The sequence below is a fragment of the Centropristis striata genome, chromosome 14, assembly GCF_030273125.1.
Source record: "Centropristis striata isolate RG_2023a ecotype Rhode Island chromosome 14, C.striata_1.0, whole genome shotgun sequence".
NCBI classification, from domain to species: Eukaryota; Metazoa; Chordata; class Actinopteri; order Perciformes; family Serranidae; genus Centropristis; species Centropristis striata.
In genome coordinates this window covers 25405763-25477695 of record NC_081530.1, presented here as the reverse complement: position 1 = coordinate 25477695, position 71933 = coordinate 25405763, and the positions used below count along the sequence as shown (strand labels likewise).

The 71933-nt window shown below is 36.8% G+C and overlaps 5 protein-coding genes across 5 annotated transcripts; 3 read left to right on the top strand and 2 right to left on the bottom strand.

Moving 5' to 3' along the window:
* The first annotated feature begins 4903 nt into the window (after window positions 1-4903).
* lix1l (limb and CNS expressed 1 like) lies at window positions 4904-16837 on the top strand. The gene is made up of 6 exons (XM_059349378.1): window positions 4904-5511; window positions 8986-9149; window positions 10487-10627; window positions 12098-12193; window positions 12869-12946; window positions 13369-16837. Exons 1-6 carry the CDS (start codon window positions 5181-5183, stop codon window positions 13618-13620), a joined length of 1062 nt encoding a protein of 353 aa, XP_059205361.1. The 5' UTR covers window positions 4904-5180; the 3' UTR covers window positions 13621-16837.
* Window positions 16838-19927: 3090 nt separating this feature from the next.
* sf3b4 (splicing factor 3b, subunit 4) lies at window positions 19928-25727 on the top strand. Its single transcript, XM_059349374.1, has 6 exons — window positions 19928-19999; window positions 21624-21752; window positions 21872-22414; window positions 23891-24058; window positions 24224-24385; window positions 25378-25727. The coding sequence occupies exons 1-6, from the start codon at window positions 19966-19968 to the stop codon at window positions 25548-25550; spliced, it is 1209 nt and encodes a 402-aa protein (XP_059205357.1). The 5' UTR covers window positions 19928-19965; the 3' UTR covers window positions 25551-25727.
* Window positions 25728-27869: 2142 nt separating this feature from the next.
* Window positions 27870-56348, top strand: LOC131984522 (synaptic vesicle glycoprotein 2A-like). Its single transcript, XM_059349369.1, has 13 exons — window positions 27870-28009; window positions 34041-34773; window positions 36809-36989; window positions 38068-38219; window positions 39564-39697; window positions 40321-40410; window positions 42393-42500; window positions 44259-44347; window positions 44432-44596; window positions 45449-45582; window positions 50176-50382; window positions 50507-50666; window positions 52843-56348. The coding sequence occupies exons 2-13, from the start codon at window positions 34164-34166 to the stop codon at window positions 53024-53026; spliced, it is 2214 nt and encodes a 737-aa protein (XP_059205352.1). The 5' UTR covers window positions 27870-28009; window positions 34041-34163; the 3' UTR covers window positions 53027-56348.
* Window positions 56349-59923: 3575 nt separating this feature from the next.
* On the bottom strand, window positions 59924-62583 carry LOC131984530 (cathepsin S-like). Its single transcript, XM_059349379.1, has 8 exons — window positions 62489-62583; window positions 62265-62392; window positions 61530-61652; window positions 61300-61449; window positions 60614-60838; window positions 60366-60531; window positions 60169-60271; window positions 59924-60083 (listed from the first exon to the last, which is right to left on the bottom strand). The coding sequence occupies exons 2-8, from the start codon at window positions 62382-62384 to the stop codon at window positions 59984-59986; spliced, it is 987 nt and encodes a 328-aa protein (XP_059205362.1). The 5' UTR covers window positions 62385-62392; window positions 62489-62583; the 3' UTR covers window positions 59924-59983.
* A 1577-nt stretch (window positions 62584-64160) lies between these two features.
* On the bottom strand, window positions 64161-71206 carry LOC131984531 (procathepsin L-like). Its single transcript, XM_059349380.1, has 8 exons — window positions 71178-71206; window positions 69633-69754; window positions 69429-69551; window positions 66501-66653; window positions 66197-66415; window positions 65350-65515; window positions 64589-64694; window positions 64161-64486 (listed from the first exon to the last, which is right to left on the bottom strand). Exons 2-8 carry the CDS (start codon window positions 69744-69746, stop codon window positions 64387-64389), a joined length of 981 nt encoding a protein of 326 aa, XP_059205363.1. The 5' UTR covers window positions 69747-69754; window positions 71178-71206; the 3' UTR covers window positions 64161-64386.
* Window positions 71207-71933: the final 727 nt, after the last annotated feature.

Genomic DNA, 71933 nt, shown 5'->3' with positions numbered 1-71933 from the left:
TCACATAAACTTTATTGTACAAAGCAAAACAAATTTGGCATGGAATAATCTGCAAAAAGATTAGTGTCCACTGATGAATGTCAAGGCATTTACTTGAGAGGCCGCTGTGTTATATAGCTGTTCTTATTGTCATTTTTGTATATCATGCTGTTTTTTTTTTAAATTCTTTATTTTTATTCAGCTTTTTTACAGTATAATTTGAGCAAAACAAACACATGTAGACATGCGATCATGCCAATACCCACATACAATAAACTTGGATACATATTAAAAAAAAGGTTTTATTATATATACTTTCCATTTCTGCCATATTTCCTCTAATTAATTTACTTTATCAAGCTTCATGGACTTCATGGTAAAATAAGAAAAAATAAAACAAATAAGAGGAACATGACAAACTAGAAATGTATTTTTAAAAGCATTAAATAATAGTGATAATAGTAATAATGTAATAATTTAATAGTCTAATAATAATAATGATATAATGCAGCTACTGTGACCTAAATTGTGTATGTACCCAGTGTTTAATGGTATTTAATATGTATGTAAGGGTGACTAAATAAACCAATACTTAATTAAATAAATCAAATAATAATAATCATCAATAATAATATATTTTTGAAGGAAGAAAAATAAGTCGGAAATTCAAATAAATTGTACATATTTATTGTCTTTATTTTAAAAGCTGTTATTTAATGGAAACTATATCCGAGAAGTTTAGAGGGGAAATGTCTTTTGGGGTGCAACTGCTAGCCTATAGACTGAAATTGTTTTGTGTGTGTGTGTGTGTGTGTGTGTGTGTGTGTGTGTGTGTGTGTGTGTGTGTGTGTGTGTGTGTGTGTGTGTGTGTGTGTGTAAAATCTGGTAAAAATCTAAAATCTAGCTGGCAGGTAAATGTAATATCATCAGTAAAAAGTACATCTGACTCTCTGACTATAGTGTAGTAGAAATATAAAGTAACATAAAATGAAATATCTCAAATAAAAAGAAACCTTAAAAAGTTGTACATCAGTAAATTTACTTTCCACCACTGGATTTTGTCAGTCAGACATTTGACAGGTCAGTTTATTGTGATGAAAAAAACAACAAAAAATGTTTAGGCTGGCTGTCAGATATAATGATAGTAATTTGATCAACAGTGAGAAGAAGAAAAGATGATGAGAAGTGAAGAAAAAAGCAAAAACACACAAACTAAATTTAAAAAAAAATGACTGGAGAACAACATCAGTGTGCAGTTGTCAGTGAGCTGCATAGCTGAGGTTATAAACTGATGTAATGAAACGAGAGCACGCCCTCCAGTGAGCCAAACACTCATTACAATGTGATAAATCACTGTTTACCTTTCATCTGTGTGTGTACTATATAAAGTAAACATGGCCACATCTAAAATGTTATATTAATGTAGGATTTTCAGTCCTTCATTCTACTTGAATTTGTTAAAAGAAGTGTTTTTACAGATTCAGCTTTGGGGGGAAAAAGAAGAAGACACATTGAAATGCTCCTGTTCCTCCTCCACACTCCTCTGGCCTCAAACCAGACCACAGAAAGAATGAAAAATTACACAAGTTCCAGAAAGTCATAAAAAAAAAAAAAAAATCACTTTTAGGAAGCACAAGAGGAGGTCCAATTTCCTCCTCAAGTCTTTGGTGGTCCACTAACTCAAAGTCAAACCTAGTTACTTCAAACTTTCCCTGTGTGTTTCAAAGAAAGATCAGCATTGTTTTCACCGTCTTATCAAGTAAACTGAGTTCCTCCGCTTCCCAGTTTTAATCACATGCCTCGGGCTGCAGAGCTGGAGCTGTAAAGCCACACTGTAGTTGTACTCTGGTGGTGCCAGAGAACAGGGGAGGCTCAGATTTCTTGGCTTGATATTTCTTTGACTTTCCAGTGCTGCGTTCAGGTGCTACAGAAAATGCCCGAACTGTGACAACAGCACACATAACCATTGGTGGAATGTAGCTCAGAACATTTACTCAAGTACTGAACATAAGTCCAATTTTGAGCTACTTGTACTTTACTTGAGTGTTTCCATTTTATGTAACTTTATATTCCTACTCCACTACATTTAGCTGACAGCTTTAGTTACTTTTCAGGTGAAGATTTTTTTATTTTTTTATTTTTGCATATATAAGAAACGCATAATTACAACTCTGGGGTATTTACATTTTACATCCAGTAATAATGTATTACTGGATCATTTTACTTTAGTAAGTAGTATTTTACTTATCAGTTCAATTCATCAGTTTACATTATCATCAATTTAATTATACATAACTGATGTCTTCATGTTGAAACCTAATCCATTTTTCCCATTTTCTGTTCAACTGATCTTCCTTCAGTCTTAGAGAATACGTCATTTTTTCCATTATAAATAATTCCTGTACTAAATCTAACCACTGACTGTGTCTGGGTCGGTCCACCTTGAGCCAATTTCTTGTGATAGCTTTTCTGCTAGCTGTGAGCAACACTTTGGCTCAGGTGAAGATTTAACATGAACAACATGATACATTTAAAGTGATTAGACATTTTTTTTTACAAATTAAATAACATAATAGTATATTAGGTGGTGAAAATGAACCCTACCTTGACAACATTTAAATGCTGCCTATATAAATACATAAATTATAATAACCCAATAATACATTTGGAATATATAAAATCTGAGTGGGGACATTCCGCATAACAAGTGCTTTTACTTTACTATACTTTTACTACTTTAATTACATTTTGATGCTGGAGCTTTTGTACTTTTGCTTAAGAAAGGGATCTGAATACTTGTTCCACCACTGAATATAACTGAACATACTATAGTCACTTTGTTACAAATCTCAAACCTTTCCTTTTTACTCTTAGTATAAACTGCAGCTGGCCTTACAAAGTGGATGCTGTATGCATACAATAGGTAAATAATTTTCTTTAGTGGCACATCTGGTAGAGCGCATAACATAGAGGCTCAGTCCTCGTGAGCGGGCTGGCACAGGTTCGAAACCAGCCTCGAGCCCTTTCCCGTACTCTGAATATCTCTCTACTATGAATTAAGCTGTAAAATGCCTAAAAATATCTTCAAAAAAACAATTGGTAAATATTACTTGCTTATATATGCAGTATGTTGCACGGGGGATTGAGGCTTGCATTCTACAAAATGAGATATCTACTAGCAATAAATTGCAACAGACACAAATGTCTCTGGTGCAGTCTATAATTGAGTCAAATATTGAAGGCCTTGTTTTACAAATCAGATTTGTGTATTAGCCGTACAAATAAGCACCTCTCAGAAATCTCAAGCTGCAATATCCTGCTATGTAGTGTCATTTGTTTGGGCTGTTGGGAACTGTAATTGTTATAAATATTGTCACCAACTCAACTGCTGCCAATGCCTCCCTCCACACTTTATTATATACATCTAACTTGTCACAGAGTACTTTTTAAAATCTTGTTTTTATTATGCTCTCTTTCTCTCATCTTGTTCTTTATTTCTGCTTGTCACTTTAAGTTAACCTAATTTTGTTATATGTCTGCAATGACATTAAAGTATCTAATGTCTAATTAATAGGTTTTAACTGGCACTACATCATCAACTGAATCGACTAAAAAAAAAGAAAAACACCATTTTAATTCAATCCAACACAATTGCATTTCTATTTATGCAGTGAATGAACACTTTTTTAACCTGATGCCAATAAAATGGAGCGTTATTATATTATTATTGGATTGCATGAGACACTAAAGGCTCTACTGTTTTTTTTCTCCATCTTTAAACTTAAATAAATATTTAGAAAAAATGAGTAGTCCCTCCCTTGTGCCCAAAGACTAGATACATCAAGAAAACACCATATTATAGCCAAACGGTGACCTGGTTTTGAATATTTCATCAGATTTGTTTTAAGGCAAGGCCAGACTTCCACCAAAGGAATTTAAAATTTCCAGCTGTCTGAACATACAGTCATGAAAAAAATGATGACCACCCTTGTTTTCTTCAATTTCTTGTTCATTTTAATGCCTGGCACAACTAAAGGTACATGTATTTGGAGCCAGTCTAGCCATTTTCCATGATTTTCTTGATAATGATTTTGGTTATTATCAAGAAAACCATGAGAAAAGGCTCTTAAATTAAACTCTTATCAGCTATTTTGGTTGTTATCATTATATTTGTCCAAACAAATGTACCTTTAGTTGTACCAGGCATTAAAATTAACAAGAAATTGAAGGAAAAATGGTCTAATATCGTCACCCTGTTAAAATAATAGCATAACTAATTTTTTCAAGTTTTGCAGGAAACACAAAAAAATTCACAAAAAGTGTAACATATGACATTTATTGATCATTTCACTCAAAAGGATGTAACAAAGGATGGCTATTGGCATAGTAATAACACTGTGTGTAAATCATGTAACTTAAGGGAAATAAATGACTTAGGCAATTTTTTGAACATGCCTTTGTGACTTAAGCAAGATATGGAAACACTTTATTTTGAAGGTGTCTACATAAGAGTGACATGAGCGTGTCATAAACATGACATGGGATGTGTCATGAACATTAATGACACTTTGAAGTAACATTAATGCTCATGATACTTGCCATGTCATGTTTCTGGCAGGCTTGCGTGAAACATGACATGGAATTTTATTTTGACTTAGGCATAATAAATCCGCTTAAGTCACACACTTGACATAGGCCATTATCTTAAAGGGTGAAAATCACATGATCTGATCAACTGAGGATGTAGGCGATTTTACCATAGGTGGCTGGCATCATGAGGAGACGATTTAGGCAAAAAAAAAAAAAAAAAAAAAATATTGACTATATATATATTTTATATATATATAATATAATATATATATATATATATATATATATATATATATATATATATATATATATATATAATATTTTTTTTCCATGACTGTAGGTTAACTGTGCAGCTGCAGAGTCCGAGGGGTCCGTGAACGCCTCAGGTGACTGACACTCCTGCAGTCTAATCCAGAGAGTGAGGATGCACAGCAGCGGTCATATGTGTCGAATCAACATCGGCTAACTACTTTATTCAGCTGTGATTGACAAAACGCTGCTAACACTTTGTTCATCCAGTCCTCGGAGACCGTGTTTAAAACCTGAAACCGTCGGGTTGATCGGTGTAAATCCAATCCGGACCGGGACTCCGCAGACGTTACGTTGGGACAATGGAATCTAACGTGATCCCGGACAGTATCCGCCCTCAGCGGCTGCAGCCAGGCATTGGATTCGGCTCGGGGACCCTCCGCTCCTCTCTCCGGCCCGGGGTTACGGTCCCCATCGCGCCCCTGCTGCCCTCCCCGGCCTCTCTTGCCGCCTCGTCCGGGCCTCCTCCTCCGCCGCCTCCGCTGCAGCTCCACAGCCTGTACGGCGGCATCGGAGCGGGGCTGGGGCCGGGGGCTGCCGGCCACTGCAACCCCGGGAACCCGGCGGTGCTGAAGGAGGCTGTGGAGGCTGTGGTCCGCAGCTTCGCCAAACACACGCAAGGTTACGGCAGAGGTAAAGTCCAGCGCGGATAAAGCTCCCTTTAATGTCCAGACAATGTGTTAAAATGTGTCATTTTGTTCAGGTTATACTTGGCGAGTTTTGAAGGCTACTTTTAGCTGCGCCATTTGTTTGGAAAAAGGATTGGCAACAAAAAAACATGCTAAATTCCTGCACAATACATGTTTAGCCACACAGTGTCAACAAAAACACACTTTGTATGGTTTTATCATGTATTATGATGATTTCCACCTAAGGCAATAGCTCCATAAAACATTCCTTTAATATTTAACTATAAAGCTATACAACATTGGCTTCCATCACTTCATTATAGGATTAAGTAGCACAGCTCTGGGGGGATTACATGCACACACAATAAGCTATTATACCTATGAATTAGCCACATTAAATTCATCTCGTTTTACATTAAACACGGTCCTATGATGTTAACTGTAAAAAACAAAATCAAAGGAAAGGCAGGGGCTTTAGTTATTATTAGTCGTTGGTAAAATCAGGTCATGCTTATTATTTTTATAATCAAAAATATGTTATGTATTATCCAGGCTCGTCATATTAAGTAGTGCCAGATGGATCTAATTTGCCCAACTATATTAACTTTTTTTAAAGGAAAAACCATGACTTAAGGATGTTCCAAATAAATAAATAACTTGTGCTGTTATTATATCTGGTGGTCATAATTTACCCACCCCCTTTTTATGTTATGTCTTTTTTTATCACTATCTATCTATCTATCTATCTATCTATCTATCTATCTATCTATCTATCATTGTAACAGTATACATATACTTAACATATTTTTGTTTACATTCATTTTTTTCATTCACACAGACTACCACAAATGTATTACCTATCATTAAGTATCATTCAAATTTTGTTATATTTATTACGATTAATCAACTTTCTTTATGTATATGTCTTATATTCTTATTATTTTATACTTGTGTGATTTCTTTTTATTGCATTTTTTGGATGTAGCCTCAGACCCAAATTTCCAAGCACTGCTTCTTCAATCCTTGTAATAAATATCTTGAAACTTCGATAAGAGTTCTGCATAAAAAACCCCAAAAGTTGCTCTGTTGGCTGCTAGATCTAATACAAGTGTTTCTGTCTGCTGCTAATAGGATTTATTTCCAAAAGATTGTCCCTCTGTGCTCCTGACTAACAGCTTCTAACCTCCTCTATCCCATTTAGGCGACTTAACAGCGTCAACATTGGCAGCAAAGACTGTTGATATTTTTGTCTTAATGGTGCTCCTATTTTGGGATTTTAGTCTTCTGAGTAAAGTGTTATGTCAGTTATCACATTTTTACACAAAAACACAGGTCATACTTTGGTGTTTGGCTGTCATTATTTCCCCTACATCATACTGTAATTTGGGTTTTCTGCATTTTTTCCTGTGGTATAATTATAATTACGCCATTACCCGGGAATTAAAAGCCTTCCATTTGCACTTAAATGCATGAGTCTTCAGGCTATTAAGAAAAGTAAAGTCATTCTGTCAGTGATAGGTTTTAAAAAAGCCCATTTCCTTCTATGCTTAATATCTGTTTCATATACTTGGTCTATTTTTACTTTTCCCTGCAGCGATACATTTGTCAGTTATGTGCTGATTGATACCAGACCCCAGCCGCATTGTGGGTTTTCTGTCAGTGTGAGCACCACTGCCGCTTGTATTCCTCCATTATCTCCTAATGTTTCCTGTCTTTCTATCTTATCACTGCCCTGAACCCTTTAGATACACAAAAATAACTTTTGCAAAGTCTGAATTTGGTTTGTTGGCTTTGGATGGGCCCTGATTTAGGGAAACTACTCATTTTCAGTTAAATGTAAAGCAAAATTCTGTACATCCCGTGGCTTGTCATACATCTAGCTTTAGTTAACTTTTGGAACGATACTCATGATAAAGAATAGGTTTAATAATGCTTTACATAGTGCATTAACATGTATTTGTTGTGAAAGTTATATCAAAGAGAGGAGCAGAGAACAGAGAAATGCACTTTTTTTAAAATCAAGTTAACAGTCCATTTCATTTGGTCACCTTTGCTGTTGTCTGTCAGAAGCTGTCAGAAATTTATTTTTTTTTATGTTATTTTAAGCCACATTTTTGCAATGCACTTTTTAGATTTTGGTCATTTTTAATGTTACCTTTTTCATAAAAGGTTTAAGTCATTGCAAGTCAGGATATTAAATGTGCAATAGTGGCATCTTTCCCAAGAACAACATCAGAGAAACACTGATCTTTGACGTGAAACTTCTTTCTTCAGTGTTTTTATCTATTTTAATTAGAGCCTGACAGATATGGGATTTTAGAGGGGGAAATGAATCGATAACTGGTATGGTGGCTGATATAGTAATTTTTTTAATATGGGTTCATTTTAATGCCAGGTACAACTAAAGGTACATTTGTTTGGACAGATATAATGATAACAACAAAAATAGCTCATAAGAGTTTAATTTATCAGCTGATATCTAAACATTTTCCATGGTTTTGTTGATAATGATTTTGGTTATTATCAAGAAAAACAAATGTACCTTTAGTTGTACCAGGCATTAAAATGAACAAGAAATGGAAGAAAACAAGGGTGGTCTAAAAAATGTTTCCATGACTATATATTGTGTAAATAAAGTTTTCATAACGGCACATATGATAGGCCGATAATATCTGTCAGCTGATATATCCGTCAGGCTCTAGTTGTAATCACCAGGCAGATAATCTGGCTGCCAGTAAAATACCCCAGAATGATAGATACCAAGTGAATCCTAACAAGTAGAAGCTGACTGCAGTGAAGACAACAACTGTCATGATCCCACGCTATTTCACAATGTCACCAAACTAGAGCATAAGTTATTACTTTTAACTGGTTAACAACAAGAGAACAGTTTACTTTTACACACAGTGAGAGCGGTAACAAAATTATTTGGATTGCAGTTTGGGGAGTTATATCTCTGATGTCAGGATATAACTCTTACAGAGGCCTCAACACTCGCCAAGCTGCTCTCCTAAAACGCACTAATCGAGCTCCAGACTCTGTACATGAGTGAGAAGCAGGCTGCTTGTGCTCGAATCAAACAGTGAGAGCTCAGCAGGGACGAGCTGCGAGCCAACAGAAGTCAACAGCCCTGAATATTGTTGGCTGCACTCGCATCTCCCTGCAGATCCAAAACCCAAATAATCAATTCTGACTCGGCCGCAGATTTCTTTTGACTGCTTCTCTTTGTTGTTGTTTCCGTTTTGGAGGAACTCTCTCAGAGCCGAGGGAGTGTTTCTTTAAGCAGCTCCTCGGAGGTGATGCAGAGTTTCCTCTGGGCAGCCACCTAAATATTTTCAGGAAAAACCTCTGGCATCCTTGAAATGACCTTCCCCCACCCCTTTCCATCTTTGTGTTTAGAGAGGATGTCACAGTCAAGGACTAATGCCAGCGCAGAAAGTGTTGATAAACTGCTTCTTTTAATCTGTGTGCCCTTCAGTGAACGTGGTGGAAGCTTTACAGGAGTTTTGGCAGATGAAGCTGACCAGAGGGGCCGACCTGCGGAACGGAGCGCTAGTTGTTTATGAAATGGTCCCGTCTAACAGCCCTCCATACGTCTGCTACGTCAGTCTGCCCGGAGGCAGCTGCTTTGGAAGTTTCCAGGTAAAGTGGCTTAATTTTCTCAGCGTGAATGTGAGAAGAGCAGCACAGAGATAGAGATTTTGGTAACGCTTTATATTAAGGTCCTTGTAATAACCATTAATTAACAAGTAATAAGGCCCTTGTAAGTCCTTACAAGATGCTTATTAACATTTCTGTGTTTTTATAAGCCTATATAAGTGTTAATAATGGCATTATAATACAGCTAATAGCAGGCTATAAGAGATGTATAATAAGAACATTAATAAAAGCCTCATGAGTATCTTATAATTCTTCATAATAGCATTACAAACACCCATAACCCACCCATTATGTCTTTACCATGCCTTTATTAATCTTTTGTTTGCTTATTGATATTAAAATATACTTTATTGCTCATCTATTATAAGTTAACTATGCACTTGTTAACAGTTAACTATGCTTTTTACAGCTAAAGGGATCTAAAGCGAGAACAATGCCTTATTACTTGTTAATTAATGGTTATTACAAGGACCTTAATATAAAGCGTTACAAAGCGTTAAGCGAGATTTCTTACATTTTGAAAATGATGATAAATGTGTTTGTTGGAGAAACCTTTCATATTGTACAAGTGATGTAAGAGCTTTGCCTTTTGAGGTTTTGGGTAATTTTGGCCATTTTTGACTTTTAATTCTGCCTGTATATACCACTTATACATTTTTTTTACCATGCTATGTCAGTATCATTTTGTTTCAGCACAACCTCACCTATATGAACTGATATTTTTTTAATTTTGACTGACTGTATCAACATTTAAACCCAAAAAACAAACAAAGGAAAAAAACCCCATACAAGTGGATTTTGAAAATGAAGTTTTTTCACTTTCAAAAACACAATCCTGCTCAATGAAGACTTTTAAATGTTGCAAATGTGAACACTTGTTTCAAAAATAACATAGAAGATCTAAAATGAGGCCAACATCAAGTTCTATATTTTTATACCAAATATACACAGTCGTAAAAAGTTGGAATAATTTTGTTTTCAGACACAGTCAATTAATTGTGGTTTGATTTTCATTGTGATTTGTGTGTAAGGAATGAGTAATAAAGTTTTGAGAAGATATACTCTTTATCTGTCAAGAATAAATCACATTATCACAACCATTTCATGGAAAGCTAGCGTGATCTGTAACTCCAGAAGCTTAATAAATTCCAATAAGCACGTAACCAAATATGGAAACAAGACATCAAAAACAGATAACTAAGCTCTCTGCACACACTGTACTCCACATAAACACCGACTGTCTTCACCCTTTCCGCTGCATATCTGTGTTTCTGATTGTATCGGACTAACTAATACATGCTTTCTTCTCTGTTTGACAGTTCTGTCCCACCAAAGCAGAGGCACGACGCAGCGCTGCCAAGATCGCCCTGATGAACTCTGTTTTCAACGAGCATCCCTCTCGACGCATCACAGACGACTTCATCGAGAAGAGCGTCAGCGAGGCGCTGGCGTCCTTCAATGTAAGTTACAAATAAAAGATAACATTGGATTGTGAAGTAGGGCTGGGTGATTAATTGAATTTGATTTCAATGACAACTTCCAGGGATAATGAAAACAAGATTACCGAGATAAAAACCATTATTGTAGGCAAGGCAAGTTTATTTGTATAGCACAATTCAACACAAGGTAATTCAAAGTGCTTTACATACACATTAAAACAGCAAGACACAATCGAAAACAGTCAATTAAAACAAGGAAATAGAAATAAAAATACTAATAAGATAAAATAAGATACAGCAGGATAAGAAAATAGATAAAATAATAAAAAGCACAAGTCAAACATTGTGTAGTTACAAAGTAAGGGCAGCAGAGTACAGCAGATAAGTGTTAAAGTTAAGAGTACGCTGCAGTAAACAACAGTGTTTTTAGTCCTGATTTAAAGGAGCTGAGCGTTTGGGCAGACCTCAGATCTACAGGTAGTTTGTTCTACAGGTGAGGAGCAGAATAACTGAAAGCTGCCTCACCCCGCTTAGTTCTTGTTCTTGGGACACACAACAAGCCAGTTCCACATGACCTAAGGGGTCTGGATGTTTCGTAGTGGGGTAGCAGATGTAGCGCAGTCCATTTCACAGCAATGCTCTCTATTTGTCTTGCGTTATAAATCCAACGCTGCATTTGGCACAGTTTAACAAAGATGTTGGATATATGTTTAGGAGTTTGTGGCAGTGCACTGCAAACTTATTTAAACAAACTTATTTCTTATTTTTATATGCAATAAGACGTTTTCAGTTGTTTGTAGAAGTGCACATGGTTGATAATTTTTTTATTTAAATTTAAGTTATTTGTATTTATTACTTTGATATTTCTTTACATTTTAATGTATATATAAAACCTTTATATCATTATTATTTTTAATCTGATTGCTTATTTTAGGTTCTTCTTTTTAAGTTGAATTCTATTTAAAGTTCAAGAAAATCCTCTGTTAACAAATGCATGACGTTTGTCATGTGATCAGGATTTTTGCCATAATCAAGCAGCCCTATTGCGAGCAAAGTCACAGTTTATCTGCAGTATGTTGTGTTGATATACAGTCAGAATAAAAATCAAAGCATATATGTTATGTAAATATGTTAGATACATATGCACGTATTACTGAATGTATACTGGTGTGTAAATGTAATGGAGTTAACTGGCACTGGCACACTATTTGCCGTACAGTAGCCGCTTAGAAAGTGTGCACAATGCATACCAGTACTTGATGCTTTGAAAAAGAAAAAGATTGCTTTGCCATGAATTTCTTCCTAAAATTTCTTATTTTTCCCAAGGTGGCTTCTAAGTAAAATTGTTTGCACAATTGTCAGTTATCTTTATAAATTCTCCTCATTTCCTCATATTCTTTTTGTCTTTATATTTACCCAAAACTCACTCAACACAGCACACTGAGACTATCTAGTTATTGTTGTTGTTGTTGTTGTTGTTGTTGTTTACAGGGTAACAGAGAAGAGGCGGACAATCCCAACACGGGAATTGGAGCATTTCGCTTCATGCTCGAGTCCAACAAAGGAAAATCCATGCTGGAGTTTCAGGTGTGTAGCAAGCAGGAATGTCTGTGTCGTGATAAGTACCGTTTTATGATGCTCGGACGCACCAGAACAGTGTGAAAGCAGCAGCTGCTGTATTATAATGTTTTGCACATGTTGAATTTGAGTATGCATACCTACAATATAACAAAGATAGAGACCAGATAAATGTTACACTGACAAATTATAGCTACTCAATAAAATTGAGGCAACAGATTGCACGCAATATTATTTATCAAATCTAACTACGTTACAAGTTGAGTTAATAACAACTTAGCAGGAAGTGTTAAGTGTCAATTAAAAACGGACTAATTCTATTGTGTTGGATTCATTCAAAATTCTCTTGATTTAGAATTACATACACATAAAGATTATATTTAATGTGATCCAAATAAGTAGATTCTATCTCAAACATTTTTATATTAAAGTTACTTAAACAACTGCCTCAAAATCAAGGACGCATTTATATTTGATACATTTTATCAAATATATTAAGTAAAATGAAATTTACTGCAGTGTATAGTTTCTGTTTACTAATAGCATGGATCTTAAAGCCAAAACAGAAGATTGTTATCCATCTTAATCTGAAGAAAGCATGCTTGGTTTTAATACTGACTCTACTGAGTGTCGTGAAGCGCACCCTCCCTAATTCCTGCTGACTCGGCTGTGTTTGTGTTTCAGGAGCTGATGACTGTGTTCCAGCTGCTGCACTGGAACGGGAGTCTCAAAGCCATGAGAGAACGACAGTGTTCCCGACAGGTACTGTCAACCATCTCACAGATGGCTTCAATTATCCAAGTGCATCATTCAGTTTTCATCAAGATTCAAACAAACAACACTCTGTGTGAAATCTTTCCCTATAGGACATGACTGCTGCAGACAGATTAATCTGTTTTGGGAATATTTCTGTAGAGGCATTTCAAGGATTGCTGTGGTGCTAAAAACTGAGTTGGCAGCTTGCTGCGACTAAATGGATGTAACTGATAGCCGAAACGCTGAATTTCAGAATGACGACTGAAGAAAGCGCCTTTGATGTGGATTGATCGTGTCTGGCAGATAATCACATCTAATTGGAAATATGGTTCTTTATATTTAGCCACAGCGAAAGATTTACTGAAGTCTTGATCTATATTTGAGTTTGCAGGACCACTCAGCTTTCCTTTCTCTTATTTGATTTGCAGGAAGTGCTGGCTCACTATTCCCACCGGGCTCTGGATGATGACATGCGCACTCAGATGGCCGCCGACTGGGTGAACCGGGAACAGAGTGTAGCGAGCACTATCGCGCAGGAGGTGGCGTCGACGGAGCGAGAACTGGAGGACGCCAGGCTGGCGGGCAGAGAACTGCGTTTTTACAAAGAGAAGAAAGACATCCTGATGCTAGCGGTGGGCCAACTCAATGCTGCCAACACCGCCACGCTGCCCTCACACTAAACCTGCCGTCCACCGTGGAAACACACACACGTCATAGGATCCCTGGTAACAGTATTGATCTCGTCATAGATATAACGGTGCTTCTTCGTCTGAACTTTTAGGTTTTGTATCTTGTGTTTTGTTATGAGGACCAGGTAATTAGGCCTTGACTTACAGTATGCACATCCGTCCATAAAAACTACACTTAACCGCTATAGCCGTTACCTCCTTGTGCCTAGTGACTACAGGCTAACAGTGCTTTTTAAAAAAATAACCTGTAAACTTGCTTGGCATTCCAACTGACTGTTTTATCATCATTTCATACTGTTCTTACTCAAAACCGACCTACAGAAACACAGCTTGCCTTTCATCAGAGAATGTACGGGACATAAATTACTATGACCCTTCAGACCAAACACATTTGATCAAGGTAAAGATCGTTCTGAAGTTTTCTTTTATGTTTTGGGTGTGTTTATTTCAATATAGTGTTATGGAGTCCGACAAGTGAAGGTGGTAAGATGTAAGAACCTTGATTGCAAGTACCCTGTGTCCATTAAAGAGATAGTTTTGATTTTTTTATGGGCTGTTTGAGGTACGTATCCATAGTCAGTGTATTATCTACAGTAGATGGTGGTCAGCACACCCAGAGTTTTGAGAAGCAGGCAGGAATACTGGCACAGAAACTAGTATCAGTTTTAGAGTACTCTATATTAAGAGTATTTTCACCACTTTAACTACTTGCCAGATGTCCTTTCTGATGGTACTTGTGGACGTTACCTCCTTAAAGACACTATTCATTTTTACTCGCAGAACACCGGTTTGTCCTGTTTTTATCATCATTTTTAAATCTATAATATGTATTGTAGATTACGTTATGGCCATGCCTAATATCTTACTAATACATTTCTCTTGTGTCTTTCACACAATAATCCCACTAGAAGTGTAAAAAATAGGCTATGTCAAATTTTACCAAGGGAAATACCCTGAGGGGGTCCCTAGTGTATTCTGTATATAGTAAAGGGCCCTTGGCTGATTTTTTTCTTTTTGAGACTATCTGGTTTCAAACACCAAAGTCACACAATAACATCAACAAACTAACCGATTGAGGCAGCAGTAGACCAGAAACTGCAATTGTGTTCTGCAAGGTAAAATTACAGTTTTTTTCAATGGAGTCTGGTGGCTTTAAAGAGAACATAGAACGGCTTCAGTAACCTGTTTAAAAGGCTGTCTGATGGCGAGGTAAAGTGGAGAAAATATCTTAAATATATTGTACAAATGAACTTATATTGACTATTACATATTTTATGTGTCTAAAATGTGTTAAGCTGCTGTGCCGTCCACAGGAGTACATTGCTTAGACCCTGTGTCATTACACTTGCCTGAGAACCTCATACACCCCCACTTCAATTAATCCAAACTATCATTTTAATAATGAAAATATTTCTACACTATCACCACAAAAACAGCAGTGAGATAAAAGATTCTACCTAATAGCCCTTACATAACGGGTAAACAACCTTTGTCTGCCTGTTGTAATGAGAATATAATGTCAATTTGTCAGAATTGAAGTTGGCACAGGTAATAATTTGAGGATACTTTGCAAAAATGTCAGCAGGAGACTGATTGCTCTGACAGCAGCTCAGGTTTTTAGAAAAAATCAGATACTGAACCATCACTATGTTTTCTTTGTGTTTGTGAAGGCTTTGGACTATTTTAGTGTTCATTGTGTGCTCGGTGACCATGACACTAGCTGAATGTATATTTTCAGTGTGCTATCAACTAAAGGATCTGCAAAGCGATTTTTTTCTTTAACATTTAGATGATTTAATTACTCTTGTGATGCAGGTTTGTGTTTGTCATGTGCTTCATTGAGAGGAGTTGTTGCTTGGTGTAGGTCTGGATCTCATCAGAAACAAAGAATTGCATTGATTTGAGGTAAAATGTGAAGGCCAAAAAAAATGAGTTGTGGGATCTTTTGTTTTTAACAAGCTGATTCATCATGAGTGAGTCATTGTAGGCGATACAAAACAGTACCAGCACTTGTGGTTTATTTTTTTTTTTACATACTAGAAGCAGAATCTGTTTGTTAGCAATCCTTTTTGCTAAAAAAAACAATGTATGTAGCTCGCACTTATCACCTCTAAAATGTTTTCATGTTGAAGGACCTGATTTCGTTTATACTGTAAATGTGATATCTTTATATATTTCTCTATGTATCTAAAATGTATTGAATACATTATACAGATGAAGGCATTTCGGTGAGTAGCCTTTTAAAGACTCCATGTAATGGAAGTTGGAGTTTATTTGATAATGTGTGGCTCTGGATGGATTGAAATGTGGGCAGCGAGTTATGCAAGTTAAACAGCAGGAGGGCTCATTCTCGCTGCTAACGGCTGTAATTAACAGCAGAAACTGATTACTCTAAATTTGGGGAGACGGCAAATAGAAAACAAATTAAAAGAGATGGAGTATGATTTAAGCCAAATCTAATTTTATTAGTTTATTGCTGTCTCTTCCCTGGGATCATTGTGCCTTTGTGAAATTGGAAGCAAATGTCAGAAAGTTTAATTTCATTTAATGAGGTCTTTTGAGGGCATTCTACTCTGCTTTACAATGTTTTTGTGTTACATTGTGTTAAAGATGACACTCTTTATAACTGTTACAGGTCAACATTTTGGGAAATTCCCTTATTTCTTGCAGAGAGTTAGAAGAGAAGATAGAAGCCATGCTCATATACAGTCATGGAAAAAATATTAGACCATTGTTTTCTTCAATTTCTTGTTCATTTTAATGCCTGGAACAACTAAAGGTACATTTGTTTGGACAAAAATAATGATAACAACAAAAATAGCTCATAAGAGTTTAATTTAAGAGCTGATATCTAGCCATTTTCCAGTTTTTGATAATGATTTTGGTTATTATCAAGAAAACCATGGTTAATGGCTAGATATCAGGTTTTGTTGTTATCATTATATTTGTCCAAACAAATGTAGCTTTAGTTGTACCAGGCATTAAATGAACAATGATAAAACAAGGGTGGTCTATTTATTTTGTCCATGACTGTATGTACATTAAATATGAAGCTGCAGCCAGCAGGACACAGTTGCTGCTGGTAGCTTAAAGCTGGAGTTCTCAACTTTTTACTTATAAACAAACATCTTTTGCATTAAAGTCCTTGCCAGATGAGTTCACACAATGCTGATTAAGCCTATTGTTCTCAGAGAAAGCTCTCTGTATTTTGCATTGTGGTGTCTGTGGCAACTTCCAGCGGTGGTGCACCAGCCAGCCAGAGCTGAAGGGTGCAGGAAGGGGTGCAGAGACCATAGTGACAGAGCTGCACCTACTGCAGAAAATCCTACAGAGCATGCACTAAATGTTTCTGGATCTGAAGCTCCAGATAAAAAAAGAAGCTCGGTATTCAGAGGGAGGATTAAAGTCAACAAAAAAGGAATTGATTGACAGTGAGGACGAACATAGATCACTGTTGGTGGAGCGTTTCCTCACCAGAGAGCACTGAAAGAAGTCTGAAGGATGTCACATTACTGCTCAGCCCATATTTGCACGAGAACACTTAAAAAGCGACGGACGGACTCTAGCTTTAATATTTATAGTACAAATGTGAGAGTGGAATCAGTGACTTCATCCCACTCACTAGAAGGTGAATAAGCATATTTCCCAAAATGTCAAACCATCTCTGTTACATGACATTCGATTATGAAGGATTTATGAAATCTCACTACATTTGGTATACATGTATAATCATTATATATTGTTTGTTTGGTACTCAGCTTGCAAATGATGTGTGCAGCACAAGCAGGAAAATATTTCTATGTTTTTGTTTTTTTCTTTTCAGCAAAGACCCTACAGTTCTCTACTAAAGAGTTGAGCTGATACAATGAACACTTTGACCTCACGATTTCAGTGCTCGAACCCTTTTAATCTCACATTTTCCTTTATTTCCACTTATGTTTGTTTACTCCTGCTCCCAGAGTCTCTTCAGCAGACATGCTTTCTTAATTCTTCAGTGATTGTATCTTTCATGAACCGATTGGCTGAGATTTGCAAAGCTGAAAGACTCAACAAGTATTTAAATGAGCTGAATACAAGAATGAGGTTGGATATCTTGAATTGTTTGTTTTTATATAGCATTTTTCTTCTAATTTAGATGCTTATAATGTGTGTGATTTTTTTGACCACAAGCCATTTAATCTCAGAGCTGTCTTCTTACAAATGCCTTTGACTTTTCTTTGTGATCCTTATCAATGAAGGCTTTTTTAAACAATATATTTTTTTGCTATCCATTTTATAAAGAAAAAAAACTTGGGCTTTTCATTTGGCTTTGATGCATGATGTGTTGATTAAGTTTTGTTTTTATATGTTTCATATTCTATACAGTATTGTTTTATAAAAGTGTTTCTGAAGGCCCTAATTGTATGTATTTTCTATGAACATTTTGTATTCCATGTTTATACTTTTAGTAGATTTATATGATATAATAAAATGGCTCATACAAATGTTTATTAATTGGTCATGTTACTTATTTCACTACTTAGTTGGTACCAAATAAGTCTAATCAGCTCAACATTTAGGATGGTTTGAAAGGTATAAGTCTTATTTACACACATGAAAAAGTAGCCGTGCACAAACATTTTAGAATTTAATTCACACACTATAATCATTTTACACAAGGGCAGTGTCTCCAAAACACATTTGGACTGGAGCTAAAATGATTAATATGATGTTTTTATTTGTTCCAGGCAGTACAAACTATTTCAATACAATGACTGCCCATAAAATTGACAATACAGATAAAAATTGTTGCATAGAATTACGTGATGCCAGTAAATTAATGAATACATTATGGCTCGTCAAGCTGAAACTGATTTGCAGTTCATTGTCTCCACATGTGTGGATAATACCAGCCTTTGTTGTGAATAAGTTGAAACATGTTTATTTGATCTATTTTCACTTTAAAATAATATAGAGGGATTTTTTTTTGTTTAAACCTTTATTAAAAATCTTCAAACAATAAACAGGCATTATCATTGTTGAACATCCTGTTAGAGAAATGCATTGAGGAAACCTTTAAGATGAAATTATCTGACTCCAAACATAAATCCTCTCACCTATTTCTCTGCGCAGATCGTTTGATGGGGAATGATGAGGATGAGACGTCCAAGTTCTTAGTTTTTATATTTTATTACAATACGTAAAGAAATGTGCAGTTATACAGAGATCTCCGGGTTCACTCTGCACATCCCTGACATGACATAGGCTGGTCAGTTCATGGAGGTTGGACCCCCTTCTGTCCCTGAAACACAGTTTTTATATTCTAACAATGTTTTACTAATCATGAAGGTAGATTTCTTCCAGGAAGTGCCACCCTCTTGAGCCGTTGATTCGTCAGTTTTAATCAATATAGGGACACGTCATGTCACCAAGCAGAGAAGACCGTAATCTTCTCTTCCCAGCACACTGTGTCAATGGCCTGCTTCCAAAACATTCAACACAACCTCCTGCCTTGTTATGACTTACAGACATATAATTGGAGACACAGATTTTGCAATGTCCACACAAACTATAAAACATAAAATATGAAACATACAATATATTTTTGTGATTATAGAATCTTACTAAGTTTAACCAGTTGGGGCACATGTATTTAAAGTAATCACAGTTTCTAAACCAATAATAACACACAAACATAATCATTGGGTCAAAAGCATATTGCATGATTACTCCATAATTGCATAGGGAGAGAGATAGCACAGACAAGGTTAGTGAATTACGCATGCATAGACAGTGACCTTTGATACAGGTAGTGACCCTCATGCATAGAGACAGACAACATAGACAGAAAACAGAGACAGAATAACAGATTATTTCTAACAATACCTACATACATACATCCAAGCAGCATATTTTAACAAGTGGAGAAAGAAAGAAAAGCAAAAATATTACAAGTAATTTAGATTGTGGGTCGAAAATCAGAATCAGAATATGTAAGGTCTTAAATTGTGAATGGCTGTGCTCTGTTTGAAAAATATATATATATTATATATATATATATATATATATATATAAAATTAAAATCAATGTATACATTTTCAGAAAATAGACAAAAAATTTAAGACATGAATAGGCAAACAAGAGTAATAGCATCTTAAGAAATGGATTATAGTTATGTACATACATTTTTAGGTTGTATACAGGGCGGTAGTTGGTGAAACTTTAATAAATAGCTATTTTATTTTATTTTATTTTATTTTATTTTATTTTATTTTTCAAACACTTCCGCCTCCGGCTCACAGACCGGAAGAGGCGGGGCCTGCGTTGAGGACGCTTGCGCTGCGTTGTTCATTCAACATGGCAGCGGGACCAATTTCAGAAAGAAACCAAGGTAAAGTCATCATTTTAAACCTGTTTAAGTCTCTCATTTATGTCATTTATGAATCTCATTGTTGGTCACACTTCAAACTACCAGTCGGTGTTTGTTGTAGAGCCGCTGGCCGCCTGGTTAGCGGGTAGTTCGTGGTAAACAGCCGGTGGATCACATGGAGTGTGCAGTTGTTAGCTTTGCTTGCCGCTAATTTAATTCAGCCGTTGAATGAAGTTCTGTCTACTTTCATCTGGTTTACTTGTTTGCCGCATAATAAACATTGTGTAGCGTTTATTATTTTTCATTAATTTGACGTAAGATGGCTGTTGTGGGTACACCAGAAGCATAGATATGCCCTAACAGCTAACAGCTAAAGTTAGCCAAGCAAGCTATTCATGTTGACCAGCTAAACAAATGATGACAAGTTTTACTCTCTTTGTGCTCATGTTTCAGCTTCAGGTGCTTTTACGCGGCATTTCATAATATCGTCACCCTGTTAAAATAATCGCCTAACTCATTTATTTCAAGTTTTGCAGTGTAACATATGACATTTATTGATCATTTCACTCAAAAAGGATGTAACAAAGGATGGCTATTGGCATAGTAATACCACTGTGTGTAAATGATGTATCTTAAGAGAAATAAATGACATAGGCCATTTTTGAACATGCCTTTGTGACTTAAGCAAGATATGGTAACACTTTATTTTGAAGGTGTCTACATAAGAGTCACACAAGCCTGTCAGAAACATGACATGACAAGTATCATGAGCATTAATGTTACTTCAAAGTGTCATTAATGTTCATGACACATACCATGTCATGTTTATGACACGCTCATGTCACTCTTATGTAGACACCTTCAAAATAAAGCGTTACCATATCTTGCTTAAGTCACAAAGGCATGTTCAAAAATTGCCTAAGTCACATTTTGTTTTGACTTAGGCATAATAAATCCGCTTAAGTCACACACTTGACATAGGCCATTATCTTAAAGGGGTAAAAATCACATGATCTGATCAACTGAGGATGTAGGCGATTTTACCATAGGTGGCTGGCTTCATGAGGAGATGATTTAGGCAACAAACCCAATTTTGACAAAAAATGACTTGGTTGATTATTTTAACAGTGTGACGATACATGATCATATTGTTTCTACTTTTAAATGTATTTCTATGTTGACTTTTCCTGTAATTATGTATTTTTGCTGCTGTTTTTGACTTGCAGTACTGAGTTGCCTTTATCTCTATTAATATTTTTAGTACTTTGTTTTTATACACCAATATACATGCAAATAACTTGTCTGTGAAAACCAACTTGGCAATAAAACTGATGCTGATTCTGCTAAATGCATTTATTCAACAGTTGTTTATACAAGCACAATGTCTGACAACCTAAAATGTGCAACCTACCCACTAGATAAGCAAATATACATGGTCTGACAACCATCCATTTTCATACACCCTAATTTGGTAAAATGTATTAAAAATGTCATCACAGGTTACCCGACTTCATAGTAAATTCAGTCTTTTCAGTTTGAAATGATTAAAATAAAGAATAAATATGTGTAAACTATTGTCTGTTTTGGAGATCTGAGATAAATTCCAATTCCAGTTTTATTTTAAATATTTGTTTTGTTTTTTCAGACGCCACTGTGTACGTTGGCGGCTTGGATGAGAAAGTGTCAGAGCCGTTATTATGGGAGCTTTTCCTGCAGGCTGGTCCTGTGGTCAACACACACATGCCCAAAGACAGAGTGACTGGCCAACATCAAGGTTAGTATCGGCTAATATTCTCTAAAACTGAGATTATCAAGGTAGCAACATGTCGCACACAAAACATAAAAACATAATGTCTTTTCTAGATAAGTAACTTTTCTATCTCTCCTCTTCAGGTTATGGCTTTGTGGAGTTCCTTAGTGAAGAAGATGCTGACTATGCCATAAAAATCATGAATATGATAAAGCTCTATGGTAAACCCATTCGAGTTAATAAAGCCTCTGCTCACAACAAAAACCTGGATGTGGGCGCGAACATCTTCATTGGTAATCTGGACCCGGAGATCGATGAGAAACTGCTCTACGACACATTCAGTGCCTTTGGCGTGATTCTCCAGACGCCAAAGATCATGCGAGATCCAGACACTGGCAACTCCAAGGGCTACGCTTTCATCAACTTTGCAAGCTTTGACGCATCAGATGCTGCCATCGAAGCCATGAACGGCCAGTACCTCTGTAACAGGCCCATCACAGTGTCCTACGCCTTCAAGAAGGACTCCAAAGGAGAACGACACGGCTCGGCAGCAGAGCGACTCCTGGCTGCACAGAACCCTCTCTCCCAGGCAGACAGGCCACATCAGCTCTTTGCAGACGCTCCGCCACCACCGAGTGCACCGACGCCAGTTCTCACTGCAATGGGAGCTGCAATGCCTATGCCAGGTATGACTGAAATACTGTTGTTACACAGGTTAGAAGGTGAAAGTTTTGCTGGCCCCTTCCCCTTTTTTAATGCTGTTGCAGTGCAATGCAGAAGATTTTCATCCATTATTTACCAGCAGATCAGAAATAATCACAATAATATATGATAATTTTAGGTCATTCTTACAGAGACCATAATGAAGTTTAGTGTATATCTAGCCTGGAAACCAGTCAAATTTGCGGAGCTAATGTTTTGTTTGCTCTGGCAGATGGTCACTGGTGAATCTTTGCGCCCTTAACTGTTTCTGAATGTGGCAACTCTACAGTATAAATGCAATTTCTGCAGTAAATTTGTTGGAAGGAGGAGCTGATGGTATAGTTATACGTAAGCCTCTCACGAGAACTAGTTTTGTTGGATGATATATTGTCCCAGAAGTATTTGCAAAAAAATATTATTGTCATTTTAAGACCGTTTTACGCCACTGATATAATGATAGCATAATAATGCAATTACACTTTTTGGAAATATTACAATCCTTTATAAGATATTGCTTTGTTCTTTCACTGAAGACTGGAAATACTATAAATGTAGTTGTAGATGGGAGTGGCTGTCATTCACTATGAACCTGAGACACTTCATCACAAACCCTAATAAAAAAAAAAGAAACTGGGGTTAAAAGGCCTACTTATATGATGGCCTTTGAGCCAGTGCTGTCCTGTGTCTGGAAAACAGTCTTGAAAATTCTTTCTTAAATATAGTTGGAACCATGACCTGGAATGTGAAAAAACTATTAAAATAAATTAAAAAATGAATAATATTTTTTTTAAAAAGCAGATGAGAGGACAGAAGTAGCACAACCAAAAAAGGACAGCAAAACATGTTCCAACATGGGTTCTGTCTATTTGGCTTAGCCGCTGTAAAAACCATTGATGCTCCGTGTTCAAGTCTTTTAATGGTAGAGAAAACCCTGCTGGTTATTCTGGCAGCATGTTGGATAAAATGTTATGAAAACAAACACAGCGGGTAAAGTCAAACAATAAATATGGACATGAGCTCATTGAGTTAGTAATGTAACTATTGTGACAGGCCCAGTTATACATCCACACTTTTCTTTTTCACATCTTTTCTTCAGTTTTTGTGTCTAATCAATGTTTTTCCTTCTTGTATTAGTCATATTCCACACACAGCAGACGCCTCTGATTAATGGTTACAGATTGAGTGGTTGATTGTGTTGAGTGCCATGAGAGCAGATCAGCTTTCATTACCAGCAACGTGATCAATCTGCACTCGAGGAAATGAACGTGTGCTTCTTTAACTGATGCGTCTTTTTTAAGTAGATGATACTGGCAATAATTCAATTTTGGATGATGTCTGTAACTTAAAGTCAACATGACAGCTGACAAATGAACCTCCTTTATTAGCTGCTAATGAAATAAAAAAGATATAACAAAGGCTAATTAAAAACAATTGAATTTACTTTTTTTTTCTTGGTTCAGGTATGCCACCTCCTGGTTTCCCTCCTGTTCCTCCTCCTGGGTCGATGCCTCCGTCGATGCCCCCTTCGATGGCTATGCCTCCAAATGCAGGAGCACCGGGCCCGCAGGGTGGCAGCGGTGGGCCTCCACCCGGACCTCCGCCCTTCCCTCCTGGCAACATGCATCCAGGTAAAATTTGATAAAGATTAAACATTTTCTACAGTGGCTGCAAGTAGGAAGTTATGCAAAAAAACACATGGAAAGGTTTGGACATTTGTAATAGATTTAAGTCTCCTAGGGAAGACTAAGCCTTGCTCCAGGATGCCTGTAGGCTAAATTGTTTCTGCTCCACAGGTATGCCTCAGATGCCCATGCCACCTCCTGGTCCTCCTGGCATGGTGCCTCCACCTCCTGCTCCCCCAGGATCAAATCAGTCTCGGGCGCCGCTGCCCCCTGGCATGCCCCCACCCCCGCCTATGGGCATGCCACCCAGAGCACCGTATGGACCTCCCATGGGTAAGTACCGTAGCATCTCCTGGAATCTTTTTTTCAAACAAAAATCTTTTCAGCTTAAAGGCTTACAATGCAGAAACTGTCGCGTACTTATTAACTCTCCTTTTAGAAAAAGCTATGTACACTTGACATTTTGCCTTCCTAAATTTGTTGGGTTTTTTTGCACTGTTCACTGTTTTCATAGCAAAATACAGACAGACTTTGCAGATACAGACACTCAAGTGCTTAAGTGCTGATTAAGAGTATTTTACTTTTGGTTGGGTCTGTACATTGTTTTCAGGTATGTCCTGCACCGTGTACCTTTTTAATATTACTCATTTGTGGGGACAATACAGAATAATTGTCTGTGAAATAGCAACTGAAATGTCAATAACTTGTGCATAGTTGTTATGCAGCAGTATAATTTAATGATTTGTAGAATTGACACATGTCAAGGTTGCCATGATTACATTGACAAATTAGCAATGAGGTGTTGCTCTGCTATTGATTAACCAAATGTTGATGCTGGGGTCAAGAATTTATTAAAGGACACCTTCATCTCTAATACAGAAAGGAAGAAGAAACGGTTAACTTTCCTGAGAGAGACGTGTTACAATCATCTGTTAAATAAGGTGTTTAGATGGGACGCAACATTTATTGCACCACAAGATATGCCTTTAAAAATGACAATATAGTCTAACACAGATGGGAACAAAGCTTTTATTATATCCATTTTACTCACATACAGTGAACTTGTCAGATTGTGTTGCAGCACAGTTACTAAATGTAAATGCTTTTTCTTTATATTCTGAAAAAGACGATATCCCTATTTAAGACGTTTACATGGCTAATAAAAACGAGTATTCCACTCATATTCTTAACAAATTAAATATCTGACGGTCCATTATTCACCATAAGGCTGAATGCTGAAGTGCAGTGTACTGTGGTGACCTTTGGCTGTGTCAGAGTGCTCAACTCAAATGTTTCATCTTGTTCTGACCCTCTCGCTCTCTCAGGTCACCCTGTGCCTCCAGGTATGAGAGGGCCACCTCCCATGCCTCCACCTGGCTACGGTGCTGGCATTCCTCCTCGTCCTCCTCCTTTTGGCTTCCAGAGAGGACCTCCAATGCCTCCCAGACCACCCGGTGTCCCACCCCGCGTCCCCATGAGAGCACCAATGCCGCAGTGATCCACGTCAGGCTGCAGAACAAGGCTCTCGTTTGGCTGTTTTCTTTTTTTTTTAAATCATCTTAAGATCTACTAAGTTTGTTATTGTGAGAATAATTTAACCCCGTCTTTGTATTTTTTTTCTTCTGGTCATTGTACAGATGAAGACCTTTGACAAATAAAATTTTTAGTAAAAAGTTCAATTTTTTTTCTTTCTCATTCACAAATATTTATTGTAATGTTTTAGTAAATCCATGGTATCGACACTTTGACACGTCGCAGGAAGTGGAGTAAATGTGTGATTGTTTTTTTTATGGGCTGATGGGATTTTTTTAATCGGGTCCTAACAAAGCATTTCAAATAATCACCACTTCGACCAGCTAAGTTATATCATGAAAGCACTGCTGACATCTTATTGCTTCAATAATAACAATCCAGTAATATGATAGTGATGAATGGCGAGCACATGGAGGGCTGTGCAGCCCCCCAAAGAAATGCCACCCCACACCATTACTGACCCACTGCAAACCGGTGATGCTGGAGGATGTTGCAGGCAGCAGAACGTTCTCCGCGGCGTCTCCAGACTCTGTCACTTCTGTCACATGTGCTCAGTGTGAGCACAGGGCGCCAGTGGCGAATTTGCTAATCTTGGTGTTCTCTGGCAAATGCCAAACGTCCTGCACGGTGTTGGGCTGTAAGCACAACGCCCACCTGTGGACGTAGGGCCCTCATACCACCCTCATGGAGTCTGTTTCTGATCGTTTGAGCAGACATGCACATTTGTGGCCTGCTGGAGGTCATCTTGCAGGGCTCTGGTGGTGCTCCTCCTGTTCCTCCTTGCACAAAGGCGGAGGTAGCGGTCCTGCTGCTGGGTTGTTGCCCTCCTACGGCCTCCCCCACGTCTCCTGATGTACTGGCCTGTCTCCTGGTAGCGCCTCCATGCTCTGGACACTACACTGACAGACACAGTAAACCACCTTGCCACAGCTCGCATTGACGTGCCATCCTGGATGAGCTGCATTACCTGAGCCACTTGGGTTGTAGACTCCGTCTCATGCTACCGCTAGAGTGAAAGCACCGCCAGCATTCAAAAGTGACCAAAACATCAGCCAGAAAGCATAGGAACTGAGAAGTGGTCTGTGGTCACCACCTGCAGAACCACTCCTTTAATGGGGGTGTCTTTCTAATTCCCTATAATTTCCACCTGTTGTCTGTTCCATTTGCACAACAGCATATGAAATTGATTGTCAGTCAGTGCTGCTTAAGTGGACAGTTTGATTTCACAGAAGTGTGATTGACTTGGAGTTACATTGTGTTGTTTAATTGTTCCCTTTATTTTTTTTTGAGCAGTGTATACAGTATATATATTCATATTCATTGATTGCTGTTGGTTTAAATTAATTCTGTCAACTTCATTTTCACAGTTGCATTTATAGTAACATTTAAATGTGATGATACAGGCTTTTGAGTAACTTCGAATAGTTTTTTATTATGCATTCTGTTTTTTACTAATACTACCAAAACCTGCTATCAGGACAAGGACTAATCAAAGGCCCATCACATGATCTGACAAATATCTGTTGAGGATGAATGCAAGTATAAACATCTGTTTACAAACACCATCAATAGAATGTTAAAGGCTTTTGTATTATAAACAGAACTCACATTTCAAAATAATTTATCCTAAAAGTTTCCACTGGATCTCCCAAAGCTGTGGCTTTTTACGACTCTACAACTGACTGATATTTTCTCCTCATTCACCCTGCACAACTATAAACAGCTAGAATTACATTTCTTGCCTCCATAGAGAAATTTTTGTTTGAATGGCACATGCGATGACATCACACACTGTGTGGGAAAGCTCACGTTTCTTCCTTCATAGCAGCTCGAGTCTTGATGCAGCAAGAAGAACATGGCAAGTGGTTGGCATGGCAACAGGAGTCAGGTGCGCTTGCACGTGTGTGTTGTCTGTGCACAGAATTTGATATTCATGTGTGCAGACAATCATCAATTTGTTTTTTTAAAAAGGAAGGAAAAAGCAGATGGATGAAAATACATTTGGAAAAGGAAATTGTGCGCGCATGCGTGCGAGGGCCACACATACACAGTGTGTATTCAGTGTTTTCTAACATGTCATGCTAAAACATATAATTAGATTAAAATTCACGAGCCTAAAGGGGCAATATCCGGTGCAAAACTGGAGTAATACGTGTGCAGATTGTGTGCATATATGCGCCAAAAAAACCCTCCAGAAATGAAGGCGTTAATGTGCTCGTGCGCTCGTGAGGGTTTTGCATGGGGGGAGGGGACCCCTGCACATCAGTGACTGAGTGTGTGTGGATGGCGTGGGCTTCTCTCCTCTCTCAAACCGCACAGCATCATCATCATCATCACTCGGTTCACAGCAACAGCCTCGTACGCATCCTCATCCTCCTCATCACCATCTCCGGGCTGAACAGGGACCACAGCGCAGGAATAAAGGTGAGCTGGAGGAATAATTAGCTCTTAGCTGTCTTATATGTGTGTTTCTTTTTTTAAATTTTGCATTAAGACATCATGAAGAAGACACGATGGGCGTGTTCTGCTACCGTTTGCTTCACACAGCAATTAAGATCGATTTTGTGAATCGAGTCGCGGCGGCCTATAATCTAATCCAAGTCGTGACAAGCTGCTGGCACTGATTTCCAAGAATGAGCACAGATGTCAGGATGCAGGCGAGCAGACAATCGGCTGCTATTTATGACACATTTACATTTTTAATCCAGCCGTATTTGTGGGCTGTGTAAATTGGCCTGTTAGCGACAAGGCCTTTTTTTTCTCTCTTTAACATCAATGATTATGACTCGGGTTGAGGCTTAAATTTGCACATTTCCTAATTAGACTCTCTGTTCTGTCTATTCTCGCTGCCCTTATCAGCAACAATCCTGCAAAAAGCTCGAATACTATCATCCTTTTATAAATAAGAGCATAATATTAGATCAAATTGTGTTGTTTCTGTGGCAGTCCCTAAAGCGATATTATCTTCAGGTGTGCAGATTATCAATGTCGAGTGTCGACACTTTATATTCTGATAGAAATCCCCCAGTGCTTTAATGAGCTGTGATGCATGTGATGTGATGGCTATCTGCCCTGATGCTTGGCCTTGCAAAGGAAGTGGTAATCTGATGCTGATTGATTTTTGGATTGGGGGAGAAAATAAAGACGAACTAAAAAAAAAGGGTGGTGGGATAAAAATGAAAGGGTTTGCTCAGACCAGAGAACAACAACATCCATCTTGCTCCTCGTCCTGAGACCTGCCTGCTCTTTATTACTGACAGCGCTGTGTGTTGCAGGCTGCATGAGGCTGTAGAGATGCTGTCAACTTGACAACAGGGACGACATGAGAAAAGTGGGTTTAAAAGCCTTTGCTTGAGTCTGGCTGGCGCTCGCCTTTAGTTTCTTTGTGGGGAAAAAACAGAAACTGATGATTAAAGATGTCCAAAGGTTACCTGTTAGATTACCTGTTGCATAAAGGATTCAGTTGTATAGCTGAGCTTTTATCTGTGGTGTCCTTAAATGTTTTGTAGACAACTCAGAGATATTCAATTAACTGTGTAGAGGAGTAAAGTAATATCTATCTATATATCTATCTATCTATCTATCTATCTATCTATAACAGCACAAATACAGTATAGAATTTATATTTCTGGTAGCTCTTTAATTGTTCTAGCATTGTTAGCCTCTAGCATTGTTGATCTAAAAGCACATTATTGAGTTAATTTAGGTTCATTTATGTTTATTTCTACACCGAGACAGTTTATTTTTCATGTATTTAGTACTCTTAAATTGATCTAAACGTGCAGCTTTACTTGCTATATTGTACAAACCCTGTCCTGCACACCATTACAGGCCTTGTAACATGGGCAATCCTAGAGTTTTGGGGGCCTGGGGATTTTGGTTTGCCCCCCCCCCCACCCCTGTGGCTGTTGCAATATGGAAATAATTATTCCACTCTCTTTAACCGACCTCAAAATGTGATTTATTCAACTTAAATAATTGACTGCAGTGCTGCAAACTGTTGAAGTAGAGCTTGTGAAGATACTTATCCCAGTTTGTGATGACTTTGTTTTCTTGATCATTTATTTTCTGTTTAACTTTTTAGATCTAATATAGCCGCAGCCCAATAACTGAAATTCCCAATTCTGAAAAAAATTGGGAATTGTGTAAAACAGAATGTGAAACAGCGTATATTTACAAAAACCAACATATTAACAGTTTAAGGATTATTTTGTTTTTATTTATTAGACAACGTCCCGACTTTTTTGCAATCAGGGTTGTAAATGGTCCATTTTTCCCATCTCTGAGCTTATGATTACGTCACTATTTGTTGGCAAAATGGCATGAAAATTGATCTCAGTTCTTGTTCATGAAGTTATTAGAATTTATATCTGATTATTGTCTTGTGATCATCAAGCAGATATTTTCTAGGAGCCAGGTTGCTCTAATTAACTGCTTGTATATATCTATATATATTGTATATAATATCTCTGCATGTGTAGGGCTGTCTTCCTTCTTACAGTAGGAAAAAGACATGTATATTTTAATAAATGTATCATTAATGTTGACAGTAACACCTGCAATTTTTTGCTGTATAGGGAAAATGTATGCAGTCATCAGACCAGTGCTCAGGTTGTCGTGTTGAAGTGCTCATGTTTGTCAGAGACAGTGATTACAGGCCTGTAAGTGCACGAGTGCGAGGTATTATTAGGTTAGTGTCCTACAGTTTAGCCTGGCTGACCAGGCCTGCGGCGCTCCTTTCATCCATGCCAGTAAATCTGCTCCTCATGCTGACAGTGAGGGATCAGTGACTGAAAATAATATTTGAATTCAATTTGACATAAACAAATCAAATTTAAGTGTCAGTGTGAGTGTAAGAAAATGTCGACTTGAGTATGGCAGTATACTGTTTTGTGATACTGTGTAGATTCTCAAAAACACTATAAATTTTTAATGAATAGTTTGCCTGCAAAGATTCATAGCAGACAGATTGCACAAGGAGAAGTGTTATGTTGTTGGATGTTACAGAACTGTGAAAAATACAAATCCAACTGTTCTGATTGCATAAAAAGAAACCTTTTTGAACTTAGATTTTATGCAAATGGTGGTGTGTTTATACTATGACAGCTTTTCTAAGATGAGATAAAAACAATTGCAATACGTAAATGGCCTTGCTTGTAGTATCGCCATATATTTAATCGTAACACCTCTATCCTCCTGATACATATCGTATCAGAAAGATTCTTGTCAGCCCTGTCATTCTCTAGGATACAGATTCTAGTGTAGGTGCAATACTGTCTTTAGTGTTCCTATAGGTGCTGGAAATCCTTGAAAACATTTGAATATTTATCTGATGTTGTCAATGTTTGAAAAGTGCTTGAAACTGCTTGGAATGTATGATATAAAGGACACCAACTCTACTCACAAACAGCTTTGAAACATGAAATGGGAAGTTTATAGCACAATAACATGAAAAACTGTACTATACTACATATATATATATATATATATATATATATATATATATATACACACAGTATTGTGCAAAAGTCTTAGGCAGGTGTGGAAAAATGCCAAGAAGAATTGATGCTGGTTTGAAAGCAAAGGATGGTCACACCAATTATTGATTTGATTTAGATTTTTCTTCCGTTCACACACTTTGCATTTAAATACAATAAACTATTAACCTCTTTTTATTTTTAAAAGCATTCTTATTTTACAGCATTTTTCCTCACCTGCCTAAAACCTTTTTACAGTACTGTATATATGTATATAGAAATATATATATATATATAGTATTTTTTTATTTGGATTATCTATGGTACTGCTCCTTTACTTATATCCGAGTACTTCTTCCACGACTGCTAAAAAGCAGATTTGTTCTGTAGCTACACTTGTGTTTTAAATGTACCGTTTAAAGCACTAAAAAAAAGCTTAAACAAACAAACAAACAAAAAAAACAATAAATAGGATATTGTAAGACTAAACATTACACAAAAATAACGTTTTGAAAATTAGTTAAAGGCTCTTCAATGAATGAACACAAGGGATACATATTAATGTGAAAATCAGTAGTTAAGCCTTAAAAACCGAGGCAATGAATGACAAGGCACCTTCAGTAAATGCTGATTTTAATTTAAATCTTTTTGTTTTTCATTTTTAGCTTAAACAGTTTTCTGTATATAAAGTTGGGATAATCTTGTTTTCAGACACAATCCTCTGTTAATTGTGGTTTCATGCGGAAGAGAGTAAAATTTAAATGTCCTCTGCAACTGCTATGCTAATATATATTATATTGGTATTGTTGCTAACGTGTTGATGTAAAAGCAGGATTTTACTGCTGGAGTTAGCTGAGGTGGTGCAACAAATGGTAATTTTCATTATGGAATAATCTGCTGATCATTCCCCTCTATTAGTCATTAATTGTTTAGTTTTAGTTTTAGTAAAAGCAGCAAATTCTCACATTTGACAAGTTGCAACCATGACGCTTTTAAATTCAAAATGACTTAAACAGTTTTAATACATGGTTGCCGATAAAGTTGGAGTAATTTTGTTTTCAGACACAATCCTCTGTTAATTGTGGTTTCAGCTTCATTTTGATATGTTTGGAAGAGATTGTTTAATCATGTTTTGTGAAGATATACACTTTATCTGTCAAGAATAAATCACATTGTAACAATCATTTCATGGAAAGAGGTAAAAAAAACCCAATGTAATCCAACTTTATGGGCGGCGGTGTATTATTAAAATATTAAAATAAATAAAAACGTGAAGGGATTTATTCTTTCACCATTAAAACATCAATGTGGGAATGTGGAAAGGGCTTTGATAGCATTTAGACAATCACATAGATACAATTTACAGAAAAAAAGAGAAATAAAAGTGAAACCACTTTAGTACCAGAACATTTTATTTTACAGGTCTCTTTTTCAATGGCTGACCCCTCACCTCAGTATTTATAGACCCAGTCTCCGGCCCTGTATATGCTGTCAGCCCATTATTACCTGTCAGACCTCGTTTTTGAAACAGGGGTCAGAACGAGCGTCGCAGTGATGTCTCTCATTCTGTGTTTCACTGCACCGCGAAATCAAAGTGACATGTTGTTTTATTGCACGGCGACCCGTGGTCACTCAGCGTCCTGATACGACAGCATATGGATGTGTGTATCGTCAGAGACATACCCGAGTCAGTGCCTTATAAATGTTCTTTTATCAAGAGGAGATGTGATACTGCCACAGACAGTTTAAATGGACGTCCGTTTTCCGGCTTCTTTTTCAATTTCAAGCCTCATTCACTTTTTGAATTAAGGAATGTTTCCGGCTTTATTTGATTAATCTACGAAGTACACTTTATCTTTGGTATGGTTAATGCCTTTTTTAGTGCTTAAACCAGATTTTCTGAGCAACCTTTAAAAGGAATAACACAAAGATGTTAAAAGAGTTATTGGCTGACCACATAAACAGTGACCTGTCAGGAGCTTATATCAGCCACAATACCTGCGACACGGTCATGCACTGTAGCTCCTCTCCATGAACCTGAACTGAGGCTTTCAGTGCATTTCCGCACCAAGAAACATCCATTGAAAACCACTCTCACCATTCAGGGCTTGATGTCTCGGCCTGTAATTACGGCTCAGGCCCATCTGTGACTCAGCAGTAAACACATGCTGCGCAGAAATGGAAATGCAACAGGTGTTGTCTGGGTCGTTATATCCGGGTTAGGTGGTGTGGTGGTTTGGTTCGATCAATGAAAAACAAAACGATCAGTTCAAAGAAAACATACAGCTACATACATACATGCTAACCAACAAAGAGAGAGAAAATGGCTCCAAAAACCTTTTTTTCTGCAGTCATTTTGTATCTCTTTAATGTTGTTTTGTGTCTCTTTGCAGTCATTTTGTATCTCTCTATTCTTGCCTTCTGCCCCTTCGTTGTCACTTTGTGTTTCTTTGTTGCCATTTTTGGTCTCATTGTAGTTGTTTTGTTTATCTTTGCAGTCATTTTGTGTGTCTTTCAGTTGTTTTACGTGTCTTTGAAATTATTTTCATTTTTTTTTGTAGCTATTTAGCTTATTTTTTTTAAAATCTCTTTGTCCTCATTTTGTGTCACTTTTTGATTTGTCTTTGCAATCATTTTCTGTCCCTTTGTAGTCATTTTTGTCTCTTAGTACAATGTTACAGCTCTTTGTAGCATTTTATGTGTCTTTGGGGTTGTTTTGTGTCTCCTTGGTATAATTTTATGTCTTTGTATTTCTCGACTTGCTTACTGCATTTCAACAGCCACTTCAGAGTGGATTACTAGGCACAGACCCAGGGGCTGAGGGGCTCAGGGCCTATTCAGGAATCCATCCATTGTAACGGGACGGCACAAAATGTGCTCTGATGCTTTTGAAGCTCCTATCAAATGCCTCTCTTGATACAACTTCATGCCCGAGTGGAAATAAGATTGGCTAATTTATATTTCCATTTTCTCTGCAGACACAAGAAGAGCCGGTTGTCAGTCAGGCGACTGACTGTGAGGTGCATCCTGAACACACTGAAGCTTCAGGTGGCCTCTCCTGAAATCTTTGACCACATTTGCATCTACTGAACCTCTTTCAAATGGAGGACGGCTACCAAAACCGGACTGCCTTCATAAAAGGCGCCAAAGACATTGCCAAAGAAGTGAAGCGACAAGCATCTAAGAAGGTTGGCCGCTCTGTGGATCGGGTGACCGACGAGTACAGCAAGCGCTCCTACAGCCGGTTTGAAGAGGACGATGACGACGAGTACCCCATGCAGGGAAGCCAGGACGGAGGCTACTACCGCGGAGACAGCCAGGCGGCCAACGACGACGAGGGCGGCCACAGTGACTCCACAGAAGGTCATGATGAGGATGATGAGATCTACGAGGGCGAGTACCAAGGGATTCCCCGGGCCGACTCGGGCAAAGACACCCTAGCGGGAGGTCCGGGTTCAGTGAGGGCCGGCGCTCAGCAGTTCAAAGATGTCGGAGTGTCCGAGGCGGAGAGGAGGAAGGACCAGGAAGAGCTGGCTCAACAGTACGAGACCATTTTACAAGAATGCGGTCACGGGAAGTTCCAGTGGAGCCTGTACTTTGTGCTGGGTCTGGCTCTTATGGCGGACGGCGTGGAGATCTTCGTGGTTGGGTTCGTCCTGCCCAGCGCTGAGAAGGACATGTGCCTGTCTGAACCTAACAAAAGCATGCTGGGTAAGACTCCTTTACAGGTGATTCTGTCCTCCTACTGTTGTGCGTCACAAGACTATAAGATTGTCTGTTTTCTATATTTTTCTTATTGTCAAGAAATCTCCAAGATAACCCATGTTGGCTGCGAATCCAAATTTTATTCCTCTGAGCCACACAGATTTATTGTTCTGTTTTGTGTTTGGAAACATATTTATAACATATTGAAAAAAAGAGAAATGATCAGACAAACAAAGTAAGATTTATGGAAATTAAAAATTGTGTGTTCAAAAAGGAGTTAGAAGAAGTACAAACTTATTAATTCCCACCCCTTCAACACAAGTTATTAAATAATTATCAACCAGCTTTCTTATTGATCTAAACCTATACACTAATTACTTTCCAAAATGTGTATGAATATAATAGTTATTATAATTTATCTCTGTCATACGAATATATTAATTCATTGCTGATATACAAATCCGTATTAAATAAAGAAATCTAAAAATCCAAAACATATTAAAAGCACATGACCTGAGCATTTTGAACATAGACTGTACATAAAGATACAACAATGTATCTCTGCAACCTTCCCACTGTACAAAAATGAAGCCAAAATATCCCTTTTTTGTACTGATGTGATGTCATTTGGAGCCTCTATATTGAGGCCCTGCCCATACACCCTGTGCCCAATCATAAATAAATAATGACCTTACATCTTTTTATACCATCAAACAACTAATTAAAACCAAAAGTATCTGATAAATGACGCTTCAGGATACATAACCATGACAAGAAGGATCTTAAACGACAGAAACCAAAATGTGTTTAATATGCACTTTGACTTTTTAGTTTGGCTCAAGTCCCATTCGCGAACATGGAGGGGGCGGGGCTTATGACCCTTACTGCAGCAAGCCAGTGGAAAGATAAAATACGTGAAAAAGAATGGTATGAGTTTATATAAGTTGTTTTTTTGTATAACTTCAGTTACATACATTAACTTTAACAGCAATCCTGTTTGTTTGTTCGTTTGACCCGTGCATCCACTTTGACCTCCTCCCTACACAGACTAAGTTGAGAAACTACTTAATACTTAGTACTATATTCTGGATATACTGATATTATAAACTATAACTATAAGATCAAAGGAATCTATAGACCCCAAGCATGTCAGGATATCAGGTCAGGAAGTTGTTGAAATATCACTGTTGGGTAGGCTATTTTAGTCAGGTCATGTGACCTCTGACATCATGCTATCTCAGTGAAAACAAGCTCTCTGGGTTCCCACAAGTCTCCTTTTTACATACATGCCTACTTTATGCTGATTACATGCAGATTAAGGCAAGCCACATTGCTTTTTCTCATGTCGTACAAATTTGCTATTTCCCCCTACTGTAACAACGTATGGGACATAGTTGAACATGGAAAGGGACTTCAGATAGCGACCTATTAATGTTATGACCCCTTATACACCTTAATAGGTTTCAATAAATAATTCATTCATTAAGTCATTTTTTATTAGATATTTTTGAACAGAACAACTTGACACACAGTGCTGAGCTGCATCTCAAATTCTTCATCTCAGGTTCCCAGCTTTCAGATGATGTTCACCACTTCTATGTGGCATTTATTGTTGACCTGCTATCTCCCCCGAAACATCCACTGCCCACAACCACCAATTCTCAAAAAAAGCCAGTGTTCAACTGTTTCTTAAAAAAAAGAGCTGAAATGATGCATTTATGAGCAGTTTTATAAGGTTTATGTCTTCAGTAGAGAACAGGCTTAGAGCTACGAGACAAACAAACCTGTTATTGGTTTTGGTGTTTTCATGAGATTTGTTGACCGTGGGAAAAATAAAGAATAATACCTGATCTTTTACAAAGAGGAGAGTTTTATTACTCTCCATATTTTGAACTGCCTGTGGCCGTCTGACAGCAGAGTGAACATAAAGCTGAAAAGACTTTAATCTACCAGCAGGAGTGGAGCAGAAATAAAGAGGACAGGGCAGACTTGAAAGACATTTGTTGCAGTAATAGTCTCATTTCATTTGCTCTCTCCACAGGTCTGATTGTGTACTTTGGGATGATGGTCGGGGCGTTCCTCTGGGGGGCTCTGGCCGACCGGATAGGCCGTCGGCAGTCTCTTCTCATCTCTCTCTCCATCAACAGCATCTTCTCCTTCTTCTCCTCCTTCGTCCAGGGCTACAGCACCTTTCTGTTTTGCCGACTCCTCTCAGGTGTTGGGTAAATTGAAAAATACTCTCGATATATTTTAATCTGGGCCACTTATTCTGATCTGATTTTTCAGTCTCTTCAGGGCTGGAAATGTTTTAGATCAACAGTCCTCTACAACACAATCCAGCAGGAAAACACAAAGAGTCAAACTCAAAAATCTGTTTTAACATTAACACAATAATATTCACGTAATAACACAACGATATAAACACAATTATCCAAATTATTAATTTAAATAATGTAGTGTAGTCGACTAGTTCTGCAGTAAAAAACTTATTTCTAACAACACACATGTAGTGGTAAGCTATTATATGTAAATGAGTAACTGGAAATACATTTATTTTGGTGTATATATATATATATATATATATACAAATTAATATATTTTATCATTCAAAAGCTATGGAAGAGGATTATGGCCAGGTAGGAGAAAAAAATAAATCATGATTAAGTTTGAGAAAAAAAAATCGAAATGATGAGAATAAAATATAATATAATATAATATAATCAAAATATAATGTTGAGAAAATACGTATATACCATATATATATATATATATATATATATATATATATATATATATATATATATATTATACAATACAATATTATGTCTAAAAAAATTACATAAATGACATAAGCAGATTAGCAGATTTTCCCCAAAACAATACTTATGGTAGCCTACTATCAAGACTAGCTCATTTATGTGTAGAGGGATTGTGAGTCTTTGCATAATAAAAAGTCCACACCAGTTTCTCTGGTTTAGTGAAGTGACAAATTAAGATGCAGAAATCCTTCTTATTTGTGGTCAAATCAGTAACTTTTCTGTAGAGCTTTTATTAACTTTTCACCACTGTGATGCAATAATGCAAGCAAATGATCCATAATACAGTTATTCAATGAAAACACTTGGCTGATCAAGTGCATCGGAACTAACAAGAGCCAATACAGATGATACATGAGGTGTTTCTGTATACTTCATGGGAAATAATTTCATTTATTAGTACAAGAGAGGCTGTTAATCTGTCATCTGCTTAAACTCTCAAACAGAAGGACAATTAAACTCAGTTTGTTTCTGATCTTTGCAGGATTGGCGGCTCAATTCCCATCGTGTTTTCCTACTACTCTGAATTTCTGTCTCAAGAGAAGCGCGGCGAGCACCTCAGTTGGCTCTGCATGTTCTGGATGATTGGGGGAATATACGCGTCTGCCATGGCCTGGGCCATTATCCCACATTATGGTGAGTACAGGAACATATCCCTGAATTTACATATCCCTAATACTTGAGTCATGATACAATATCATTGTAACTTTAAGCATTTTGTGATACGGCGAGTATTGCGATAAAATATGTTGCGATTTAACTGTTAAACTGCATTTTGTGTCCACAAAATAAAATTCCACCAGTTATTGTTTTGTCAGATAAGAGAAAATTCGCTAACGCTTTATAATAAGGTCCTTAATAACCATTCATTAACAAGTAATAAGGCATTGTTCTCGCTTTAGATCCGGTAGTTGCAAAAAGCATAGTTAACTTATAGTTAACTTATAATAGATGAGCAATAAAGTATATTTTAATATCAATAAGCAAACAAAATAATATGAATAAAGGCATGGCAAAGACATAATGGGTGGGTCATGGGTGTTTGTAATGCCATTATTAACACTTATATAAGCTTATAAACACACAATAATGTTAATAAGCATCTTGTAAGGACTTACAAGGGCCTTATTACTTGTTAATTAATGGTTATTACAAGGACCTTAATATAAAGCGTTTCCGAAAATTCCCTTCAGTCTTTTTATTTACTTCAGTCTCTTTATTTCAAAGTATTCAGTCAAACTGAACTTAACTGATATCAAACATGTATGGACGACAGCAACTGCAGCATTTTCTCAAATTTTTATCAACTTTAAGCTTCACTGCTCTGAATTTTTTTGAATGAAGCATAAAAAAAGCCTAACCTTTCAGCCTTATTTCGAAATCTCCCTGACACGATATCCTAATGCAATAATTAATTCCTAATTCCTTAGATCTTCTAGTTTCATATGATATCAGTATATACAGTATAAAGTGAGCCCAATATGGCGTCCAGAAAATGCTGAAATCAGTATTTCATTTAATATCGATACTTGGCTTCCATGAATTGATATAATATCGTCATGCAAAATATTGCGATTCTATGCAATATCAATTTCCCCCCCAACTCTAATGGTTATCTACCTCTGTGACTGCAAAGTTACATGAGAAGATAGATACCACTGTTAAAGATGACATCTTCTCACTCTCACTCTTAAATTAAAATATGTTTAAGCAAAGTGTTAATGGACAATATTGAGCCTCAGTTTCGGTGCAGCTTTAGTCTTGTTCTTCTCAGAGACACTGCACTGTGTCTGACCTCTGACTCCCCTGGAGGCAGGGAAAATAAGAACAGTGTCACATCAAATTAAATATATTCCAGCCAGAGCTTTAAAAAATTGATTTCCTGACCTTATCTGATATTGACTCACATTTGTCGGGCAAACTGGAAGTGTAACGTCTGAGCTCATTTTTTTTTGTATTGCTTTGTTTCTGTCTTCTCAGGATGGAGTTTCCAGATGGGCTCTGCGTATCAGTTCCACAGCTGGCGTGTGTTTGTGTTAGTGTGCGCGTTTCCTTCTGTTGCAGCCATCGCCGCCCTCAGTGCCATGCCAGAGAGCCCACGCTTCTACTTAGAGGTCAGCAGATGTGCCTGTTGACAGTTAGTCTGACCGTGTGGGTTATGACAAGGAAAATATCCAAAGGCCAATGTGAAATATCTCGAATGAAGATCAATCAATCAATCAAACTTTATTTCTATGGCACTTTTCATACAAATAACATGTAACACAAAGTGTTTCACACACAATAACCCCCAACCCACACACACACCCTACCCACCCACAGACCAAGAAATTAATAATTAATGATTAATACTGGTAGTAAGAACAACATCCAATAACAACTAAAAGCTTGCACAGTAAAAACAAGAACTGATGAAAAGCTGTCTTAAATCTAATCAATTTTCAGTTAGGAAACACCAGATACAATTAATTATATCATAGAAGTATATTATTATTATTATTATTATTATTATTATTACTATATAAATATATAAATATATAAAATAACATAAATAAATGGATACTAAAATAAATAACTAGATAGATAGATAGATAGATAGATAGATAGATAGATAGATAGATAGATAGATAGATAGATAGATAGATAAAACTCAGTTAAAAGCTAGACTAAATAAGTAGGTCTTGTGTTTGTATATATAGGTTTAACACTGTATAACATTAACTTTTCTCTCACACAGAACGGCAAACATGACGAAGGCTGGATGATTCTTAAGCAAGTTCACGACACCAACATGCGAGCAAAGGGATACCCAGAGAAGGTGTTTTCTGTGAGTATCTCTGAGAAATTATTCGCTTTATTAAATCATATTGTTTTGATCAGCTCAAACCATTTCTTTTGTTTTCATGCTTTTTCTTTTGGCAGCATCTGTAAGGGTGGCCCTGAGCGTTGTGTTGGTTTCACAGAAGGTTGATAACGCTAAAAGTCACTGTGAAACTGGGATCTGTTTATGGTTGACCTCTGTTTATTCTCACAAAAACAGACCATAGCACAGAAACAGAACCTTCATGTTAATTAACTGCCTGCTGCTACACAAATACAGGAAGTCAGTTTAGTATTCTGCATCTATAAGCTGGCAGCACTCTCTTAAAACAATTATTTTAACTGCCAGTTCACTGAAATCAGTGTATTGACAGGTTGGGACAGACATTATAACATTGTGGGAACTAAATAAGACACAAAATAATGGGATGGATTAGGATATAAACAGGACATAGATCGGCTAAAATAAGTAACACCCACCTTTCTGATGGTGTATAAAGTGTATAAAAGGGTAGAGAGGAAGGGCGAAAAGAATTTACAGTAGGGATCATAGAAAAAAACATGTTTGCAGGTCCTCCTGTTAAAAATAAACTGTCACCTGATATATTTTGTGTATTTATAATCTAACAGGAGGATAAGAGATAAAGGTACATATGATAAAGGTTATACATCAACAGAAAGATGACAGGTGGGGAGGGGGGATGACATGCAACAAAGGTCACTGTTTGCTTTGTAGTGTAAACCACAAAACCTAGCCTCCAGTCAACACAGCTTGAACCTTTTTCACCAGGGATCACTGGCATTGCATTTCTCGAGGGTACATTGTATTCCAGCAGGTAGATACGCAAGACATTTGCTGCAATTTGATACAATTTAAACATTTTGAACTAAAGTCAGGCTCATTGAAATTGTTTCCTTTTTACCCCCAATCTCCCTCCACAGTCCCTGTCTTCATTTCAGTGTAAAAACAGAAAATAGTAACATGTAGTTAAAGGTACACTGAGCATTTACAGAAGCTATATTTTAGTCAAACAAGTCATCAAAACTGATTACTGCTCCCTATGTAAAAAGCTCCTTTAAAAAGCAACTTTTCCATGGCCATAAGGGGACTGCTTTTGTTACGATGGCCATTTTTTCTGAAACTCCAACAACCCGAAAATGTCCCATTGAACTGAAAGTCCAAATGTCTGACAGCCTGATATCTCAAAAAACAGACGGCCATTCCTCTTATAGCCAACAAACTCTACCTGCAGTTAGACATGACATGCGGCCCTGCACCCTAATGTTTCACAGCGTTATGTTGAAGTCTGTTTCCCGCCATCCTCAGTGGTTGATGTCAGGGATTAGGTTTTGGTAAAAGTAAAGGGGAAACATACAGTTGCAAGAAAAAGTATGTGAACCCTTTGAAGTTACCTAGTATTCTGCATTAATTTGTCATAAAATGTGATCTTATCTGCATCTAAGTCCCAGGTGCTTAACCTAATACCACACAAACAGTTATAATATTGCATTTTTATATTGAACACATCCATTAAACATTTATAGTGATGGTGTCTACTTGTGATGGTCTATACTTGGGACTTAGATGCAGATCAGATCACATTTTATGACAAATTAATGCAGAATACTAGGTAATTTCAAAGGGTTTACATACTTTTTCTTGCAACTGTATTGATGGAGAAGCAGACTTTAACACAACACAGTCAAGATTCAGTTTTCAGTCATCGGTCTTTAAATGAACAATTAATATAAAACAAATAGCACCATTAATTACTGATAATGCATTCTAAGTTCAGGGGAAAAGCACCATAATTATTTCTAATAGTTACACTTTCTGTTTGTTATCTGTTCGACATTCTTTCACGGAGGATTAAAAGCAGAAGGCGAAAGTTTTTTTCTCCAGAAATGCCGCTTGTAGTAATTAGAGAATGTTAAATGAATTTCATGACATCTGGCTGAATGCCTCTGAAAGTGTCTCTTTCATCCAAGGTCACCACAATTAAGACGGTGAAACAGATGGATGAGCTGGTGGACACTGGCACCGATACGCCTGTCTGGAAGCGCTACAGGCTGAAGATTATGAGCCTCTCCCAACAGGTGAGTGAAGGAGGTCTGTTGCTCTGCACGCAGCTCTGGACCAAAAACTGTAACCAAGTTTTAAAAGCATGATATAAAACTCCTCTGAGATCATATCTGAGATCACTGCTCCTTTAGGAATACAGTCTTTAAGTTGATGTATCAGGCTTTTTACAGCGCCGGCTGTAAAGACCTCAGTTGAGCTGGCATCGCTGTGTGTGGGTGGCAGCGAGTCCAAGAGTAGCTAAGAGTTGAAAGAGACATATTTTTACTTATGCATTAATTTGCCTAATTTTGACCCACGTCGATATTTTTGACAATTTTTCCCTATATCCACATGCAGAATACTGCTTTTTGGCACATAAAAGTGAATATTTTTTGCATCTGTGACTAAATACTAACATGTTTGTGTGTTACTTTCTTGTGTTTTCATTGTGTTGCACACTGTTGCAGCAGCACTGCTCCAGGCAGGAACTTGACCAACTTTGTGCCTGATTTTTAATTCGCATTCTGCCTACGTTCTGCTACACGCCTACACCCTTCATTTTCTTGTCAATCTGCTACTGCAAAACCTGCTTAATGCCTACTGAAAAGTCTCCACTCTCACCCCTTTCCTGTGTTATCAGTCCATGCCGTTAGCAGCTGTTATCACTTCCATTATAAAGCTTCAGACCGGGAAGACTGCACCTTCCAAATGAGAAAGTGAGGAGATTTAAACTCAAACCCTGATCGTTTTCTAAACCTTAACAAAGTAGTTTTGGGGCCTAAACCTAATCAAGTACACAGTTCATAAAGTTTACCACATCTTTAAAACTAACCTGTTCATGAAAATACACTGTCATAGATAACTGACTCTGAATCTACGAGAACATGTAGCAGTTCCTTCTTTTTTTCTTTATTAAACGTCGGTTTATTGGCATACAAGACAGCAAACAAACAGTAAATACTGGATAAATTGCTATCCAACATATAGCAGGAACAGTACAATCCTATGTTATAAAAGTTCTGCAGCAGGCACCTTCTTACGCTTATATATGGTGGTTATACCCACAAATAACACTTTTAATTTTCTCAAACTTTCCTCAAATTTAAGCTTCACTGCTCTGTATAGAGTCTATTTTCATTGAGATAGCATGAGTTCAAGGGTCAAATGAGCACTTTGAAAATCACCATGAAACTGACATGAAATAACGTAACTTTCCAGCGTTTTTTCAAAAATTTCCCAATGTGATATCCTGGCTCCGGCCTCCAGGAAAAAACAAAAACGGCGGAAATACTGACAGACCGTTTGACCACTAAATATCGACAGTTGGCGGCTATGAATCCATATAATATTACAGAGCAGAATATCCTGATACTATGCTGGATCAATTTTTCCCCCCATTTAATTCTCGCAGTTGCATGTTATTGCTCGTCAATATCTGCTGAAATACACAGCACGCCCATAAAGTTGGAATCATTTTGTTTTCAGACACATTCTTCTGTTAATTGTAGTTACATTTTCACTGTGATATGTTTGAAGGACATTGATTAATAAAGTTTTGAGAAGATATATACACTTTATCTGTGAAGAATAAATCACAGTGTCACAATCATTTCATGAAAAGAGATAAAACATATTTTTTCCAACTTTATGGGTGACTGTGTATAATAATCAGATTAAAGTTAGAAAATATATGCAATGTGGGTCAATATAACAATTTATCAGGAGTTCAGGAGTTTAAATCTTTTTTCTTTTCTTTATCTAAGGTTGTGTGTTTTCTTCTTCACATGTTTCAGATCCGGAACAACATTCTTGCCTGCTTCAGCCCTGAATACAAACGGACGACTTTCATGCTCATGGCTGTTTGGTTCACCATGTCTTTCAGGTAAATTAGAGACTCATGAAACCCTTTGCTGTGTGGTAAGTCATGTTCCAATCTTATCTCATCTGTACTGACTTTTCTTTTCAGCTACTACGGTCTGACCGTGTGGTTCCCAGACATGATCAAATACATCCAGAAGCAGGAATATGATTCACGCACAAAGACCTTCACTAAGGAACGAGTTGAGCATGTCACGTTTAACTTCACCCTGGAAAACCAAGTGCATCGCCAAGGACACTACTTCAACGACAAGTGAGAAAAGCACAATTCTTCAAAGTTAAAATATACACATAGACATAGACATGTAGTCTAGACATTGTCAATGTGGATAAATAACGATTAAAGCTGGAAACGGCTGATTTTCTTATGAAATATCTTTTATACAGGTGCATCTAAATACATTAGAATATCATGGAAAAGTCCATTTCCAGTAGTTCAAGTCAAATAGCCCCAAGCAAGTATTGAGTCATATAGATGGACATACTTTTCAGAGGCCAACATTTCCATATTAAACATACTTTTAAAAATTGATCTTTTATAATATTCAAATTAATTTTAGGTCATTAAATGTAAGCTATAATCATTATAATTAGAAGAAATTAAATACATTAAGACATGAAATGTTTCATTCTGTGTGTAATGGATGATCCATTTATGTCAGTAATTAAATTCAAAAAGTGGAAATAACACATTATATAGATCCATTATGGATCTATATAATGTGTTATTTCCACTTTTTGAATTTAATTACTGACATAAATAAACTTTCTATGATATTCTCATTTATTGAGCTAAATTGAGATTGTGTTAATCCACGTTTATAGTTTTGAAAGGCTCATTGATCATTAAAACACCAGCATTATGTTAGAGCAGCTGAAACTGTTTTGTGCTGCTTTGAGAAGCAATAAAATGAGTATCAAGAGGTAAAGTTGGAGATTTGTACAGGTTAAAATTGTTATTCCTATCCTTGTCAATGCCTTTACTATACTATACTATTTCGTAACTCATTTCATGAATAAAACAGTATAGTACAGGTACAAGTATAGGTGCATTAGTCATTAGTCAGATTTACATTTGGCTGAAAACCTGTTTGTTGTTCACCAGGTTCCTCAACCTGAAGATGAAGTCGATGGTGTTTGAAGACTCTGTGTTTGAGGAGTGCTACTTTGAGGACATCACCTCCACACACACCTTCTTCAGAAACTGCACCTTCATTGCAAGTTTGTTCTACAACACAGGTAATCGAATCATTTTGTCTATTAAATCTCAACAAAAAGTGAAAAATGACTGTCAAAAGCACTTCAGGGTGAAGTGTGTACATTACTTGTTTTGTCCTGACAAATGTCCAATTTAATAACCTATTTAACTCTTTAAGATCAGCGCCTTACTCACCTGTATTTATGTTGTGATTCTGACCTTATAATTGTGCTCAGCATCAAGCTCCATACATAACTTTGTTCAGGAGAAGATTCAGTTTTACTCTTGCTTTGTCTGATATTAGAGGGATATAATAAAATATGTTTTTTACTGTGAACTCAAATCTCAGGAAAATGGTTTTTCTGTTTAGAAAGTTGTAGTTAGATGTTTTAGACTTCCAAATTTTATTTTATTTCTAGATCGACCCTTTCCTTAGCAAGTTACAGCCATTTATTATAGTATTATGTTATTTTTTCACTAAATAAAGGTGCACCAGCTAATGGTGTAGGATCCAGATGACTCCACTGCTCTGGTGCCTAACGTGCAAATTAATTCATCTATTTACACATCAAACAGATACAGTGAAACATTTTTTCACAGTCACATTTCTGGCCACCCAGCAAACATTAGACGAATATTCACTCACCTTTTAGCTCTGTTTTGGACTCCTCCATCGCCTGTGTAGCATCCGACTCTTTAGCTGTTAAATACTTTTTACCTATTTACCATCTAGTTGGTGCTGGGCAGGTTGCGTATGAATCAGAATCAGTATCAGAATCAGAATCAGAATCAGAGTCGGCTTGATTGGCGGAGGAATTTTACCTAAATAGAAAAAAACAGTAAAACACAGAACTAAATGACCAATAAGTTAAAGAGAATGCACAAATAAACACAAATGTACATATAAACGAATAGTGACACAATAAATGTGTATTTATCATGAATGAACTTTTGATGGGTTAAACTGAGCTTTTTTTTTAAAGTGAAAGCAGCTGCCTAATCACTTCATCACTATTTTAAATGACTCTGTAGGTGAACATTAATGATCTCTGAACTGTTGTCACACAGCTGCTCAGTACAAACACACATCATCTGATATTAAACATGAATACTGAGTAGTTTGTTGGCAGCCTGAAGTAAAAACTGAGAAAAGATAAAACACAGCTGTTCAGCAGGACCGAAACCATGGAAACATCCTGTCGCTAGTATCCCTGGGTTACACTGCAGCAAAACTGTTACCGTAGCAACATAAACAAATCCAGCCCGACTAATTGAGCTGAGAAACATGATGAAGAAAAACATATGTAATCTTCCTTCCTTTCTTTCTTTCTTTCTTTCTTACAGCTCATTCGGTCTGAAGAACTATATATATATAGTTCTATATATATATATATAGTTCTTATATATATTTATAAAATGATCAATTTGGACATTGCTTTGTTGTACTCATTATGACTAATTTATGACACTTTTAATGACAGTGACCTTATTTGCATAATGAGGAAGAAATACATAGAAATATATTACATAAAATAGATGAATAAATATAGGGAAATAAGGCAAATAATAAATTAATATAAAATATATATATTTTTTTCAAAATAATAAATAAATGCATTTTTAAAAATGATTGATATAAATAAATAAATAAATAAATAAAAAGAAGAAAAAATTAAATAATAATACAATATAAAAAATAACCAAAAATATGTTTTATGTCACTTTTTTTTATTATTTCACAACTACATTATTATAATATTATGTTTGGTACATTTAATTGCACATAAGGCCCTGATTTCTTTATCAAGTCATTTATTTATTTTGGCAGGTTCCACCCTTTATATGTGAATGCTTCACACACACATACAAGTGTTGAGCTTTTGGTGTGTAAGGGTGTTTTGCTGTGTGGTTTAGATTTCAGCCCGTGCTTTCAATCATGGTGTCAGGTTCTGCCTGTGAGAAAACAGAGAAGCCTTTTTTAAAATCCCAACAGTCCCCGCCTCAGCAGCTTCACAGCAGCAGTATCCTCTCATCCCCGAAGCCAACGATACATTCTTTTATGTTTATGTCACTTGGACATCTAAAAGTTTATGATCGCTCAGCACTTTTATGCCTGACTCCCTTTCATAAAACTGTTATTGGTTATTGGTATGGAAGCAGTTTCTGCAGTGTCATCAGAAAATATAATCATGGAGGTTTGTGCAGCTGCAGGCAGCAAAGTAAAGAGAGAGAAGTCACAGGCCTTATAACTTCTTCTGACCTTTTCTATTCTTCTATTTATCTTAAATACTTATTCGCAATGGATGCTATTTTTTTTATGTTGAAGTGATTTTTTTCAGTGGGGTTTTTGTGAGACACTTATCCATAGTCATTATATTATCTACTGTAGATGGCGGTCAGCACACCCCATATTTTGGAGAAGAAGACAGGATGCATGAATGTATTCTGTCCACCTGAAAATCTCAATATTCATTTAAGTGTACGCATATTTTGAATATTTTCACCACTTTACCTTAATGTCAGGGAGCCTATTCTGACTGGGCTTTTACTCTAATTATTTGACTGTAACTGTAACTGCAGTTACTTTACAAATTAAGATTTTTGGGCACAAAACATATGGACTTTTTATAAAATATAATGATTTGTTATAATTTAAAATCAATTGCTTATCTACCCCATAAAGTTGGAGTAAAACATTTTTATACCTCTTTCTGTGAAATGATTGTGACAATGTGATTTATTCTTGACAGATAAAGTGTATATCTTCTCAAAACTTTTAATTAATCAATTTCTTCCAAACATATCACAGTGAAAATGAAACCACAATTAACAGAGGATTGTGTCTGAAAACATAATTATTCCAACTTTATTCACAACTGTGTATTATGATAACTGTTTAAGTCATTTTGAATGCAAAAACGTCATGGTTGCAGCTTCTCAAATGTGACAATTTGCTGATTTTACTTTGAATAATTTTGTTGGCAATAGTGCTTTAAAATGTTTAATAACTAAACAATCAATAGACTAAAAGAGGGAAATAATCAGCAGATTATTCCATTATTGAAATTACCATTTGTTGCATCACCTCAGCTAACTCCAGCAGCAAAATCCTGCTTTTACATCAACGCATTAGCAACAATAACCTAACAATATAATATATACTAGTATAACAGTCACAGAGAAAATTTGACTGCATTGAGTACTTCTACTTTTATTACTCTAAGTGCATTACCCCTGCAGAGTATTTTTACACTGTGGTATAAGTAATTTTACTCAAGTTAAGGCTCTGAGCACATCCTCCACCACTGGATGAAAGTCATTTTTTTCCAGCCCCGAGGAGTGTTTACATACTCTATAAATAAGCCTGCGTTGCCTGAGGTGATTAAGATCAGTGTATAAACATTTTGACACTTTTCCAACATCTCTCATGTGGATTCTCGCAGCTGCAATGACAGAAAAACAGACTTGAAAATTAAACTGTAAAAGTAAGGGGGACAAAAACAGCATTTAAAAAAAAAACCCCTCTACAGTCGTAATTAACCCTCTGGAGCCTCCGATCATCCCAGCGTAATTAAATCATATGACTGAAACTCAATGCCAGTTTTTATTTGATGTTGGTAGGCTAGTAAAACCAGAGATAAGGTCAAATATATTTAGTATCAAAATATAGAACTATATGTCATTCTCATTTTACCTCTTGTATGTTATATGTGTAACCTGTGTTCACATTTACGACACTCAATAAAAGGAAAAAAAAAGGAATAATTAACTTAATTTATATAGCACCTTTTATACATGAAATGCAGTACAAAGTGCTTTACAACAAAGAACTTACGGGCACCAAGAGCTTCACATTGAACGGCCATAAAAATGAATATATTAAAACATATTAAAAGCATTTAATTTATAAAGTGGGAAAAAAGTGCAGCAGGGCAACTTAATAAGTACTTCAAATTCACAAACTGGTCTTGTCTAATCAAAATTAATTCTAAATTATTGACCCCAGGAAATCTTCCCACCGTTAGACTCACAGGTTGCTCCATTTGAGTCCAGTATAACGCATGTCTCCCCCTTTACTCTGTCTCTATCAATAAAGCCCAAAAATGGCCAAAAAAAGAGAAGAAAAAAAAAAAGAAATCTAATTGCAAGCATTATCACATAAACGTGAAAAAAAATCTTCATTGAGCATGATTTTATTTTGAAAATATTTTCAAAATCAGATTTTAATGGGGTTTTTTGTTGTTTTTTTGGGTTGAAAATATTCATCCAGTAAGTCAAGATGAAAAAAATCCTTGTCAGGAAGTATAGGTGAGGTTGTGTTGAAAAAAATGATACCAACATTTTTAAAGTGGTATATAAAGGCAGAATGAAAAGGATGCAAAAATGGACAAAATAGGCAAAAACAGTTGTACAGTTGCATTTGTTCTTGTTATAAATAAGTGTTTTATTTTTGTTTTTGTTGTTTATTCTTGTTTTTATCTGTTTATTCTTGTTAATACCTCATGCACCTTAAGTTGTAGTAGTCACAATTTGGTTGCATAGGTATCTGTACAATAATAATAATAAAAGCTAACTTATATTATCTTGTCATCAATAACACTCTCTTTCTCTCTTTTCTTGTTCTCTTTCATCAGATTTGTTCAAATACAGGTTTGTCGACTGTAAACTGGTGAACAGCACGTTCATCCACAACAAGGAGGGCTGCATACTTGATTTCAGCGACGACTTCAACAATGCCTACATGATTTACTTCGTCAACTTCCTCGGCACGTTGGCAGTGTTGCCTGGCAACATCGTGTCGGCTCTATTAATGGACAAAATAGGGCGTTTAAGGATGCTGGGTAGGTAAATCTAATCAATGCAGATAATTCACTCACGGCCAGAGAGGCTATTTAACAGTAATGTAATTCTGAATCTCTCTCTCTCTCTCTCTCTCTCTCTCTCTCTCTCTCTGCCTCTGATCAGCCGGATCCAGTGTCATTTCTTGTGTCAGCTGTTTCTTCCTGATGTTCGGTAACAGTGAGTCGGGGATGATCGCCCTCTTGTGTCTGTTTGGAGGCATCAGCATCGCCTCGTGGAACGCCCTGGATGTGATCACAGTGGAGCTCTACCCCTCAGATAAAAGGTGACATAAGACACAAACACGTGGCTGTTGTTTCATTGTTGGTTTTGTGTTAAATGGTGAACTTGTGGGGAGTCAGAGGAGAAAATGCAACAGAGGGTTTTATTAGTGATGCCTAGTTTTACACACAATATACACTACAGGCCAAAAGTCTAGAAGCAACATCTGTTTACAGTGGCTTTCTCAGCAGTTTTTACCATTATGGATTCTTTTGATTTTTGGATGTGTTTACTGCATGATCAGACTTTACCTTTACCTTTTACTTTACTGAATTAAACCATTTTCCTCAATTTACCTTTAGGACCATTGCTGAATAAATGTTAACAAAAGAAAAGAAGGGCTTAGTTTTAGGGTTGAGAAGATTTGGAAGAGTCACAACTTCAGTGCAAAAGTAAAAAACAAATCACTATTCACTTTAGCTCTTTGGCTTTTGGGAGTTTGGATACAAAAATCCCAATAAATCTCAACTGTGTTCATATCTCTGACAAACTACCACAGAAATGGCCAAATTTTGGCAGCTGAGTAAAAAAACAAGAGTACAGATTTATACATTAAGGAAAGAAGAATAGACAAAGTCTAAGCAATAAAACCCAAAGACAGTCACATCAGTGTTCTGATAAGTGACTCTTTATATAATAATCACATTTATTTTGTAGCAAAGTATAGCAATGGAACTATTATCTTTTTTTGTACAAATTTGATCTTGCTTCCAAACTTTTGCCCTATAGTGTAAAAAATGTTTGTAGAAAATTACAGTAAAACACTGTCAAATTGCATCAGAAATAGGGCTTAAAATTTGAAAAATTAGAAATTGGATATTACTGTTGTAGATGCTTTTAATTACCGTAAATCAAGGAATAGTGCAAAACTTTTAAACTGTAGGAAATACACACTTTTTATCATTTAAGTTCTGGCAACCACAGCTGCTGGTATTTTACCATAAATTAAACAGATTTTTTTTTACAATGTATGCACATGCATGCACGCACAACTTTGAGCACTCACACACACATAAACATAGCGTCCCAAACACTTGACCTTTGTGCCAAATTTCAGCCTCTGTGACATTTTGTGAACAGACCAACCAACAGAGCGAGCCATAGAGCTACTGGATGCAGCTAAAAAGAAAAGTAATAAATGTATCCAAAGGATCAAAAATGTAATTTAATCTTTCTCCTCACATTATCTTTGGGAAAAACAGAAATTGCGCTGGACAATGTGCAACAACTTAACTGAAGAAAAAAAAAGTCTGCCTACTAATTAACACAGTGTTTGTTTAATCACACAACACCAGAGTGCAAAATAGAGCTTAAATCTTAATTAATTAGAGGTGCTGGTAGGCACATTTAGTTACATTTGGACAGAGCCAGGGTGGCTGTTTTGCCCTATTAACACTCATCCCCCTACAGGCATATTTTGATATTTGGTAAACAAACAAAATGACTTTTAACCTTCATAATTGCAGAGTCTCTTTTTTTACTGAACACTTTGCAGCAATAACAGAATACAGAACCGGTAGACAGCAAGCAAAATAACCATTTTCTCCATTTAGTTTTTATTTATGTTAAACTTTGATTAATATCTCAATATTATCTCAGTGATGCATACAAAAACCCTAATATGTTGACAGGGTTTGTTTATTGCTAATTATGCATTATATCATGAATTCTGTTCCATTATGCAGAAGCAGATGAATAGCATGCTATCACCCTGTCTGGGTCCAGAGGTTTTGTGGAGAAAAAAACAAATTCTCCCATAATTTTGTCCTGTGATGTTGTTTATGCATTTGTCCTCATCTGTTGTCATCCATTCTTGTTGCTTGTTGTGGTGTTTTTGTGTTATTGGGAAGGAATCCTCCTTTCTATCTGTCACTGTTTTACTGCTAATGAAACATCAAGGATACACTCTCTGAGTCTTTGGGTGCAGAACTTCCTCTCCTCTGCAGCCACTAATTGAGCTTGTTTTGCTGAACTCTTGTAAGTCCATGTGGGCTGAAAAAAAAATTGCAAAATATTTATCTCTTTTTTTTTTTTTTTTTAAATTGAATTGGTAAAACAAATCAAAGCAAATGCAGTGATCTGGCTCAAGAAGGGAATAATGATCAGCATAGTTCCTCCTTCTTGTATCAGTTGCTGAAACTCTGCACTAATTGTATTCATCCCTCTCTTGTTGTCTTTAGGACCACAGCATTCGGCTTCCTGAATGCCCTCTGTAAGGTGGCAGCCGTGCTGGGAATCAGCATCTTCCAGTCATTCGTGGGCATCACCAAGGCCGTGCCCATCTTATTTGCTGCTGGTGCGCTTGCTGCAGGTAGTTTCCTTGCAACAAAGTTGCCTGAAACACGAGGCCAAGTGTTGCAGTAAAACAGAATGACCAGCAGTGGGCAGCAGAGCACAGCTGGAGTGTGTGTTTGAACATCCCTGAGAGCTTCAGCGCTGCCCGTCACACACCAACAGAGCAGACTGCCATCCCCATTGTAAGCCCAGAATCCTTTGAAATATGGACTGCATCATTCTAAGTCTATCCAGAGCCACAGCGATTGAGAGAAGAGCACACAGATGTAGAAATTACACCGGGTACTAAAAACATCAGATCTTTTCAAAACATGCACAGGGTGATGCAGAACAAATTGTGGTGTGAAATGAGGATAAAAATGTTAATTTCTGGGAGTTTTCTGTCACAGATCTACAATATCAAACACAATTGTGAAGCCAGAGATGTCAAATGCAGAGATGAGACTGAAAAAAAGCCATTTGTGGGTGAAAGTGAAAAGATTTCGTCTATGTATGCGGTCGGTTTTTCAATATGAATGCCGTGTTTTTCTTTCTCGTCCGTCCTCGGCCTCAGTGACTGGCTTTCAGCGCTGCTTTTTGTTTTGCTGCTATTCACTTCACATTCCCATTCGGGCTCATGCTTGTGCTTTGATGAAAAGTTTTGCTTTGAAAAAAGATCTCACACAATGAATTTCAGGGTGAAATATATTTTCTCTAAAAATCGCCCATGACTCTCAACCACTGCCTGCGACTGAAGCCAGACATGTTTTTACCAAATGAAATCAAAACATTCCAGCTAGGCTCGATTTATTCAGAAACAGAGATCATCTTTTCATTTTTCTCGTCGCTGCTTAAATCCAGTCCACTCCTCTACTGCTCGCCTCCGAACATAGACAGGTGAAGATGCATTTCACAGGATTCTCTGTTGTAAATGGGAATAGTTTGATCCAGCTCCTCAGTGTTAAACTAATGTCTTTCCCTCCCTGTTGTTGAAGCATACAGCTGTGGCAATGTGACATCTGCAACACGGGAACATCTGTGGGACGGATTTTGGTCAAGTGCTAATTGTGAGAGCAGATACTAGAGTGTAATATTTGCCTAAAATAGTCGTGTGAGTGTGCATGTGTGTGTGTTTGTTGTGTGAGACAAGAGAAAGTGTCCATTGTTTCATGCAAATCAGTGCAGCCATGTAGACCATATCTTACTGATCCAACAGCAGAATGTAAGAAACATCAGTCACACATTAATTTATATGAATTATATGAACACATGCAGTAGCTCAGGTGCAATGTTTAGGCCACGTTTACAGCTGGTATTATGTTTTAGCGCCACTCCAGCAAATTATTGTAAATGCAGGATAGTTTTCTGATATTTCTGATTTTAAAAAAAGCAAATCCAGCTCGATCTCATTTGCATAGCTGTGTTAATTAGCCTTAATGTGAAAAACAAGTCATCTTATTGAGTGTGAAAGTTCTTTCTTGAGAAAAAAAAAACCCTATTGTTCATAGAGAATGAAAGAAAAAGCTACAATTTAAATTAATGCCATTTGGTTGTTTTGCCTCTATAATGCAGTATCTTTTTTTTAAATTGTGTTTACGCCCCTTAAAAGTCATGACATGACTTCATTTTACTCATAAGCACAAAACAGACGGACCAAAAGAAGACAAATCAGTAAAAAAAAAAAAAAAAAAAGTCTTATTGATCACACAGTGCAGCACAAAGGGAAAACAGAGATTAAAAATCACTTCATTTTAAGGGCTCCTGTTCCTGCCATCGTTTTACATTCCTGCCAGAATAAGTGAAAAGTTCTCCCTCACTGTGTTCCTGTATGATACTGATTAATCACTTATTAAATACACAAGAAAAATGTCTATTTTGACTCTGATCTGAATTGGTCACAATCGCTCCAAAGGGAAGTTAACTGAGTACCATTATTTATACATATCACTACTTCGGTATCATTTCTCCAAAGGTGTACATCAATATGTGTGCTGACAATCAGTGAGTGTGTTTGCGGGTGCTGCTGCCGCCCAGTAGTGTGTGTGTGTGTGTGTGTGTGTGCGTGTGTGTTATTGTTTGACCTAAAGACGTCCTCTGGATTGTATGCGTTTGCGTGTGTTCAGGATGTTGCCGGTATAAAAAAACACACTTCAGAAAGATTGCCGATATTATCTCAGCTATGGGAGTTTGTCTGACCTCTTGAACTGCATGTATGTACTTATGTGTGTTTGCATGTGTGTGTGTGTGAGAGAGAAAGAGATACTTTTAAAGACTAATTTGACATTTTGAGTATCTTGTTCATTTTATTGCAGAAAGTCAGATGCGAAGATCGATCTTTGCTCTCATGCATTACAGTACAAGGTTAAAGCCAGAAGTGATTAGCTTAGCTTAGCATAAAGACTGGAAATGGCGCTGAAACCCATTATTTCCAGTGGCTTGCACCGGTCCAAGACAAGTTTTTTTTACTGCATTGAGCAAAGTGCAGGCTGCTCCTCTAACTAGATCTCACCCAGCATGACTGTTTTTAAGAGGCTGCAGCAGTCTCTATTTAAAAAGCTATGTGTATCATATGAAACTAGAAGATCTAAGGAATCAAATGGTACCAACCATGCCGTGCTATTTTGGTGAAATAATGCTCCAAAGTTAGGCTAAATTTTTAGAGACATGGCCATTTTCATACAGGACCCTTGACCTGAGATTCCTGTATATATGAAAATGTTTTTTACAGACATGCCAACTTCATGCTAATACCATGCAGTTTGGGACAAATTTACAAGGATTTTCTCATGCAGTAGAAAAGTGTTATTTTCACCTGTTTTATGTGAATATTTCTGCATACTGAGGGTCCCTAAACCGCCGGAATTGCATTTAGTGATTGGGTAACACTGGATAGCTTCAATGAGCCCTCATTGAATTTTATTCAAGCGTGCATTGCATGTGGTACCATTTGAAATGGTCAGCATCTGCCACTACTTTATGCTAAGGTAACATTCAAGAAGCATCAATTCAACTTTAAACAAGAAAGCAAGGTAGAATAATTTTCCAAAGTATCAAACTTTTCCTTTAATTGTCTCATCTAAATCACATTCTGAGGATGAAATCTCTATTTTACTGTTTTTTGTGTGTTAAATGAACAAATGTGCCATGTTATTCGTGTCGTCCATATGCGGATGTGTGTGTGTGTGTGTGTGTGTGTGTGTGTGTGTGTAAGCTGACTCTAAATTGTCTGTCACATATTTTTCTACTTTTTTCTGTTGCAATGTTTTCATCCCTGCGATGAACACAGCTCAGTTGGGGACCACGGAAAAATATATTTACACTAAGAGAGGAGAACAAGAAACAATATATGCAGTGTAGAATTTAATGTGCTGTTCTTCATAATAGACTCGGGTGCTCTTTTGCTGATACAATTCAGTCTTTAAAAAACAGAAAACCCCCATCAAAGATGGCCAGTCTCAGAGATAACGTGCGGCCTGTTCTCTGTCAAGAAATATACGGAAAAGGATCTTAAATTCACAAAGACGACTTCACCCTCTAATCCTTCTGTATTCAACCAATCGTGACGCATGTTTGTATCGTATTGTCTGACTTCTTGGACGTCCTGTATGCCAGCTGTTTTTGTCTAAAGCAAGAACTAGTGTTTTCATTGTTGTATGATGACATAGATTTGTTGCTTGCAGTGATTGTTCTTAATCAAAGTGGGGTTAAATTGGTGAAACTTGAGTATGTGTTCTGAAAGTAAGTTAGTGGTGACTGTGCTCCTTGTTTACCTTGGACCCAGGTAACTCTTTTTTATATATATATATATATATAAATATACGCCTGAATTTCTGAGGAGGATGCTTGTAATCGTGCAATTCATCTTGTCCCAGAGGTACAAGATAAAGGCCGGAAAAGGGCAATAGTTGAAGGTGAAAGGAGCAAAAAATGTGCAAAAATTAAATACAATTTGACTTGTTTGTCCACGTAAGTCTGTTTTTTAAAAGGGTAAGTGTGAGCAATAACGTGGAGGCTTTCCCCAAACCTGAGGAAGTCTGTTAAATCCAAAAGGACCACGGTTTATCAACTCATCAAAAGAGCCCCCTCTGTCAAATTGAAGCTCCTGTCTAAAATGTAAAAGTTTACTATTTAATGTTATTAAGTGTAGAATTTGCAATCTATAAAAAATATATATATGTATAAACTATAAAAAGGGTCACTGGTATGAGTTTTATCGATAATGACAGCAGTGATATGGGATGTGTTAGCCAACACCAGCCTGAGGACTTCCCTTAAATAATGATGGCGGTATGATAAAGCGATGGAGGACTTTTTATGGCATGGTTTCTGTCTCCTCAACTCTTAAGAGCACACGGATCAGTTCTGAATGAGTCCTGGATAAAAAACGGGCCGACCCATGCCAGAAAACAACTCCTTCATCTGCAAAGAACTGCAAGAATCCTTCACTGTAGTTTGGACTGAAGGAATTTATGTTTGCGTTTTCTTTAGTTTGACTCTGACCTGTTTATTAAATGATAAAACTCTAAATGTGAGTTCAATTGAAAAAAAAAATCAATGTACTGTGTGTAGAAACTGTAGATGTTTGTACGTGGAATTTGTTTGGAATTTGTGGAACAAAAGATCAAGGAAAACAAATCCAAAAAAAGTTCAATATGACACAAAAATCTATTGTGTGTTGTCTTTGTGTTTTGTAAATGAAGACCGAAAATCTTGCTAAGTTCAGTATTTATTACTTCTGGATATTGAGAATATTTTAGTGATGCTGAAAAGGTGCTGTATTTATTTTATGTGAGAGTTGTTCATTATGCTGGGATTTGCACTTTTGTGCTATTTATCCAGTTCTATGAAGAAAATGATAAATCATAATGGAAATAAAACTTGAAAAAACCCCAATGTCATGGTTTCCATTACACGGCATGAAATTAACTTATGTTGAGTTTTTTCAAAATTTAAATATTAAATTCAGGGGAAGGTCTTACTTTGCACTGATATCAGAATAAACATTAAAAAAAAAACGTGGTAAAAAAAGGAAATAATCTGTCTGTATGCAACCTTATCCTTAAGACTTTTCTGTTGAATCAAGTGACAAACCCTGACTAAATTACATATATAATCAATACATAACAGTAAAGAGCAACTGATAAACTGTACAAATAAACCAAATTGTGAATTCAAAAACTGCAGAAAGTTTCATTGCTCTTATTAGCAGTGGTGGAATGTAGATCGATAGGAACTTTTTTAATCTCTCGGGAAATTGCAATTCCAGCAGCAGCACAGCACCAATACAATAAAATAGAGTAAAGTTAAACCTCTGAAGTCCAGGAGATTTTGGTTCAAATGTGTCAGCTTCCTATGCATTAGTTTCTGTCTGTTTAGCATCTTTCAGTCTGTCCTTACATCACATGCATGGCTCCTTTTTCTCCACACAAACTTGGCTATCAGTCAGATTTTTCATTTTATTTTAATTAAGTATAAAGCTGCCAAGGACCGAAAATACAAAAGACAAAAAGGTGTCTATGGAAATGTACCCTTTTAACCATTTATACACAAAAACTGAAAAAATACTAAAACCTAAAAACAGTCTATTTGCATGTAAATTAGAAATGGTAATAGTTTTCATTGCAGAAAGAAAATTTACATTTTAAAAATGGTCAAGAAACAAATGGTATTGAAAGCTCCTATGATTGACCTTTCAACTGGCTCCTAGCTTGTCTACATATATATATAAATAAAGTTATTACTGTAAATAAAATGTGTATTTTCAATAAATAGATGGACTCCAGAGGATTAAAAACTAGTCTGAATGTGCAAAATTAGAGTTCAAGAGACAATAAAAAAAATACAAGGAAATATTTACTATAATAGTGCAGAATAATGCAAGTGTATAAAACGGCCATGTTGTGGTTGGTGTTATGTGGTGGGTCAGGCCTGGTGCTCCTCCTTTGCAGCTGTCTACCTCCAAGTGTGGTGTTATACAGTTTAATGGCATGGGGGAGTTTTTCAGTCTGTTAGTGTTGCACTTGGGGAGGAGCTTCATGTCGCTGAACAAGCTCTTCTGGTTGCTGATGAGTGTGCAGTGTATAGCTGGCATTTTCCAGAATAGCCAGCAGTTTGTTAGAAGTTCTCCTCTTTACCACTGTCACCAGAGTCCAGAATCATGCTGACCACAGAACCGGCCCACCTGATCAGCTTGTCCAGCCTGGAGTCTTTTTTAGATATGCTGCCCCCCCGAACACACAGTGGAAGTAAAAGGACACTTGCAACCAGACTGGAAGAACATCCACAGGAGTTTCCTGCAGATGTTGAAAGATCACAGCCTCCTCAGAAAGTACAGTCTGCTTTGAGCTTTCCTGTACTGCTTGCCCAGTTCTCAAACACTGCACTTTAATATTCCACTTATGTAACTTTTTACTCCACATTTAGCTGCCAGCTTTAACAAACCAATTATGCATGTTTATAAATTAAACCACAGAATTAAAATGAGCCCTGCCTTGACTGTATGATGATATTTACATAAATGCATCAATACAATATACATCACATTCTGAATAATGAGTGCATTTACTTTTGAATGAGAGACTTTGAGTAATTCTGCAGTATGGCTTTTAAGTTACCTTGATACTTCTTCAACCACTGCTGTTTAGTGGTCTGCGCTCAAAATACCCTTGGAAAATCAAAAATGAACTCTGAGGTTTCCAGGCTAATATGCATTTGTAATTTAGTCTGGCCTTAGCAATTTCCTGTTATACCCCTGCAGCTCAGCTAGGAAACACAGAATGTACACAAGACAAAGTTTGAGATTTGCACTATGCCATATGTAGTAAAAACCAAATAACTTGAAATTGCCTTTGTGTACAAGTGTAATTGCAAACATGCAGCTGGGGATCCTAGAACTCCTCCCAGGGAGGAAAGTCAGGAGGTTCCAGTACTAAAGATTGAGAACTGATTAAACAGCTTAAAAAAAAAAAAAAAAAAAAGCAGGAAAAGTTAAGAGTCAGATTCTTTATTTAAAAGATGTCCCAACCATATCCAAAAATTCTTGGCTGATCACATGATGGGGAAACAAGCATAGAGTGCGATGCCACACTGGTTGTGCCTGTTGCGAGCCATCCTGATGTAGCCTTCATCTCCGTAGTGTAGACCCCAACTGAGAGAAAAAAATAAATAAATAAAACCCAACGAATAAACTAGAGTGAATACAATTATTTATTAACTTAAATCTTTAGACTCGCCTGTTTTTGACCAGCCAGTAGTCTTGTCCTTTTTGAGTGCCGTAGCCGACAACCAGCACGCCATGGTTCACATCGTGAGAGCATGTGTGGTCCCTGTACACACCTGTGGGCCACAAAACAGGTGTAGGAAGCAACCTGAGCTCAATTTGGAAAAAAAAAAAAGTGTGCAATTTGGAAGCTATGAAGCCACTACTCACCATGACGATAGAAGACAAACTTTGGTCTGGAGGCGTCAATTGCCACAGAGATTGGGCCAAAGCTCGCTACAGCTTCCTTCAACGCAAACTCATCTCCTTCGGGTAAGACTGCATAGCCTGAGCAGTTAGCAGCCCGGTGCTGAGCGTTATACTTGCATTGACCACGCTAAGAAGAAAGTGAAGCCAGGTGAGTTAAGGTTTAACCACAGTAAACCTGAAATTTGAACACATGCAGATCAGAAGCGCACCTTGCCGACATAGGGGTAGGCTGCATCAGAATCTATGCCTTCGTTTTTCATGACGTATTCGAAGGAGTTTGTCATAAAGCCACCGTTGCACCCGTAGTTGCCGTATTTTATGGAGCAATCCACCAGGTTCTGAGGACTGAGGGACACCAGGACACCTGTCGTCTTCTTGAGTTGTCCTTCCAGAGAGCCAACAGCACTGAAGGCCCAACAAGAGCCACAAGAACCCTAAAAAGACAAGTTGCACATGTAGAGTGCAAGACAAATCAGGTCTGCATTGGTGTATTAACCCATTGAAGCCTGGAAAGCAGATACGTCGTTTTGGAGTATTTGTATAAGCTCTCAAATACTTTTTGAATTTCATTTCCATCTGCTACAGAGGCTGAAAAATCTATTTAGTAGAAGCGTTGACACCTCTGTTGAATTTCCAGAAAAACTTCAGGTTTTAGGGGGTTATTTTAAAACCACCCAGAGGTTTTACAGGCATTTTAGGCCTCAATGGGTTAATATGTGTTCAACCCTGCACGTTTTACCCATTGCTTTACTTTAACACCAGATTTAAATACTTAACTTGTAATGAAGCCCTTGACAAGCATCAAGCTAATAATAAGCAGGTGTCTCAAGTGGGGAAATGCCCAGAAGGGCAGCAGCTCTCCAGGAGAAGGACTGACACCAGGGTAATAACTCACCTGCATTTTGACCTCAGTCACCAGGCCTTCCTTCCTCCAGTCCACAGACTGTGGTAGAGAGTTGTTGACCTTGGCAGGTTCAGACGGTTTCCTCTCCAGGTCAGAGGGTACCACAGTACCCATCAGCATGCTAGTGATCTCCTCAGTGGTCTGTAGATTTAAAGATACAGACATTGGTTGGCTGCCATGGCTTAGAAGATGCAGTGGTTTAATGGGAAACAAGACCTCACCAGGTCTCCCAGGTGGTTCATGGCCAGCTCATAGGTGTGCAAGCCCAGGGAGGTTTCCAGGTTATGGACATTAATCATCTCCAAGTTCTCTTCCCATATCCGCCTGCGACCCAACTCCTCGATCTGGAAACAGCATTGACCACATGTAATACATGGCAGCTCACTTAAAATGTCAAGAGGTAAATGTGGTTTATACACTGAAAAAAAAAATTGAAATGAAAAGATTTTTTGGCCCTGTAATGATTTCAATCTATATAAATTCAAAGAAATACAAATTCAGTGCTTTTACTTTAAAATAGCAGTTCTTCATGTAGTGCATTACTTAGTGATTGTTATTATGCGTCCTCAGTTTTATATGTAAATTGAATCATTAATTCCAAGCAATATTCACTTAACCAGTTTATTGGCTTAATTAGTTGACATTTCAAAAGTAAAATGGTGGTTCTATTAAATTACTTAGAAACAGCCCGAGTAAAGATTAAAGACTTTGCCTAGCTTTTTTTTTTATTTATTTTTTTAAAGAAAATGTCACTCCAATTTTTTTGGGCTACTTTTAAACAAATTATTGCATTGATACAAAAATTAGTTGACAAAAGTTAAATATTTAATTGTTTCGGGTCCATTCATTAATTTGATTCACAACTAAATACATAAAGGCTTCACAGCCACACACTTAAGTGATTTCAGACAAATCAATGTTAAGGTTAAGTGACTTCATTAAGACCTCGTTTTTACCTGTTGAGGATAGACTTTATTATGCATCTTCTTCCATAGCTCCCAGTGCCGGTCCAGTTCTGAGTTGGTAACGGCCGCTGCAAATCCGCAAACGATGGCGAGAAGCAGGCTCCGAAACATTTTTTAATCTAAGTAAAGAGGGAATTAAGTAACTAACACAGTGCAGAAAAAAAATTACATGATGAAAATCAAAGTGAGAAACAAATAATGTAAGTTAGCCTCACCTGACAACCGAGCTGATTAAATATGACCAACCTGAGATGATCACCGGGTAGACCAGACTGAAGCTCCAAGTATTTATATATCGCTACATTCACGGCACACCTGCAAGTCATTTAACTTAATTAAATCCTTATTGTATTTGGCCAGTAGGAGGCGACAGAAACACGCTGTAAACTACTACGTTTACAGAAGCAACTACATAGCGACATTTTCATCCATCTGGAGTCAGGTTAAAGACACCTGGTGAGGGTAAATCCAACATGCACTCTCTTTTGCCTTTTTTTTCTTTCTCTCAAGCTCATGGGGTCTCCTTATCTTCTACATGCTCCACTACATGTTCACCAGGTAGGTGAGTTTAGCTGCTAACTTTGTCTTTAACCCTCTGGAGTCTCCAAAAGCTCCAAAGCATGACTTCTTCATTACATCCAGACTAGAAAACAAAGCAGCGTGGAGTCCTACTGTAAATTTACCTCTAAAGTTCTGACTGTAAACTCCATGAGGCCAGTTTCAGTTTGATGATGATATGCCAAGTAAAACTGGAGACAAGGTTGAATATATTTAGTATAAAAAGATAGAACTAGATGTAACCCTCTTATATGTTGTTATTATATTTACAACCTTTGTTCACATTTGCAACATTTCAAATTCTTTGCTGAGCATGATAGTGTTCTGAAAGTTAAAAAAAAGATTCAAAATCACATTTTATGTTAAAATAAAGGACTAAAAAGACACAGAATGACCAAAAAAAAGATTCAAAATGGACAAGATAGCTTAAGACTCCATAGAGTTAACATTGTGTGGAGAGTAAATTGCTACCGGTGTTCCGGATTAAATCGTGACCATGTTATCTGGCGACTTTCAGATGAATGCGTCGGTGTGAACCTTTATACAGTCTATGGTGTGAACGCAGTAGTTACGGCATCTGTTGGAAACAGGAAGACGATATTTAGCTGCCCCCTTTGGTTTGGTTTTCATATAAAAGTCAAAATTATTATTTTTGAGTTATGTATGACAAAAAATGTGTCACGTAAATGAGCTATTCAATCATTTTATACGTAAAAGGGTAAATGCATTTTCAAATAGCTGTTTTAACGGACGTAAATTAAAAATCGCCAAATAACATGGTCACGATTTCATCCGTAACACCAACTCCAATTTAACGGCCTTGGGGCGGTTCACACTTACATTTGCAAAAACAACCAGATAGCCCTCATTCTAAAAGTTTTTATCTCACAAAACTGAAGAATACTGTTTGAAAATACTTCTTAAGAAGCATTTATCTCAACTTGGTTTCTCCAAGTAAACTTTTGAGTGAGTAATGGGCTTTGTTGCCACTTGTGGCCGCTCGGGGAAAAACAGTGGCTGCGTTTCGTCTTCCGGCCAAACAGGGGCAGTAATGAGTTCTTCACGACTTAATGCATCACAATGAGGAACAGATGAGAATACAAACTTTATTTTTTCATTTATTTATTTATTTTTTTACAAAGATTTAATGTCTCTTTGTTTTAATCAATGCCGTTAATTTTACCATGCTGAAAGCAAAGCTAGCATTTAAGTACTAACATGTAGGTAAACACATACAATACATGAAGTACATGGGAAAACCTGATGATACAGAAAGAAAGACAGAGGAGAGCTTACCGAAGTAATTAAACTCACATTTGTATTCTTTAAAAAAAAAATCAAAACATCAGTGAGAGAGACTACCAAAGCAGATATATTGATGAAGCAAAATTTTTGCAAAGCAAAACTTTATCAGCAATATTTTGGCAGTTTTATTCCCATTTTAAGGATATCATCCACTGTTTCAGTGTTCCAGGTAAAAAGCAAACATCTGGTCTCTGATATTAAATGAATAACCTTAATACTACCAAGATGATTCAGCTGACAGGTCACATTTTCACACTGAGGGGTAAACTGCATTGCTGGCAATACCGCAGAGATTGTTCCTGTTTCTGACAATTCGGATGTAGCCTCCTTCTCCCCATTCAACTCCCCAGCTGGAATCACAAAAACATATTTGCAGTTGACCATGCATTTCCTTTCACATGTACAGTTAACACATACTGTAGGTAAACTCCTGCCAGAAGAGACAAGCTCACCTGTTTTTCACGATCCAGAAATCTTGTCCATCCTCTGAGCCGTAGCCCACAAGCAGGACAGCGTGATTTCTGTGATTTGGGTCGCAGTTTGGTTCGTTGTACAAACCTGAAAGATGCATAAAGTTAATCACAGATAGAATCAATTTCATCAATCCCCCAATAGTGTCATTAATGGGGATATCTGACATTATAGCTACCAGTCACAATTTTATTTATTTAGTTTTTTAAATCATGTCACTGAATAATCTTGTTCAAAATTAATGCTTTCAATATTGACCAGAATAATCTTGCTTATGATTTTTTTGTACATTATTCTTTCATTAGTCTTTCTTTGGAGAGTGACATTAAAATGCACTCAAAGATGTAGTTTTGTTAACAGTAACAAATGTGAAATGACAGTATTTTAATAGAAACTATGTTTAAGTATTGAGTGGGACCTCACATTGTAATATATTTAACTGTCCACATGATGAACTTTTATTCACCCTAGTTAGGGCCTGGATTGAGAGTGGGGCTTTTAATAAAAGTTCTCAGAAAAAGATCACAAGTTGTATAAAAGAGAAATATTGAACCAAAAGAATGTCATATTACTTTAAACAGGCTGTTTCCCTAAATAGCTGAATTATTTAAAATCGTTCTCCATAAAATAAATGGAACAGAAAATGTCTGCAAAGCCAGTTTTTTTTTTTTACTCAACCAAAGTATAAAATGTAATGTGTCATTTTGTCCATTAAATGTACTCAGAAGCCTTCAGCCCTCACCTCCTTTGTAGAAATGAAAGGACTGCAGCATGGCGTTCACGGCCACAGAGATCGGCCCCACTGTCGCCACCGCAGCCTGCAGAGCCCTCTCATTTCCTGGAGGGACGTCGTGGAAATCACTGCAGTATCCGGCCATTCCCTCCACAGAATACCGACATGGCCCGTCCTACAAATAGAAGTGAGATTTACAAAATATATGATTTATCATCGTTTAATGAAACCGGTAAATATTATGCATGTTTTGTCTTAAAACATGTTTTGAATGAATGAATGAAGTTTAATTTAATTAATTAATTCAATTCTCAAACGTTGAAAAATTAACAATCGACGTAACAATCGTAATTAACAAATTCTCCAGCCACATAAACTTAAATATTTCATGTTCGAAAAATAATAGGAAGAAGTAAACATTTATTAATTCCTACCCCTTTAAAAAATATATATTTTTATGTATATATAAATATTTAATTGTTGACTGCAGCTACCCCAGTTTTATATTCAACCCACTACAATATAAACAGCTATGGAAGTTATCGATCATGATTTGTTTTTATAGTTGATGTACATCAAATTAGTGCTTTGGTGTATAACATGTTAAAAAAAAAAGTGAAAAACAACATCCCACCTAGTTTCTCAAAGTCCAAGGTGATGTCTTTAAATGTATAAAAACCCAAAGATGCTCAGTTTGATATTAAATTAAAACAAATAAAAACAGGACATCGCCACATTTTAGAGGCTGATAACAGCATTTTTTTGTGCTATTTTTGCACGAAAAATTACTTTTTAAGGATTTATTGATTATCAAAATAGTCTGTGATTATTTTCACTAGTACAGATGGAGAAGTACCCTGGTTTCGTAGGGGTAGAAGTTCTCTGAGTCGACGCCTTGGTTGCGGATGACGTATCTGAAGGCGGCAGACAGGTATCCTCCTCGGCAGCCGTGATTGCTGGCGCTGCAGTCCACCAGGTTCTGTGGGCTCAGGGTGACGAGGGCGCCTGTTTGCCTCCTCATCTGGGCCTCAAGAGCTCCCATAGTGCTGAAGGCCCAGCAGGAGCCACACATCCCCTTTAAAAAGAGAAGTTGGTTAATTGCTGTTCCTTAATTCGTAATTTCTTCATTTTAAAATAGCTGATCTCAAATCGTTGCATACCTGGTTTCGTACTGGACCAACCATACCATTCTTCCTCCAGTCGACACTCTTAGGCATCTTTTGGCCACTCAAGTCTTTGAAAGTGTAGTTTCTGACTCTAGTGGGCTCCTCCATCTTCAGGCCGTTCAGCTTCTCATTGACTTCCTCAGCAGTCTTAATAGAAAAGAGGGCTGGTTAATATACGAAATGCACATAAAGTAAAATATTACAATCCTGAAGATAAGTGATGGTGTCTTCACAGTTTTTGGACACTGTCAGCATTTCAGTGTGCTGCAAACTCATCTATCTTAAATGTATGTTCCTTTTCTAAAAGTTCTTCTGAAATGTTTTGCCCCGAAACAGCTCTACGCTAAGAAATAATTGACCTATACGGTGCCAGATGTTTGTGCTGAGTATTGCAATAACATGTTGTGATATAGAAATTGATTACTTTTTTAAAGCTGCATATTAAACCCCTAAAGGAAAACCTTGTCAACACCTGTTTTATCTAATAAGATAAAGTTTTCAGTCTTATCATCTCAATTCAGTTGTTTAACTGCAGCTAAATGGTATTGACTGACCAAAACTGTCATAAATCGTGGTCATTGCATGCACCTGACAAACTTATTTTTATGTATTCAAGTTTACATAGTCCAATTTAACTAAATGCAAACCTGTGCAGACAACTCAACAGGTATTTTTGAACAATGAAAATTAAATGAAATGAAACGTCTCAACTCAACACCATCTAGTGGACTGAAAAAGCAAGTCATTTTAATATTCTAGCACTAAAAAGTTTAATCTGGAATGAAAAGATTAGTATTTGACATCCATATGGCAATATTGCTGCACAAAACATCATGCTATATTGAAGCATCTTCTTCCCTGACCTTTTTAGAAATACATTTAGACAAAGTTTTTCATTTTGCAAATAGTGTCCCTCAGCCTTGGTGATGCTAGAAAACAATTATAAAATTCACCAAGTTCCCCTGATTCTTATCAAGTTTAAAATCCAGATCCAGCCTTATTTATATTTTAGTCGTTATAAGATCACACCAGGCTGCACTGTCCTGCTGTGTTGTTTAATGGATTATTTAAAGACCTCTGTGAACCATTTCCTTAAACATGTAAAGAACATTTTATCCTCACATTAATTCCAAAGCAACTATAACACACTGTCCTTTAGGATCCCTGACAGGAGTCCAAAAGCTCAAATATGTCCTAAAACATTTCTGCCAGGATCCTGCAGAGAGTCGACACGTCACACCCATCCAGGCTTCACTGCAGACTCATACAGTAAATCCTTTCCCTCTCTAGCTTTTGGCTCCCCAAATCTTCTTTATCCTTCTCTTCATTTGTTTAAACAGTATTTTTTTCATTACATGCCATGTTTTTGCATTGCATTTTCTTTCCCTTTGCAGTACTTGCATTCAGTATTTTTCTTCTAATATTTTATTTTCATTGTAGTCCATGTTCACTTTACTTACAAAATATTATGTTTCATAAGTTTTCTATACAACATTCACAGTTATTAAATTAAATCTATCATACGATTTAACCCTTAGGCCTTCCTATTTAAAAAATGATAATTTTACAGCAGTTTTTGGGAAGGTGACATTTTGTTGTTTTTTGTTAGGGACACAAGAGTGAGTTTAAAAAAAAAAAGAAATCTGGCACTGTAGGAAAAATGATGCATCAAAATCAATGTTGCTGCCAATCACTGACCAATATCTGGGACTCATAATATTAATAAGTAAATACTCCTTAGATTTCTATTATGGATATTTATTTTGTTGTTTTTTTCAGTAAAAAATAACTGTGGAGTTATGTAAACAAACTGGCCTTTACAGGGTTAAAAACTCAAAAATATAATTAAAATTTGATATGTATATTTCAGGCGGAAGTAGTTTTGAAAGATTGACTCGTTTAAAGTGGAAAAAATAATAATATTTTTACAGCAGTTTCGGAAAGGTGACATTTTTTATCCTAAGGGACACGAGAGTACTTTTTTTTTTCAAGGAACACATAAGAGTTAAAAACTGTTGTTTTTCAAATACTCTTGTTGCTTTAAAAGTTTGCAAGAAATTTGCCAAAATGGCATGCAAAAACAAACTTTCCACCACAGTTTTATTCTATATAATCCAGATATTATAGACTAGTTTACGTGTACATATATCTTTATGTAACTCTATTAGCCTTCCCAGATGTACTTTACTTCATAATAGTACTGATTGTCCAGATTGGCCCAGCCATACTGGATTAAATTAATCAGATTGTGTAAAGGAAGATTAGAGCTGCTCTTTAGGTTAGGGTTTAGTTTAAGCCACAGAGGGTGCATGTTTAAATGCAGATTTACAGTTTTGGTCACTGACATCTGTCTTGCTCCTGCAGAGGTCAACGAGTTTGAATGCATGTTAGGTTGTAGTGTCAAGCATATGTCCTGGCAACGAGAGGAGCCAGTTCAGTGACATAATGTTCAGAGCTTAAATGTTGCAGTTTTACATCCACTAGAGATCTCTGCAATACATTTCTGTCGTAAATAGTGGCATGATCAATGTTTGCGCACTCAACTCTGCTCCTGTAATTTGTATTCATAGATTCTGTTTGACAGAAAATAGCTTGATCTTTAATATTTTCCATGTCTCATGATTGTTTTTGTTATCTTGTGCTGGAAAGCATGGTGTGTAAAAAGGATGGGTTAAATGCAGGGGTTGAATTTCCCCATTGTGGGACTAATAAGGGAATCTTAATCTTTATCTATAAATCCTGAGATGTATGCAAAACCACAGCCAATCAACAAAATTTAAAAAGAGTCTGATGAGGCAAACAATAATTTTACTAATATGTACCATAGATATGTGATTTGCAGAAGATTCATTTAATATTGATGAAGTAGGATTTGTGATTTCTGAGCAAAAGACACAAACTTGTACTCCGGAGTACTCCTACCATGTCAGCCAGATGATTGAGTCCCATTGTGAAGCTGTGTAGTCCTGCTGAGGCCTCCTTGTTGTGTCTCAACACCAACCGCACGTTCTTCTCCCACACCGCCCTCCTGTAGGCGACCTCCATCTGAAACAAAAACACTGACTGAATGATCTGACAGCAAAGGTGTGTGGAGTGGAGACAAAGAGAGAGAAATAACGAAGGTACCTGATCATCGTAGACCTTGCCATGTTTCATTTGCCACTTTTCCCACAGTTCAGTAACGGTAGGCGCAGAGTGGCCCAGAACCAGACCGGCCCACAGCAACACGGCACACAACATGTTTTGTCCTGTAGAGGTAAAAACAAAACTAGTCACATTAAATGAGCAGATATGAGTCTTTTTTAAAATTTCTTACGAGGGCAACACTATAAATTATTAATCAAGAAAGGAAGCACAGATTTTGCATGGTCAAAACACACAAAAAATCTTTGACTTTGTGATTATAAACAGAATATCTTCTTTTTTACTGTTCGTTCGACAAAACAGGTAATTTGTCGACTTCTGGATTGTGATGGACAATCCCCCAGAATATTTTTTAAATATAGTCTCAACTTTTATTGCTTTTTTGGTTAATTTTATTCAATTAATTGTTGAATTTTAATTTCTGTGATTGTGTTTCCCAGCATAACTGTCTAAATGGTATTCCTAAAGGATGAGTTGGATTTATGGGCATCTATTGGTTTGTTGTTTCTTAATGAACTCTTCATATTAAGATAGTAGCTCATCTTTCACAGAGCCCACCATGCTGCATCACCCCCTTCTCTACAGTAGTCCAGAATGGCCCAAACAGACACTGACTAGAGAGGACATTTTTGCATTTACATTACCTGAAGGCCACCATAGTCAGTTACCTATATGAATAATTGACTAATAAGGAAACTGATGGTGACTTCCAGTCCTAATGTAGAACAATTCTTACAAAAAAATCCTCCACAACATCAGTCCCTTCATCAACAAGTTGAGCTATAAACATGAACACGTGTTTAATGCATATAAAATAGTTATAGTTGTTTAAATGAACAGTTCTCATGTAGTTTAAAACAACTACAGTTGCAATTTTAAGTCGATTGGCTGAGGCAGCTGTTTTGATAATCAAATAGCTGTTTTACTAATTTTTAAAAGCCAAATTTATTCTGGTTTATGCTTCTTAAATGTGAGCATTTTCACACTTTTTTTCGTGTCATATATAAAAATAGACTGAATAGCTATGGATTGAAACAAAGCCATTGAAAGATAAAACATGCCATTTTCAAACATTTATCATAAAAACATTCATTGAATCAGAGAAAAATAATTGGAAAATGTATTGTTAATGAAAATATTCATTAGTTGCACCCCTAAAAACTCAACAGCATCATAATATACTTTATTTAAGATGATACACAGTCATGATTTCGAGCACTGTATATTGTAGAGCACAATGTGAAACTCTGAAGTAAAAACAGGAAATGCAGCAGGCTTGCATGCACCGAAGACTAAAAGACAAAAAGATTTCTTCACCTCAAAGAGGAGAAGTTCAAACCTGTGTCACTGTAATCTCTGAGCTTCTTTCTCTTCAAATCTTTTCTACCCTGTTACAGCCTGTTTATCCACGCCATATACACACACACACACACACACACACACCATACAGCAAATAGCTTTTGATCTTTACTCAGAGTATCAGCCAAACACTCTAAGTGCTCGGCTATCAGAAGAGTTTGCCTTTACCTTGATGAAGAACAATCAGCAGGGTTATTTGTCCAGACAGGAGTGTTCACCCCCTTTTATGAAAAATAAAAGAGGAAGTAAAGTTTCCTCATCAGGCAGTTTTTTTCCACTGTTTTTCAGTGCATCTGCTTTCCGACTCATCATGTGAGTCTAATTTAGCAGCAGCTGCAGCCGCCCAAATTACTGCTGCAGTACCAGAGGTGGAAGTGACAAAAGGTACATGACAGATATACATGTAAGTGAAACTGTTTGTGGAGGAAAATACACGAGAGTGTAGTGATACATTTAGAAATTATTTGGCAAATCCATAGATGATTCATGATTACAAAACTGTGGAATTGGCGGGGAAAAAAGACCTATTACCATTTTTTATTCAGTATTAATCACTTTAACACCACCTTTACTGTTAATGATGCACATTTAACAGTCACACTGAGTTTGTTATAAGAGCTGCAATTAGTTTGAAGAAAAGAAACTTCACACCATCGAAGCTCTTCACATCCACATTCACACAGACTCTATTTATAAATGGGCACTAAAAGTTTCTTTTTTGTATGGAAGGGAAGTTGGGGTGGATTTTTTTTAGCTAACAGGTGTTGCTAAATTGCTAATTCCTGCTCAAAAGTTCCAGTTTGTGTGTGAAGTGTAAAAAACAAACAAACTGTAAAGCAAACAAATAAATGACAACAAAATGACTATTCATTTAATTTAACCTTTGTTTACCAGAAAAAAATTGGATTTGAATTATTTTACAAG

Bases quoted from the DNA above. Each gene is read 5' to 3' on its own strand.
- lix1l (XM_059349378.1), top strand. From the start codon at position 5,181: ATGGAATCTAACGTGATCCCGGACAGTATCCGCCCTCAGCGGCTGCAG. The intron at 9,150-10,486 runs GTAAAGTGGCTT...TCTGTTTGACAG, and splicing joins GCTGCTTTGGAAGTTTCCAG to TTCTGTCCCACCAAAGCAGA. The intron at 12,947-13,368 runs GTACTGTCAACC...TTTGATTTGCAG, and splicing joins AACGACAGTGTTCCCGACAG to GAAGTGCTGGCTCACTATTC.
- sf3b4 (XM_059349374.1), top strand. From the start codon at position 19,966: ATGGCAGCGGGACCAATTTCAGAAAGAAACCAAG. The intron at 21,753-21,871 runs GTTAGTATCGGC...TCTCCTCTTCAG, and splicing joins AGTGACTGGCCAACATCAAG to GTTATGGCTTTGTGGAGTTC. The intron at 24,059-24,223 runs GTAAAATTTGAT...TCTGCTCCACAG, and splicing joins TCCTGGCAACATGCATCCAG to GTATGCCTCAGATGCCCATG.
- LOC131984522 (XM_059349369.1), top strand. From the start codon at position 34,164: ATGGAGGACGGCTACCAAAACCGGACTGCCTTCATAAAAGGCGCCAAA. The intron at 42,501-44,258 runs GTGAGTGAAGGA...CACATGTTTCAG, and splicing joins TTATGAGCCTCTCCCAACAG to ATCCGGAACAACATTCTTGC. The intron at 44,597-45,448 runs GTGAGAAAAGCA...GTTGTTCACCAG, and splicing joins GGACACTACTTCAACGACAA to GTTCCTCAACCTGAAGATGA.
- LOC131984530 (XM_059349379.1), bottom strand. From the start codon at position 62,384: ATGTTTCGGAGCCTGCTTCTCGCCATCGTTTGCGGATTTGCAGCGGCC. The intron at 60,272-60,365 runs GTGAGTAGTGGC...TGTGGCCCACAG, and splicing joins GTTTGTCTTCTATCGTCATG to GTGTGTACAGGGACCACACA. The intron at 60,084-60,168 runs GCGAGTCTAAAG...TTTTTCTCTCAG, and splicing joins TACTGGCTGGTCAAAAACAG to TTGGGGTCTACACTACGGAG.
- LOC131984531 (XM_059349380.1), bottom strand. From the start codon at position 69,746: ATGTTGTGTGCCGTGTTGCTGTGGGCCGGTCTGGTTCTGGGCCACTCT. The intron at 66,654-69,428 runs GTAGGAGTACTC...TTTTCTATTAAG, and splicing joins TCAATCATCTGGCTGACATG to ACTGCTGAGGAAGTCAATGA. The intron at 64,695-65,349 runs GTGAGGGCTGAA...TGCATCTTTCAG, and splicing joins CTTTCATTTCTACAAAGGAG to GTTTGTACAACGAACCAAAC.